The 71,702-nt window shown below is 31.6% G+C and overlaps 6 protein-coding genes across 15 annotated transcripts; 5 read left to right on the top strand and 1 right to left on the bottom strand.

The window, feature by feature from the left end:
- Positions 1-2,349: 2,349 nt before the first annotated feature.
- LOC115701521 (histone H3.3-like) lies at positions 2,350-4,072 on the bottom strand. Its single transcript, XM_030629341.2, has 5 exons — positions 3,971-4,072; positions 3,778-3,890; positions 3,599-3,675; positions 2,802-2,892; positions 2,350-2,703 (listed from the first exon to the last, which is right to left on the bottom strand). The coding sequence occupies exons 2-5, from the start codon at positions 3,853-3,855 to the stop codon at positions 2,533-2,535; spliced, it is 417 nt and encodes a 138-aa protein (XP_030485201.1). The 5' UTR covers positions 3,856-3,890; positions 3,971-4,072; the 3' UTR covers positions 2,350-2,532.
- A 1,631-nt stretch (positions 4,073-5,703) lies between these two features.
- Positions 5,704-8,674, top strand: LOC115701542 (uncharacterized). The gene is made up of 3 exons (XM_061105249.1): positions 5,704-5,933; positions 6,107-6,277; positions 8,387-8,674. Exons 1-3 carry the CDS (start codon positions 5,838-5,840, stop codon positions 8,465-8,467), a joined length of 348 nt encoding a protein of 115 aa, XP_060961232.1. The 5' UTR covers positions 5,704-5,837; the 3' UTR covers positions 8,468-8,674.
- Positions 8,675-15,884: 7,210 nt separating this feature from the next.
- LOC115701560 (protein BASIC PENTACYSTEINE6) lies at positions 15,885-19,068 on the top strand. 4 transcript variants are annotated; one of them, XM_030629411.2, is made up of 3 exons: positions 15,885-16,111; positions 17,454-17,533; positions 17,665-19,068. In XM_030629411.2, exons 2-3 carry the CDS (start codon positions 17,465-17,467, stop codon positions 18,607-18,609), a joined length of 1,014 nt encoding a protein of 337 aa, XP_030485271.1. In that variant the 5' UTR covers positions 15,885-16,111; positions 17,454-17,464; the 3' UTR covers positions 18,610-19,068. The 4 variants fall into 4 exon arrangements, with proteins under 4 accessions (XP_030485271.1, XP_030485252.1, XP_030485246.1 ...); XM_030629392.2 differs by having other exon boundaries at positions 15,919-16,111; positions 17,454-17,560; XM_030629386.2 differs by having other exon boundaries at positions 15,925-16,111; positions 17,449-17,560.
- A 6,865-nt stretch (positions 19,069-25,933) lies between these two features.
- Positions 25,934-30,193, top strand: LOC115701603 (bZIP transcription factor 29). 6 transcript variants are annotated; one of them, XR_009684781.1, is made up of 6 exons: positions 25,936-26,223; positions 26,342-27,559; positions 27,653-27,785; positions 27,871-27,955; positions 28,518-28,813; positions 29,964-30,193. XR_009684781.1 is itself a non-coding variant. In XM_030629412.2 (5 exons), the coding sequence occupies exons 2-5, from the start codon at positions 26,367-26,369 to the stop codon at positions 28,760-28,762; spliced, it is 1,656 nt and encodes a 551-aa protein (XP_030485272.1). In that variant the 5' UTR covers positions 25,934-26,223; positions 26,342-26,366; the 3' UTR covers positions 28,763-29,066. The 6 variants fall into 6 exon arrangements, 2 of the variants coding, with proteins under 2 accessions (XP_030485272.1, XP_030485273.1); XR_004008610.2 differs by lacking the exon at positions 29,964-30,193 and adding an exon at positions 28,964-29,066; XR_009684783.1 differs by having other exon boundaries at positions 25,983-26,223; positions 26,339-27,559.
- A 10,604-nt stretch (positions 30,194-40,797) lies between these two features.
- LOC115701634 (uncharacterized) lies at positions 40,798-46,615 on the top strand. 2 transcript variants are annotated; one of them, XM_030629414.2, is made up of 16 exons: positions 40,798-41,587; positions 41,738-41,799; positions 41,895-41,962; positions 42,052-42,173; positions 42,371-42,476; positions 42,599-42,650; positions 43,678-43,795; positions 43,896-43,926; positions 44,060-44,083; positions 44,285-44,409; positions 44,758-44,839; positions 45,072-45,194; positions 45,287-45,340; positions 45,453-45,522; positions 45,787-45,820; positions 45,977-46,615. In XM_030629414.2, exons 1-16 carry the CDS (start codon positions 41,398-41,400, stop codon positions 46,357-46,359), a joined length of 1,644 nt encoding a protein of 547 aa, XP_030485274.1. In that variant the 5' UTR covers positions 40,798-41,397; the 3' UTR covers positions 46,360-46,615. The 2 variants fall into 2 exon arrangements, with proteins under 2 accessions (XP_030485274.1, XP_030485275.1); XM_030629415.2 differs by having other exon boundaries at positions 45,980-46,615.
- An 18,381-nt stretch (positions 46,616-64,996) lies between these two features.
- On the top strand, positions 64,997-70,194 carry LOC115701661 (protein IQ-DOMAIN 32). Its single transcript, XM_030629416.2, has 6 exons — positions 64,997-65,355; positions 66,513-66,851; positions 66,937-67,125; positions 67,625-67,705; positions 67,784-69,629; positions 69,712-70,194. Exons 1-6 carry the CDS (start codon positions 65,272-65,274, stop codon positions 69,729-69,731), a joined length of 2,559 nt encoding a protein of 852 aa, XP_030485276.2. The 5' UTR covers positions 64,997-65,271; the 3' UTR covers positions 69,732-70,194.
- Positions 70,195-71,702: the final 1,508 nt, after the last annotated feature.

The following is a 71,702-nucleotide window of genomic DNA, read 5'->3' on the forward strand; positions in this document are numbered from 1 at the left end:
ATATTGAGCCACTAACTACAATAACTTACAAGAAAATCCTCAACTTTGTAGTCAAGAACAGTATATATCATTGAACTACCACAAAAAATTATGTTAAATAATAGAAATTTGATTCTACTGTGCAGCTGATAGGGAAAAAAACAGAAAAATACAAAAAAGGAAAAAAAATTACAAAAATACTATGGGCCGGCCCATTAAACATTTATACAGTCCACATACAAATATTTACAAAAATACCACATGCACTAAACCTTTAGCTGCACGGAGCGAACATTGAAGCTGACATACCTTGATCGTTTCAAAACCGCAAAACAACTAAAATGAAACCAAAACGAAGAAAATACAACCATTAATTCCGGCGAAATCAACTGGAAAAGAAGACCTGCAATGATCTAAATAGAAATTTACGAAAAAAAACCAGAAAAACTGGGAAGAAACTAAAATTACACAATTATTTTCGGTTTTATTCGATCAAAACAACTCCCCCTAATATCGAAATCCGGATTCATAAAATGTAGATCTGTAACAAATAGATCTAGAGCTCCCCCCGAATCCAAAACAAGGTATGATGTGAAATTTTTTTTAAAAAAAATCTCATGAATAATAGATCTACGTTATATATAGTTGCATTTTGGTTGATTATTGGTTTCCAATGTGGAATATATTTTAAAAAAAACAGAATAAGAAGAGCAAATTTGAATTAAGGGACAACACGTTACGTATAAGTCTGTTTATTTTTTGTTTTGGTTGCATTATAGTTGCATTATCGTTTTAAGATAGTTTATATAATATGCAAGTAGCAAAACTATAATAAAACTACAAAATAACTGTAAACAAACTAAAATACAGAAAAAACTCTTTGAACATCAACATCCATGATAAATTAAATTGTTACCCATTGATGATATACAAATGGATAGGAAACAACTAGACAAAAACATATTTCCAAAAAAATAGATACAGAACGTGTTTACACTATTAAAAAACTGTGAAAAAACTAATACAAACTTAGAATAGATCAAATGAAAAAACTGAAATGAAAAAGAATAAAACATCTGGAAAAACATAAAACAGAAAAAAAAAAAGACAACAAAATGAAACAGTTTTTAAGACTAAACAAACGAAAATGAAAAACCCATAAAAAGAACAAATAAATTAAACTAAAAAAATAGTAGCCCTAAAAAACCAAACGAAATGCTAAAATAAAAAACCTAGAATAGTAAAATCGAAAAACACAAGACACACAAATGGCAAATACAAACAAATTTTAAATAGGGGCGAAACCAAAAAGAAACTAAAATCAAACCTTATACTGAAGACCAACTCCATCTTGATCATTTTTTTTAGCATCATCTTGAGGAATTTTTTCATGGGCTGCCACCTTTGATTTCTTCTTTGGAAGAGCTCGCCCACGTTTCGACAATGGAGCAAAATTAGAGTCATCATCCTCAACAACATGTCGTTTACCCTTGTTTCTATTAGCTAAAGATTTCAACTCCATTTTAGAAATTTTTTTTTGAACAAGGGAAGGAGTTGATGAAGAATAAGTTACAACCATATTTATATATTAAGAGAAAAATAAAAAGAGAGAAAACGGTTGATGGGAGTTGAAAAAAAATTTGAAGAACAAAAAGAAGAGTGAAAATGGAGTTGTGATTGTGAAGAGGGAAGTGTTAGCTATGAAGGTTATTATTTTTTTAAAAAAAAAAAATAGAAAATAAAAGGAAAAAGAAGAGAAAAAAGAGAGAAATGATGTATAGAGTGATTGATGTAATGCATCAATCAATCAATCACGTGTCAAAAAAGGTTGAATTGTGTGTGCATGTGGTAAAATAGTAATAAAATATAAAAGATGTGTAAAAAAGTTGGTTTAGCCGTGTATAGGTATTAATGTAATAAATTTATCATTTTAGATTTTTAGTGTAAAAATTTCTAAAATTTAATAAATATAATAAAAATATATTTTAAAATTTAATAAATTAAATATATACTCTATTATTATATATCATTTTTTTATATACAATTTAAGATAAAATTAAACATATAAATTTTGTTTGAATTTGTTAATTCATTTCGTTGTCGTAGATAAAAAAAGTCATTGTTTGTTTTATTATATTTTTTAACTGAGAAAAAATATTATTACGAACCACCCTAATTTGTATTAGTCTTTAAGTTTGAAAGCTACATCCAAACCAAATGTGCTCTCAGCAAGATTATCTCCTCAGTTTAATCGATATGAATTTACTCGGAAAGAACATTAAAAAACCAAACGAAACGCTGACCTAATTGGATTAATTGAGCCGAAGAAGTTACTAAAGAGAAACCCAATAAGAAAAGCACATGAAAGAGCAAAACAACAAAACAATATAGTATTCAACCATCCTGTAATCAAAATCAAAATGATCCAAATGCGTATCGTAAACCAAAACGATTTAACTATTCCATAAAATCTGTACAGTAACAGATATCCCCAAACATGTAGGTACTTCCCCTAAAAACTATTATAAAATCCTACAGGAACTAGCACCAATTCTATGCACGCTCACCGCGGATACGACGAGCCAATTGAATGTCCTTAGGCATGATCGTCACTCTCTTGGCATGGATGGCACACAGATTGGTGTCCTCGAACAAACCCACCAAATAAGCTTCTGCAGCCTCCTGTACGGCAAGAACAGCGTGGCTCTGAAACCTCAAATCAGTCTACAACAAATACAATATTAGTTTAAGCCTGACATAACACCACCCAATAACAACTTCAAACTGAACTGATAAATAACTCAGCAAAGAAAGCTGCATACCTTGAAGTCCTGAGCAATTTCCCGAACAAGGCGCTGGAATGGCAATTTCCGGATCAAGAGCTCAGTGCTCTTCTGGTACTTCCTAATTTCACTATTCACCAACAACCGTTTTTAATCAGACACAATAACGAGAAACAAAATATCAACAATTGGGAAAGGGGAAAAAGAGCAAAAAGAGAAAAAGAGATCGAACTGTATCAGAGTACAAGTTGTCAGCACAATGCCAGACTGAGATAACTATAAAATCTTCCAATACAATTTATAATGTATCAACATTCCCAGAAAACAATCAATTCATTCAGCAAACATAATGACTCATCAATTGTACATGAACAATTATTGTATACCCATACTTATAAATTCGACCAAAGGTAAAACCATAGAACTGAAACTCAAGGAATTAGACTACGCGGGCTTAGAACATTAAGAACAAAAGTGCAGAGGAGCGAACCATACACATTGATCCTTTCAATCGTAAAATGAAAACGCAACATTGTTCACGACGTACGAACATACAACTATAGTAAATATTAATCCAATTGCATTGCAAAAAAAACACAATAAATTATAACACATATCGAATAAATGATGATTTAAACTCCAAGAAATTATAATGGAAGTTCATTCAATTTAAATATTCACCATTTGAACCTCCACAATTATAATATGCGAAAAATCTATTAAACCGCTAAAGCCAATTGGAGCGACATTAAAACACATATGAATTAGTGTTTAACAGAAGTATAATAACTAAAATAGACAAGCAATTCGCAGAGTAAGTTTCGAAAGAAATTTACCGGAGTGCAACTGTTCCTGGACGATAACGATGAGGCTTCTTGACTCCACCAGTAGTGGGAGCCGATTTCCTTGCAGCCTGTGAGTTGTAAAAAGATTCAGTTTATAAACTTCTCAAGAATCGTGAACCCTACGTTGAAAGGTACTTCCTAAGTTGTAAAGCTTATATACATATGCGCACCTTGGTGGCAGTGGCAAGGTGCTTCCTGGGAGCCTTTCCCCCAGTAGATTTGCGCGCGGTTTGCTTGGTACGAGCCATTTCTTCACAGATCAAAAAAACGAATCTAGCACAATCTGCAAATTAGAAGGAAGAAAATAAGACACCTAATTCAAGAATCCGAATTGAAGATGACGAGAAGAAGAGATGGACGAACCTTCAGGATGGAAAGAAAACGAAACGAAGCGAAGCGCTGAGAAAATCAGAAATTGCGGTAATGAAAGTGTACGGTTAAGTATATATTTATATATTTGACCAAAGTCGGTTTGATTCGGATAGAAAAGGAAACTTGTACTTCAAGTATCTTACGGCAGTTTTGGAAAGAATCCACCTCATGATCGTTATTCGCTTCTCATTGGTGGAAACCATTAACTGTGGATTGCCAGCGTGGCCGAGTTGTGTTTTTTTAGAGCATGGTTGGTTGATTGGGATCAAGATTGTTATGGAATCAAAGTTACAATTATAATATCTGATTTGTGTGCAATTACATTTTAATGAATATTACACCAATTTTATGAATTCTCATTACACTTTTACACCTCATGAATAAAATTAAATAATAAAAATACAATTTACCATTATATTTGATTCCATAACAACTAATAAACATGGTAGTATTCTTATTATTATTACCATTATATTCTATTACTATTCCTATTACCATTACAACTACATTTCGGTAAACCAAACACCACCTTAAAGAAGTTGTGTTTGTTCACTAGAATTTGTTGTTTTTTTTTGTGTTTTTTTTCTTTTTTTCTATTTTTCCTAAAGATTTTTATTGTAAATGGCATAATTAGGTTTGAAATCCATCCCCTTGGATAATTGTAAATGGGGACTTCTATTTGCACCCCATAGAATTATAAATACACCTTATTATTAAAAAAAATATAAACTTAAATAATTTTTAAAAATTACTTTTAATATATTTTTTTTAATTTTTTCCTCACATTATTTTATGTTAATTTCAATACTTATTTTGATTTCATTTTCATAATTCTTTCTAACTCATATATATATATTTTATTTTATTTTTAAGAAAATTTCATATATTTTTTTATTTTAATTTTTTTGTCATAATATTTAAAATATAATTTAATTTTGTTTGATAGGCATATTTTTTAAGAATATGAATTGGAAGAAAAAAGTTGAAAAAATTTAGTACAATTAAAGGTATAAATTTTATATAAAATAAAAATTATTAAAATGAGATGTCTTTAAAAATTTTTAAGGTGTAAATAAAATTTCTCATTGTAAATAGGTGTGTCGTACTTGTATTCGTACCGTATTTTATTTGGATAGGTCCCTTTTTTATAAATGAGTTAGTCTATTTTTTTTATACGGGTCGAACTCGAATCTTACTTTTTTACTATTTTTTTACAATTAATGAGTTAATTACAAAATTAAATATATTTTTTATAGTTTAAATTATTTTTATATAATTTTTTAATAATATTTACACATAATCATATAAAATATTAATTAAAATGATTAAAATTTAAATATTTATTAATAAATCCATATGTATTATTATTATAAAAACTTTTAATGTGATATATTGTTGGGTTAGTCTATTCGTGATTACGTTTTTTTGGACTTGTCATGACGTGTTTATCTTTATACTTTTCGTATCGTGTCAATTTGTAAATATCGTGTCGTGCTTAAATTTACTAGTCACGTGTCATGTCGTCTTAATTTATTTTGTCTTATCGTATTGTGTCTAAATTCATATTTAGAGCTCAAACACCTTCGACAATTACAAATTTTTTAAAGTTGGGATACTATTATTATAACAGTATTTAAAATAATTTTTATAGTTATAATTATAATTATTTAATTTTTATATGTTAATTTTTTTTAAAATTTGAGAACATGTCTTAAATAACTAAAATATTAAAGACATACGTGATGCAAGTTCATTTTCTTATATTATAAGAGAGAAAGAGAAAGAGAGAGAGGTGGGATTCTCCTGGTGAGATCCGAATCGAGTACGACGGCGTTTTGTAGATTGGTAAGGATTGAGGATGAGGTGTATCAACAAAGCAGGGTACGCCTGGGCAGTATCAGCGGGACTCAACGCAGCTCTAGCTGCCATATCCGCAAAGCTTTTTACCACTCAGGTTCGCCTTCCCAACATGTCAGAATTATACCCAAATCGATTAAACTTGTTTCCAATTTTAAGATATATAAGTTATCAATTGGGGATTTATAACATACATCTTTACTTTGTCAACATTGCATAAATTACTTGTTTTGGTAGTTTGTAATTTGTTGTTCGGTAATGTTAATACAGATAATTAGGTATGGTTTAATAATACTGTTCAATGTGACAATGTGGGGATGTTATGTAAATAGCCTTAAAGCTCTATCATCTCTTCAAGCTACGGTGACCAATTTCGCTACTAACTTCCTCACTTCTGGTCTAGCTGGATATTTTTTGTTCCAAGAACCATTATCATTTCAGGTAAAAACCAATTGATACCTTCTCCAATTCTTTATCTTTATTTTTGCAAAAAAAAAAAAAGAAAGGTTCTATGATCTATATTCTAATGTTTAGCTGAAGTAATTTTCTGTTCTTTTAATATCATTAGGAAGAATAGATAAATGAGTAGTTCCAGTAGTTCTATGGAAATAAAATGAAGAGAAAACTTTATAGGTTAATTTAAAAGTCTGACTATTGTCATGTTTAAATGGTAAATGTTATCATTAATTCATTATGCTTTGTTTCCTGCATTACTGAGTGCCGGAGTGCTATCACTATACAGGGGGGATTTTTGCTGGTTCTGAGGTGGTTACGCACAAAGAAAGATAGGAAGAATAGTCACTGTTTGATTCTGATTTGCTTTGAAAATCGAAACAAGAACACCTCTGGTTTTTGTTTTGAGAGCCTGTCTCTCCCAATTTCCCTCTACAAATTATCCAACAATCCCCAGAAGTTGCTCCTGTCCTATTTATATTACAGCTACGTTAGTAATCTTTACAATCAGAATTAGAACATAACAGAAAATAGGAACATTAGGTGACTAAACTGAATAGATTTAGCGATCCATGTCATTAGTTCTCTTCCTATGTTTTATGTACAGAGGTGGCCTATCATGTTGGTGTTGACCGATATTGGTTAAATGGGATGAGATGCGTTTTTTTTACACACCATTCAGATGGATATGAAATAATAGGCTTTGCAAGCTTCTTATAGTTTCCATAATGATGGGTTGGTAAGGACATCAGATTCCCTTGAGGGGGTGTTTGTTTTGATTATTGAGTTGCCTAGGAATTTGGGGAAAGGGTTGGGATAGAGGGCATGTGAGTGAAACTCAAGTTCACAAAGGTATTGATATTACCTATTGGACTCACTTCAGGAGAGTGCTTCCCCGGGTGCTTCTTATAGCTGTGTAACCAAATAATCAGGAAAATATTTCTAATTAAACATTCTTAAGTGAAGCCACTCTTTTGGTAGCCTATTTGAAAGTAAGCCAAGTGGGTACACGTGTGTTTGGTTTGTGACTCAAGTTGATGGAAGGGTCTCAAACTTCTTATGTTAAAGATGAGGCAAAATGAAACAGCTTTTTTCTTGAATCTTGATTCCCTTTTTGTACATGTGTATGTGTGTAGTTATGTTTTGTTTTGACCTATCTTGTAATCATCTTCCTCTTTTGCAATCGCAGTTCAATTTGTTAGTTCTTGTGAATATACATTAATTATTCAATTGTTAGCAAGAGTGCTAAATCGTATAAAATTGTGGAGCTTGAGGATTTGTTATTAATGATTTGTTAAATATAAGGTTAAGTGATTTACGCAAAGCGGTGCAAAACACTTAAACGATTTGAACTTTTGACTTTTTTGTTGTAGGCATTAAAAAAAAATGGGTCTAAAGTGGTACATGTTTCTAAGCTTACCCAAAAAGTTGGGAGAAGATTTGAAAGTGTTTAGGTTCATTTTGGAAAAGTGCAATAGGCTTAGAGGTGACGCGTCACCTAGAAGGGGTTGCGTGCGACATGTCACGCAAGTTTGTACGATTATACTGTAGGCGACACTTAAAGCTTGCATTTTGGCTTCACATTGAGTTTTAAAAATGTTTAATCCTATTTGTAGGATTTAATATCAGGGCTTAACTTATTTACAAGCTTTTTCTAATAGAATTTCTGGGGTTTTATACCACCTCGTTCTTACAAGCTTTCATCAATACAGTTTGACTTGTTGAATTTCCTCGACTTGTTGTATCACACTCCTTATTCCATTTTGTAGAGACCTCAAGCAACTCTTGTAGCAATTTGAATAAAGGTTTTGGACAAAATTCGACAACTTGTGCAAGCCTTTGTGCTGACTTTGTTTATTGATTTCCACTGTTCTTGAGTTTTTATCCCTTGATTTTGTGAATCTCCCATTGTTGTTGATTACCACAACCCCTAACATTTATTGTGCATAGAGTGACCATTCATTGATTATCTCTCATATCCTTTTGTGGATAGCAAATGGTTGTTGGTTTGATTTTATCTTTTTCGCCAAATTTGAGATTCTTTTGGGCAAATTTATGTATGGTAAATTTATTCACAAGGGCTGTATGATTTAACAGTGGTTTGCAGGGGCTATGCTTATTGTAGTTGGGGTTCTCATCCTTAGTAAATCAAGCATTGAGAAGGCTAGGAGGGAGTAAAGCTTTATGTAGTAAGTGTATAACTACAAAATATTTTCCTTTGTAGTTTTTATTGGTAAAGGGGAACTATTATCTTTGTATGGTGTAGATGAAATGAAATGTAATGATTCAGGTTGATTGTAAATCTCTAGTTTTCCCAACGCCACATGTACTCTGGAAGATTGCATTTTGCAATGTTATTTTCTTTTACTCCATGTGTTTAATCAATTATAGTTTGGTGCATTTTATGACAAATCTATTATGACGATAGAAGAAGCATAAAACATTCTGATTGCATGCTCCAACCTCCCAAGATGATCCAAAGTTTAAGCAATGTTTAGAATTTACTCTTAAAATTAGTAGTACTCTCTCTCTCCATATCTATGATCTATATATATTTATATATATACATGAATTATGTTTTATATTGATGGAGACTGGAGTGATCTTCGGTTCTGTTCACCTAAGAAAGAGGGAGAGGTAGGTGATGGGGAATAAGGATACGGGTGAAAGGAGAGGGATTGAATGACTTAATCCTTTTAGTTGGATTATCCATACTACATGAAATGATAATAACAATAATAATAAATTAGATTTTTCCTCCTTAATTATGACCCTTGTAGAGTCTCACATACAAAATGATAAAAATTGTTTAAATATCTCCTTTTGGTTACATTATGTTTATTTTTTAAAGCAATTTTCTTATTTGATTAGTAACATTTTATGTTAGTTCTTAGACACTAGGTATGGATTTAAGGGCAGAAGCGGATCCTAATCATGTACAGAAATTGGTTAATCCCTATTAATTTAAAGAAGTTTCATTTTCAATTTTGTAAGTTCAGTTTTTATTATCAAAGTGCTCAATAGCAGCTGAAGAATGTTTGAGTTTCACCGTTTTTGCTTGAACAAATATATGTACTATGGGCTCGTTTGGTATGCTGTATTGTATTGTATTGTGTTGGATTGTGTTGTATTGTATTAGTATTATATATTTGATATTGACTTGTATTAATTGATTGTGTAAAGTTATAATATTATTTTTAATACACTCCATCCCAACACCAACTACGGGTCCGGATCCACGTCTCGGGTCTCGAGTCCGGGTCCCCGGTTCGGGTCTGGGTCCGTGTTCGAGTCCGGGACCGTATTGATTATACACAAAACATCATAAAAAAAAACAATCAAGAATCCCAAACACAACACAGAACCAAATCGAATGGAAACCCTAACAAAGCTTTGAGTTTTTTCTTATGAAACTCGAAGTCTGCTCAAACCAAATATTGAACCAAAACTAAACCCCTCATATCTAAAATGATTTGAAACCCACACACACAAACAATAAACATGTACAAAAAAGTAAAGGAAGAGAAAACACCAAGACTTATAAAGGTTTCCCAAAAATCAGTTGGGGAAATCTTCTTTCGAACTCACCTCAGAAGTCTTGGCTCGATTCCACTATTAGATTTTTAAGATCAACAAATTACAAAGATAGATTCTAAGTCACAAGTAACGATTGGTAATCCTTTGAATTACAATAGTTTTTCTCTCAGAGTTTTCCTTTCTGTTTCTCTCTCTCTCCAAGACTTAGCACTGTAAGTCTCCTCATTCTTCTTGATATGCTCTCTTCCGATTTGATTCTGGGTATTTATAGATGTAGAGAGCTTGTAACACGAGTTGGAATTAGTTGTAACAGTCTCTGATCTTGTAACTAACTTTAGTTATGAATATGAGAGTTTGTTAAAGTCACAAGCCAATTTTTGTGCTGTAATAATTTTATATTTTTGTTCTAAAATATTTGTATATTGTTGATTTGGACAGTATATATGGGAATTTAATCCAAAACATATTCTTCATCTCAAAAAGTTTTTAAAAATAAACGGTTTCACCATATATGAAGCAAACTTCTATCCAAATAATATATCGTCCACATGTAAAAATATTACTCTTATTAACCTTTTAGTATATATAATTAATCTATAAAAATCTCTATAGTTATTTATGTATACATTCTCCTCTATTTCGGAATGCAACTTTCACATTAATTTAATTAAATTCAATGTTGCTTAATGATTCTTTATTTGCGAAAATTCATTATAATGACCTCCACCCCATTAAGTAATTTTATGAAAATTCTATATTGCTTTTCATAATATTCATTTCTTCATGACATCGTACAATTCTTTACAATCTATAGATGAAAAAAGGATGAAAAAAGAACATGATATTTTTCAAATATTGTAGTTGCCAGTTGGAGCACATAATAAAATCATTAGAAATCACTGATTTTGTTATTCTAATCGGTGAGAGCTTGAATTCTTATTTAAGAAAAATTAATTATACTTAGAGTTAGTGAAAGCTTAAAACCCGAATACCCATTCTAATTTTTGTCATCTTCTTTTGTAAATCCAACTTTAGTTGATCAAAGTTATCAAAATCCATAGTAAAGGTTAAAAAAAAAATATGCCTCCAGATTTATTCATTCTAACACATTCTCCTGGAAACCACTTGAGGCTAGCTCAAGTGGACATAAATGGGTGTGTGTGTTGGAGGTCTTGGGTTCGAGTCTCACGTAAAATATAGTTGTAATATATAAACGCTTAAATAAAAAAAAAAAAACACATTCTCCTGGCTATGATATACCAAGATTTTTCTCATATAAATAGTGGGAGAATTCTTTTATAACAAAATGGGTAGGAATAACTTTTACAAGGAATTTATCAACTAAAATTAACTTTCTCTATATATATTTTTTTCTTTGATCAAGTCCTAACTCCTAGGTAGGGATGCACATGGGGCGGGGAATTAGCAGGGAGTGCTCTCCCCGTCCCCGTCCCCATCCCCGTTAAGGATTTTAATCCTTATCCTCGCCCCATTCCCGTTTATTCCCCATCGGGGATGGGGCGGGGACGGGGCGGGGAATCCCCTATTGTAAAAATAAAGTTTATTTTAAAAATTTAAATGTATAAAATTATTAAATTACATAAAAGATAAAATATTACATATTATTTACTATTCAATATAGTAATTATTATACAAAAATACAACTTCAAAAATTGTAAAAATGATATTAATATACTAAAAAAAATACAAACGCATATATAAAATATAAAATATTAATAAATTAAACGGGTCCCCGTCGGGGCGGGGAGTATCATCCCCGTCCCCGCTCCGTTTAACATTCGGGAATAAAATTTGATCCCCGTCCCCGCCCCATTCCCCATTTAGACGGGAAATCCCCGCCCCATTAGGGGCGGGTCCCCGCGGGGCCCCATCCCCATGGGGAAAATGTGCATCCCTACTCCTAGGGGTATTTATGATATATACATATATAAAAAATATATAATTTAAAACTTAATGATCCAACATATATAATACACATTAGTTTAGTCCAACCTAATTCTCATGATCTTATAATAAAATTGTTAAAAAATAAAATTTATTCAATATGTATTGATAATTTTATTAGCGTTTAGGAAGATGAGAATTAATATTTTAAATCTAAAGTTTTTTTTTTCTTTAATCTCGTATTAAATGTATATTAAATCAATTAATATATATTTTTAAATAAAATATATTAAATATATAAAATTATAAATGTATTTTAAAAATATATAAATATAATTGGATGACCATTGGATGATAATTGGATCGGTTTGGTCGGAAATCCATTGGATCCGATGTTCGATCCAACAATCGATCCAATCCGATTAGATTTTCAAGATTTACATCCGATCTGATCCAATTATGATTGAATATCCGATTCTATTAGATCGGTTAGGATTGGATCAGTCGGTTGTAATTGGATGTGATGACTTTCTGCACACCCCTAACTTTAATAATATTGTCTAAGAAATTTAGACAACACAAAAATAGTGAGTACTCACTTAGAATAGCAAGTACTCAAAGAATATAGATATAATTATATCCGAGTATGTAAATAGTATAGAATAAACATAAAAAAATATAGTGGTTCAGCAGAAGCTTTAAGCTTGGCCTACCTAGTACGTTGTTGAAAGAGATCTCGTACTCTGTATTTTATTATTCAAATCAACTTTGTCCCCTTTGAATGGAAGAAAAAACCCTACTTATAGCTAGGTAGTAGGTAGCGGTTACAAAATAATGACCATAATGAGACCGATACAAATAATAATAATAATAATAATAATAATGATAATAATAATAGGCACTTAATTACACTAATTACAACGATTATAAAATAATGTAACACTTGCTTTAATTGCGTTCTAAATGCTTGATCGTTTTATTCTCGTCGATTAGTATGTTCGTGTCTTTTCCTGTTAATTCTACAATTTTATTAAATGTGCCAGGTGTCTTCCTTGATACAACAAGATCTCTTGTAGCTAATACTACAGGATCCTTTTGGTACAGTCCTATCTTACATAATATTACAAGTCATTTTCAATACTGCGAGTTCTCTATAAAGTCCCTCTTGCGAGAGAATTTATCTCAATAACAAATACTATATTTGATATTAAGATTATATGATTTGACTCTAATATTTTGCTTTATTTCTAAAAAAAGTTGCAAAAGAATATAAATGAACATATTCACACTACTACCAAAATCTCTTTTTAAGTCCATCAATGTTGGACTAGATAGATTTTTTGAGTCCATTTTATGTTAGACATAATAGCCTGGGAGATAAAAGAGGTATTTTTTTAGTCCAACAATATTAGACTAGAAAAACGTTTCTAGTCCAACATTCTTGGGCTTAAAAAACGGTCCCACAACGTAAAACTTAATTATTAGACTAGAAAAAAAAAAATCTAGTCCAATAATATTGGACTTGAAAAGCAATATTTTTCTAGTCCACTATTGTTGGAATAGAAAAATATTTCTAGTCCAGTATTGAAAGACATGATATATGAAAATAATAAAAATTTTAAATATTAAATAATTAATAAATATAAAATACTCTAAGATTTAAATTATATATATAAAAATGTTATTTAAAAATATATTTTTATTTATAATTATATATATAAAAAAATATTATAGTGGGTACTTTATTAATTTTAATTTTTTATATGATTATGTATATTGTAATTATAGTGGGTATTTTATTAATTTTTTTGAAAAATTTTAAATAATTTATAGTGTTGAAATTAGAATTTAAATATTATGTTACATGCATGTATAAAAAATTAGAATTGAGTGCAAAAAAAAAATGTTTACTTTGTTTACAATACCATAAATTATTTGGAATAATTTTTTAAAAATTGTTGAGATTTTACCAATAACTATAATATATGCATTCATATAAAAAATAAATTTAATAGCAATTATCCATTCTTTCAAAAAAGAAAAAAAAAATTGAGAATTCTCTATATTTAATTTTATTTAGCCTCTTGTGTTGTATTTTTTTACTACATTAGATGAAGTAAGAATAAAAGAGTAAGGATACAAAAATTATGATTGCAAAATGATGTGAGTGAGTAAGAAGAGAGAAAATTATGATAAATAAATAAAGAAATAATGTGAAAGAAAGCATATAAATAGGTGTAAATTATGTGTGTACACATACAATATGTACTAAAACACCACACATTACAGATTGGAGTTAATGTAATAAAATCAAGTAAAACACCACACATTAGGTGTAAATTATGTGTGCAAACGTTAGAGGTTTGGAGTTAACACAACACAAAAAAACTATCTAATCAACTTAAATTTTAAAAAAATCAATAAAAATTAATGTTTGGAAACAATCAAATGAGCAATAGATCACAATATAGGTATAAAACAAGCCCAAAATATCCACGTGGACATAAAGTTTTGGATAATTTAGAAAAGCGTATTTAAGAGTCATTACTGACTCAGTCTCTCCAAACGGGTCTAAGAAAAAATGTGCGTGTGAAATAAATTATCACTATGTGATAATACCAACAAAATTGTTCTTTTTTATCTTTGGTTTATAACCAAAGAAATTAATTCTGGATAAAAATTTCATTTTATGCTATATTAAAATGTCTTATGGTATCTTATAATAGCTTATGTTATTTTATGTACCACCTATATACTTTTATTGTTAATTTAATATTTTGCAAATAGTTTTCAAGAATAATTTCATCACATTTAAATTTTAATTTATATTTTATTAAAATTAACACATATTTTTTTATTTCAAAATTTCCACTCTATTAAAAGTTGAATGTTATTTTTAATTCATATTTTTTTCAATTAAATTATGAATTTTTTAATTTATCAAAAGTTAACTTAATCAATTTAACATATTAGTGATAAACATAGTTTTTTTTTGTAACATCTTTAATTATCTTTTCAATTTTTTAATTTCTTTAAATTAACAATTTGTTTAACATTTTAAAATTTCCAATTATTTAAAATAAACAATTCATTTTTAACATTATAAAAGTTACCAATTAATTTATTAAAATGAATTTTTTTCAAAATAAATTATGAACTTTTTAATTTATCAAATTTTAACTTAATAAAGTTACTAATCATTATAGGCTAATTATTAATTTTTCTCCCTGAACTTTGACATGTAGTAAATTGTGTTCTTGAACTTTTTTGGCCGTTAAAAATTCCCCTCGAACTATTGAGATTGTTAAATTTAAGGACTTTTGTCTAATTTCATTCAATTTTACTGTTTCAGTAATTGTTTATGTACTAAACCATGCTCTCCAGACTTTGATATCTACCGAATCATGCCTCTCAAACTTTGATATGTACTAAATCACGCCCCTTGAACTTTCATCAATGTTAGAATTTTTTATTAAAATTAGACAAAAGTCCTTAAATTTAACAATCTCAATAGTTCGAGGAAAATTTTTAACGGCTAAAAAAGTTCAGGGGGCACGATTTAGTACATGTCAAAGTTCAGGAGGAAAAAGTACTAATTAGCCATCATTATATATTAATAAGTAAATTTGTAATATTTTAAAATTACCAACTTATTTAAATGAATAAGTGTTATAATTAAAAGTATATAATATAATTTTCTCATATTATTACTAGTATAATTAAGTACAATAATTATCTCATATAATTTAAGAAACATTGATATTAGACACCAGTGGTGCCTAGCACTTTCTCGACATGTCGCATTACGATTAGCTAGTAATACTCTTTAAAAACTATTATATTAAATTATATAAAATACAATATTTAATTAAGCCAATAGTAATATTGACACGTAAAAAAAGTACTAGACGCCAATCAAACCCCTTAACATTTCTCTAACTTAAGGGAGTAAGTTTCAAAAAAATATTGGTAACAATTATAGGATGTCAGCCAATAACAATACTCAAAACAAAATATGAGCACGAATCTCGAGGGTACGCTATATAGACGGCTCATACGTTTGAGGGCCCATATCTAGACTTCGCCTCATCCCCGCTCCATTAACTTATTTACATCCAAAAATATAATAATAATAATAATAATAAATCATTTTATAAAAGAAAAAAAAAAACAGAAAAAAAAGAAACTGTAGACAGAGACAGGTAAAACCCCACCCTACAACACACCCCTCCTTCAGAACCCAAACCAAAAAAAGTTAATAAATAAAATCATCAAATTTCTTCTACTCTCCACCAAACTCTTCTTTCTTCATTGGATTTTTTTTTTTCTCGGATTCAGCACTTAGGGTTTTCGTAATCTCTGTTTGGCTTGCTTTTCCTGGTAAGTATGGGTTTACTTACAGGTTTTTTTTTTTGGTTGCTTCTATGGTGAATTTCTATTTTTTTTCAGTTCATTTTTTACTTTTTGAATTTATCTGATTATCGTCACTCTAATTTGTACTGATTTTTTTGTTTGTTTATACTTCGCACTGGTTCTCAGTTGAGCTTTAGCTTCACTGATTTTGCTTGTATTTTTGGTTGATTTCGTTTGTTGTTGCTCTTGTAACTGTGTAATCGAGTTGCTTTTATAGGGTTTGGGGTTTTTAGATTTTTAGGGCTTTAGTTTCTCTTGCTAACAAAGACTCACTTTTAGAAATTGTTACTGATTTTGTTTGGTTATATATAGTACGTAGTACTTTTTTCCGGGGAGATTTCAAAACATGATAATTTACATTCATGGTTAGTCTTTCTCCTTTTTATAAATGCTATGAGCGTCTAAGCATTCATAGTACCCGGTGAGTGTTATTTGATATGGAAATGATTTTTAAAAAATTCTTGGGAACAATATAATATATGTTGAAGAAGTAAGACAGTGTGACTGGTTTCTTGCAATCTTGTTTCGAAATGATAACAGATCATGATGACTTCAACTGCTTATGGAAATTTTTTATAAAATAGAATGAGACTCTGTTTTGGTTGGTAATGAAAATTCATTACAATTACAAGTAATGGTTACATTCTAAATCAATTGTTATGTTCTTTTGGGTGGGATAGTTTAATAAAGTTGTGTTATGAAGCTAGATTGTTTGGTATTGATTAATCTCTTTATCTTGTCACACATACTAATCTTTGTTATGCTGTCTTTTAACATTATGTAAAAGATCACAAGTTTATCTTTCTCTTCTTCTTGGAATAGCGTATTCCATAATAGACACATTTTAGTGTAAGTTCTCCTGTTTCTCATTATACTTTTGTTCAATATTTTATAGCAGCATAACTCTTTACTTGCTCATCTCCATATGCTGTCACCGTTTAACTGAAGGAATACCTGATCTAACGATAGTATCCAATTTTAGTTGCTGTTCATCATCCATCAAGCATTTTGTTGAGTGTCAACTTATTGTTCTTACCTTGTATGTTATAAGTATATTCTAATGTAATTAAAAGGCATAAATGGGTTAAATTAATAACATTTTCATTATGTTTGATAAATGAAAGTATTAAGGTGAGTGTCTCGTCCTAAATGGGTTAAGATTTGAATGTTTCTATATTTGACTGGTTGATACAATGAAAGTAGTACAGTAGGTGACTATCTCGTTCTAAACTCCAACAATAAGCACAGAGCCTTCAGCTTGCGTTGGTTTGACTAATAATTGATCAAGCATTTTACTCACATAGCATAGGTGGCTTTGCAATGGATGATGCGGGGCATCGTGAAAACGGGAGGCACAAGGGTGATCAGTTTAAACCAACTCAGGGTCAGGTATCTGGAATTAGTTTTCAGAACACAGTAAGAAACTAATCTGATTTGATATTAATTATTATATGCTCTTTATCTTATACATGTACAAAAAAAAGGATTTCAAGGAATTGATGATGTTGCTTTATATGCAGTGGATGATGCAACATCAGCCAACAATGAAACAGATAATGGCCATAATGGCTGAAAGAGATGCAGCTATTCAGGAAAGAAACCTGGCCCTTTCTGAGAAAAAGGCTGCCCTTGCTGAGAGAGACATGGCATTCCTCCAGCGTGATGCAGCCATCGCAGAACGAAACAATGCCATGCTGGAACGAGATAATGCCATTGCAACCCTCCAGTATAGGGAGAACTCCATGAGTAATGGTAATATGTCTTCATGTCCGCCAGGTTGCCAAATTTCACGTGGGGTGAAGCATTTGCACCACCCACAGCCGCATGTACAGCAGATGCAACACATAAATGAAGCTTCATACGGTAACAGGGAAATGAACACAAATGATTCCCTCCCAATGTCAGCAGATACTTCGGATGCTGTAAAGTCACGAAGGGGGAAGAGAATCAAGGAGCCCAAGGCAATATCACCCAGTAAGAGGGCTCCTAAACCTCCAAGAAAAATTAAGAAAGAGAATGAGGAGTTAAATAAGATGACTTTTCTCAAGTCACAGGAGTGGAAGAGCGAGCAGAGTATGATTGGAGAAGGTGATGATGATAACAAACAGCTGGTTGTGTCTAAGTCCGATTGGAAAGGTCAGGACTTGGGGTTGAACCAGGTTATATATGACGAGTCAACCATGCCAGCGCCTGTATGCTCCTGCACTGGAGTTCTAAGGCAATGCTACAAGTGGGGGAACGGGGGTTGGCAGTCCTCATGTTGCACGACCACCATGTCAATGTATCCACTACCATCTGTGCCCAACAAAAGGCATGCTCGAGTTGGTGGCCGGAAAATGAGTGGGAGTGCTTTCAACAAGCTGCTTAGCCGTCTTGCTGCAGAGGGTCACGATCTTTCAAACCCTGTTGATCTCAAGGATAATTGGGCCAAGCATGGAACAAACCGTTACATCACAATCAAATAAGATTTGAGTAAAATAATATGAATTGGAGGAACATATGGGTAGAAAATGGCACGTAGTAATCAAATAGGCATTTTTGACAGGAGCCACACTAAAAGCTGGATTTGGGTAAATTTGGTCCGCTCTCCTTGAAAAAAATCTACTCTCTATCTCTATCTCTCTCTTACTCCACCTCTCTCCTTTTTTCTCTACCAATTCGATCAGAAAGAAATGACAAGATTTCGTTTTCTTCCAATTAGAAAATGAGTCAAATATGTCATGGAACAAGATTGTGTAGAGCTATGGTTACTTAACATGAAACTATTATGGAACAGAATTGTGTAAAGCTGTGTATTTCCCCTGCCTCGTAAAATGTAGAGAAGCGTTCAGATCTTCATGATGATTTTAGATATTAGCTAATGCTGTGTAATTGTTACTCAGTCCTCTAATGTGATTAAATGAAACATCTCGTGAAGGCCCTCTCTTCTGTGTTGTAGAAAAGAAATTTAGAGATTTTAATTCTCCCAAATTAATTTGGGATAAAAGCACATGTCAGGGATCATGATGGAAAAATTAACTATGTTTATTTCAACTTTAGATTTTCCAATACCACTCAATTTACAAGCTAAGGGGAATTCATAGGAATTTGAGAATTTTTTGTCAATTATCATTTTGCTTTCATTAACTCTTTTTCAGGTTATTTCACGAGCTATAAAGTAACAGCCTGATATTACATCCTCATCCAATTTGCATTTCTTTTTTTGGTTTTGTTTAAGAAAACAGCTCTCAGTAATTTTAATTCCTTATGACTGATGGTTGAACAGAGAAAAGGAAAAAGGAAAAGAAAAAGAAAAAAAAAACTTATAAATTTACAAGTACCTTTAATTTTGAATCTGATTTCAATTTTCTTTTTTTAATGTCAGATTATAAATAAATTAAGAAGTAAATATTTAAATTTTAAAAATAATTTCTCAAATATATTTTTAGGAAAGAAAATACCTAGAAAAAACAAACTCTAATTTTTTTTCCATTTTTTTTTTACTTTTTATCCAAAAACACTCCTACAAAAACTTTTGGGTGATTTTACAATGCACCCCTTAAAATAGATATACTGATGCACTTTCTACGTGTTTTGGAATCCAAAAAAAATTTGTCAATTTTTTTTTAGATTCGTGTACGTTATAAAAATTTAAGATATCATACAAAATTTTGAGAAATTTGGAATAATTTATAATATAGAAAGCAATGTTCAAGTCTATTTCACACGCGTATAAAATAAAATAGTCACGCGTGTAACACACAGTTTGTTTGGATTCTGTTTTCGGCGTGTAAAATTTTTCCGAATTTCAAAATTTTATAGATTTCTTTAAATAATTATTGCTAGGTGTTTTTTTTGACAATCTAGTTGTCAAAATATTTTTTAATTAATGTGCATTTTGATTGAGTATTTAAATTATTTTTATTACAATGATTTTGTGCATCCAATTACTCTTTTCTTCTAAGGAAAGATTCTTTCTCAGCTGATCTCTTTTTGGTTTAAGAAACTTTTTGTAAAAGAATGAATTCTCTTATGAAAAGTTATCTAACTTTGGGAAACTTGACTTTCCCTTTTTCTAATGGATAATTTCGGTTTTGCCTTTATTAGAACATATCAAATAAATTTTATTTGACAGATTTGAAGTCCAAATTCATGATCTTGGTTCAATTTGGAAAGTTTCTTTTCTAGTCCTGATTTGTTGCTGCAAAACCCGATTCTAATGCTGGAAATCAGGAAATTTTTTAAGAAAGTTTTGTACATCGGGGAAATCGTTTTTGTGGCTGTTTCTAGGGTTGCTATGTTCTATAAATAGGACCTAGAGAGCAGCCAAACGTTTTTATCTTTCTAGTCTCATATTTTCATATCTTTCTTTTTGAGAAGAGTGTTTCATTTGTAAGAACCTAGAGTGTTCAACTAGGTTTTGGTTTTCTTATTATGATCTCATACTATTCATAGAATAGGTTGAAGAGAAGCTTTGAACAAGTGTGGGTCTTCGAGAGAAGACTTTTCCAAGTCTCATTTTCGGGAGGAAGTGAGCATATATCTTTAGGAGAAGATTTGTTTAAGCCTTACTTTGGGAGGAAGTAAGCACACATCAATAGTTGAAGGGAGTTCACTACTTGGTGTATTTCAGAGATCAGATTAGCAAGGTAGATTACAAAGGGTTACGACAAGTCACTAGAGGGAGTCTAAATTTGTTTAAGTCAATTGCTTTTGTAAATTTTGATACTTTACTAATTTATTTTATTCTCTGGGCGTGGCCTCGTGGACTAGTAGTGTTTGAAAGAACATTGATACCACGTACGATTCTCTTGTGTCAAGTTTTTAAATTCTGCACTATTTATTTCTGGTTTGTTTCTGCAAAATTGTGTTCTGCAGTGACAGAATAACATTCTGCTGCTACAGACTGTTACTGCAGTGTTTTTACTGAAATTTAGTATAATTATTGGCATCTGCAAAAACTCAATTTTTCAATTATAACGTACATGATCATGGGAAAAAAGTTAATTAAAAAATTATTTTGAGTACCAAAGTATACATTTTTTAAGTTCCATATTAACAAAGTATATCTCTATATAAGAATAATTACATCTTAATAAAATATATACATATATTTTGTAAATTTATTTATGTAAAATTAATAATTTTATTCGAAATTATAATACATTTATAAATATTATATTTACTCTAAAAAATTATATTATGATATAGTATTAATGATTGTTTATTGTTATTATTATTACACTGATATTTTTGGCATTTTAATTTTTTTTCTAGTGTAACTCTATTTAGTTATAACCTCTCAATTAGAATATAATTTGCTTGGTCCTAAGTGTATTATTGGATAGAGGTTCTACTGTATTTATATACCAGAAAGCCAGTGTGAATAATATTTATCTTATATATAGACAATATGTTACTTGTAACTGATGATAAAAGTTTCCTATATAAGGTAAAATAATTCATATCTCAGATTATTATTTTGAGATAGAGAATATAAATGATATATAATTGTAATTAATTAGAGAGTATCCACAACATCTTTGATTAATATATATATTATTCATATGTTACTTTTATCTTTAAGTGTGATAATTTCAACTCAAACCAGTATCTGTAAAATGATTCAAAATGAGAATAAATTAAGAATATTCGTTTGATTCTATTTTTAGAAGCCTAATGTATACCTATGAGTGTGAATAAGACTTTACATTGCATTTATTTCAAGAATGTTAAGTAGTATCAGAATAACTAAAATTAAGACTACTTCATATTTTCATACAAAGTGATGAGGTATCTTTAAGATACTAAAGATTATATTCATACATATTTTATTGAGATGAACTGATATTTTAGAAATTTAGTTTATTACTTAAGTTATGACTTTACTGGTTATATCGGTTCACATAAATTAACATTTGATTACGTCCTTAAGATTATTAGTAAGTTGTATCGTGGAGAGCTTTAATTGTTATTTTCATATAGAAGTCCGATTCATGTATTGTTTTAAGGATACATCTCGTATGGTGTATTACAAAGAAGCGTAACTGTTCATTAAGTACGCAACACTAAATTGAATGATCGTAATATTCTTGACTAAAGGCATATCACAGCATAAATTCAAAGATCATATAGTAAACATGGGATTCAGTTTCCCTTTTGCAGTTTCTGTTGTACAACTAAAATTATTCTATGAAACTCTTCTTTCGATATTTTTCTCATATTTATGTGCACCTTAATTTTATTTGAGAAAATTATCTTCAGAGAACCAGAATAAATATAAGGTTTATGATTTATTTGCTTAAGTACATTGTCACATTAAGTACATTATTATGTAATAAATATATCGTAATACATGGAAGATAATACTCGCTATATAATGAGAATTTATCGCTATGATTCATGAGTTTATTATGTAACAAGAATCGTTGGATTTAAGTAGTACATTTAAATATTGACCAAGTGGAAGGATATTAGGATATTAGACTATTTTATAATTGATAAGTACAATATTTGAATTGTTTTTTCAAATCTTTGATTTGATTCTGATTTATAAAATATATAATTTATTAATTATTTGATAATTAATTAAATATTCTATATAAGATTTTGATTTACCAAATATTTCATTATTCGATTCCATTTCTTAAATTAATTATCAAAATATGCAAACAATTAATGTGGTACAAATTTTGATGGAGTATCTAACTAATAAATATAGGGTACCGATTTCCAAACTCACTACTCATTTTGTAAAACACAATAAATACGTCTAAGAGAGTTAGAGAGAGCTTGGAAGTCGAATATCCACACTAACTAAGTTTTGTTTTCTTTTCTAGATTCAAAGATCGTGTGGAATTGAAGCCTCAAATAATCAATGGCCTCAAAAAATCAATGGCTGGAGATATTTCGATTATTTAGTTATATCATGTATATATTTGATTTATTCCGCATTTAATAAATCGTTCATATATGCTTATGTTTACATAGTAATTCATATAAAGTTTCTAACAGCAGTGGCAGTGGGTAGTGATGTTTGCGTGGTGATGGGTAGTGGTGGTTTCGGTGGTGGTGATGGTGTTGGTACGAAGAATGAAAAAAAAATCTTGAAAAAAAGAAGCTAAAAGAAGAAAGAAGAAGGAAATGGAGATGGAGATGGAGATGGAGGGAAAAATTGTTTTTTAATTTTTTATTTTTAATAATTAATTACATGGACCAATAAAATTGTGCACGTGTAAACTGTGTACACATAGAAAATCTATCATGTCACTTTTTTTTGAACCATAATCCAACATGTCACTTAACATATGAAAATGGATGAAAAAACTCAATTGCTAATAGAACACGAGTTTTGAGAATTATTCTGCCATAAAATAAATTTTAAGGTTAATTGCTAGCGAGGTAAAAATATTAAGGTTTCGCCGTGTTGGATTAATTTCCCATATAAGTCAACCTGTAACAAGTTAAATAAGTCAAACACAGCTAGTTAAAATCCTAACTAACCTAACCGTATGCAATCCAAAATCAAGACAGTTGTTAGTTATTTCTAACTAACCTATTTCTCAGCTACAACACATATAAATAGAAGAACTAAAATCAGAGAACACTTACAGCTTCAAAATTACTCCTCAGAAATCTAGAAAGAAAGAGATGAAAACTCCAGACCTAGACCAAGAGAGTTTCTCTCGTGTGTAATCAAAAAGAAAAAGAGTTTGATTATAGAGGAAGAGAGAAGAAAAGGATCGTTTGGTAACACTTTTGTTTTTAAATTTTTTACTTACATAAATAGAAGTTAATTTTTTTTAAAAAAAAAAACAAAAATGTGTTTTGTAAATTTTATTTTTATTTGTTGATTTTATTTAAGTCGGGTCTGGTCGGGGTCCGAATCTGAGTTTCAAGGTTTAGGTTGGGGTGGGAGTCCAAAATATTAATATAAAAAAACTATTTAAAAAATTTTGAAAATGACTTTTTTTTTGTTTTTAAATTTTTTATTTTTAATTAAAAAATTAAAAAGTAAAAACGGTTTTATATAACATGATTTTAGAAATTATTTTTACTTTTTTAATTTTAAAAACAAAAAACTAATTAAAAAAGTGTTACTAAATGCACCCTATATTATTCTATAATTGTACGATTGATTAAATAAATGTTACAAGTTATTTGGTACTGAAGAGGAATATTTAAGGGTGTATGTTTATTAAAAAAATATATTAGAAATATATAAAGGGTAAATACCATTTTGGACCCTGTATTTTGCAGAAATATTAATTGGACCATCTGTTTTGTTAAATGACAAAATAGATCTTATATTTTCCAAAATGTTAAAAATAGGACCCTAAGCTCAATTTTAAACAATTTTATTTTTTAATATAACCAACTTTAAGATACTTTTTAACACAAACAGATACGAAAAATGTAACAAGTTTTGTCATAACATCTTTAGATTAGATTATTATTAAGTCTTATTTTCACAAAAAATCAATTTAGGGTCTTATTTATACAATTTTGAGAGATAAAAGATCTATTTTATCATTACTAAACAGAGAGTTCAATTGATAATTTTTACAAAACACAGAGTCTAAAATATTATTTACCTCTATATATAAATGTGTGATAAATATATTACCAAGAACGTGAGTAAACCAACTTATTTGTTGGGCATGAGATGCATGTTGTATTTCACACACTTGATGTATTGTTCTTGCTTTCTTTCTGGTAATTCATGTTCTTAGCATGTAATTATTATGATACATATTTGGATGATCCATATGAAATCCAAATCATCTAATATTTGGATCACTGATTTTCCTTTTTATTATGTAAATATCTTTGATGTATTTTAGCTGACTTACCTAACCCATCACTATAACGGGTTTTTCTTTTAATAAATTCCTTATATATAAAAAAAAGAATTTAGGAAAAAAAAAAACATTGTAATTAACTCTCATTAAAGGGCTTTAAACATTAATAACCGCTAATAATAAAGTTTGGATCTCATTCTAAAGACAACACATTTTTTTTTTTTTTTTTGAAAAAAAAGGCAACACAATTAGTATTAGAAACTAGAAAGAAAGAATAAATTAGAATCAAAATTGTTCTTTAAAGAAAAAGAAAAAAAAAAAAAAGAGACCATTTTCAAAAGGCTAATTAGTAATTTTTCCCCCTAAACTTTGACATGTACTAAATCTTGTCCTCTGAACTTTTTTTGCCGTTAAAAATTCCCCCAAACTATTTGAGATTGTTAAATTTAAGGATTTTTGTCTAATTTTAGTAAAAAAATTCTAACATGAATGAAAGTTTAAAGGGTATGATTTAGTACATATCAAAGTTTGAGGGGCATTATTTGATAGATATCAAAGTCTGGGTAGCATATTTTAGTACATAAACAATTACTGAAACAGTAAAATTGAATAAAATTAGACAAAAGTCCTTAAATTTAGCAATCTCAATAGTTTGGGGGAATTTCTAACAGCCAAAAAAATTTAGAAGACACGATTTAATACATGTCAAAGTTCGGAAAAAAAATTACTAATTAACCTTTTCAAAAGGTTCATTTCTCTTTTATTGACTAAACATTAACTAATTACAAGTGGTTTATAATTTATATTTATAGTAATTATATAAAAAGAAAAAAAGTCTTAAGGTACTCTATACGTTTAATATTTTAATAATACATTTATAGAAGAAGGTGACAAAGTTTTTATTTTGTTTTTTTTTATTTTTTTTTGAATATATTATTAAATAATAAAATATGGGAAAATAGTAGCCGGAGATAAAGGAAAAAAGAATTGAAAAAAAAAACCGCGTCTTTGATATTCACGCGGTAGGTATTTAACCTAATTACACACACTATGGATAGACACATACATACATATATCATTACTTACGACACACATTGTGTTATGTCTGAACAAACCCATACCCACAACCACATCAACAGCTACAGTTCCAGATTACAACTACAATTTTCCACTGCGGCAATAACAAAGTTTTCGCCTTTTTCCTTTCTTTACTTTCATTGCTCTGTTCGGACACTCAATACTACTGAGACTCGATTTCCATCACAACTTTATTACTCCTGCTAGGGTTTATCTTGCCAGGTAAATCAGTGTGCATTTCAATTACTGTTATTATTATTGTTGTTGTTTGTTTGTTTTTATGTTAGGGTTTTGATTTTTGAATATGGATTTTTTTTTTTTGGTTTGGTTTGGTAAGAAGGTTTTAGCTTTTTTGGAGATAGAAAATGGAGGGTACTAGTGAAACTATGCAACGGCCTAATAATTCTGCATTTGGTTTTGGGACATCTCAAATGGGGATTCTTCCTTTGAATCAATTATCGCCTAACTTGAGTCCTGATAGCAGTAAGAGACCTGGTATACCCCCTTCGCACCCCAATAATCCGATGATTCATTCACTGCCTTATTCGAAGGGTACAGGGGTTCGATCGGGAAACTGGCAATCGACTCCTCCTCCTCCTCAGAATACGAGTCCAGGGCCGTCTCATAACAGGTCTTTGTCTCAGCCTTCGTTTTTTTCGCTTGACTCCTTGCCCCCACTAAGCCCTTCGCCTCATCGTGAGCCCTCGCATTCCTCACTGTCTGACCCAGCTTCGAATGATGTTACCATGGAGGAAAATGTTGTGAATTCCAATTCCCAGTCGCTCCCTTCCCCTGTTAACCGAGGGGGTGCGTTTCGGGCAGGTGAGAGCCTTCCTCCTCGGAAGGGTCATAGGCGTTCCAGTAGTGATATTCTATTGGGATTTTCTGCTATGATTCAGTCTTCGCCTCAATTGATTCCCATTTCTAGTCGGGGAGTTCTGGACGGAGCTGTTTCTGGTAGAGAGAACCAGAATCAGTTGGTGAAACAGGAGCATAGTAAGGATAATGGTAACAATACTGGCAACGGTATGGAGAGTAAAAGATCTGAGGGGGAGATTGCCGATGACTTGTTTAGTGCATATATGAACTTGGAAAACATCGACAAAGTGAACTCTCCTGGTACTGAGGATAAGGATTTTGACAGCAGAGCAAGCGGCTCGAAGACAAATGGATGTGAAAGCAGTGATAATGAAGTGGAAAGTAGTATTAACGCGAATCCAAACAGCATTTCGGGGTCAAGTTCTGGTTTCGGAAATGGGAAGAGGGAAGGAGTGAAGAGAGCTGCTCCTGGAGATATTGCGCCTACTTCCAGGCACTATAGAAGTCTTTCCATGGATAGTTATATGGGAAGTTTGCAATTTGATGATGAATCATTGAAGCTTCTTCCACTGGGTACTGGGGCTGGTCTGCAATCACCTAACAGTTTGGCTGATGGTAACTCGGCTAAGTTTGGTATGGAGTTTCCAAATGGCGAATTCAATGCGGTTGAGCTGAAAAAGATTATGGAAAGTGAAAAACTTACTGAGATAGCTTTATCAGATCCCAAACGAGCAAAGAGGTACTATGCTTTTTTAGCTATTTCTGAATTAGCATTAGCAATACATGTATCATCAGCTAAAACTCTTTCATTCTTTATCTTTTATTAAACCAGGATCTTGGCTAATCGACAATCAGCTGCTCGTTCAAAGGAGCGGAGGTCACGTTATATTTCGGAACTGGAACATAAAGTTCAAACCCTGCAGACAGAAGCGACTACTTTGTCTGCTCAGGTTACAAAGTTGCAGGTAGAGTGTCTGGGGGGTTTCAGGTTATAGTATTACCTATATGGTTAGGTTTTGCTGATTTTTTTTTTTTTTTTGATGTATACAGAGAGATTCTGTGGGTCTTACGAGTCAAAACAGTGAGTTGAAATTTCGTGTTCAAGCTATGGAGCAACAAGCACAGTTGAAAGATGGTACAATGTTTTCTTTTCTTCTCTTTGCAATTGATGAAACATACTTTTTAAATTTGTATTATTTCCATGATGCTGCCTAGGGACTTTATTGTTCAGGTTTGTAGATGAAAGTGTTGCTACAAGTGTAACTTAGTTTCTCATTTTTGGGGCAATGTATCAAGTTTCTTATATGCCCATGTTGCAGAATTTAGCAATGTTGTGTTGCGGGTGCAAATTATTATTGTGTTAGATTTTGATCTTGCATTGCATGTAAATGTATATTTTGTTTTTATGGTGGGGGGTCGGGTAGGGGTGTTGTTTTTCTAGTAAGGATCTGGTGTTGGACATTATTATGGCATATAACCCTTGTCCAAATGCATATTAAGTATAATGTCTAGTAAGGATGTGGTGTGGAACACTATACGGCTCTGTCTAATCCTTATATAATATCATACTTTTGTTTAATCTATTAATCTTCATTCTTTCAATGGCGTGGTACCATTTTGTATTGTGCCTCCGAGATTGTAGGTGAATGTTGTGGCTTTTGAGCGATCTTTATCATTAGTGCTATTTGCCTTTGCAGCTTTAAACGATGCCCTCAGAGCTGAAGTCCAGCGTCTAAAGCTTACAGCTGCAGAGCTTAGCGGTGAAGCTCATCTCTCGAATTGCATGGCTCAGCAGCTTTCAATAAATCAACAAATGTACCAGATGCAGCACCGGCAGACGGTCCAGCTGAATCTTTATCAGATGCAACAACAGCAGCAGCACAATGAGATGTCTTCTCAGCCGTGTAGTGGAGAGGTTACTGAGCATGAGTCTAGCAAATAGGGGAGGCTGGCCAGTTCCACAATTCTCCTGTGATTATTCTGAAGTTGCGAGGTGCCTGCACTTTTTTTTTTTTTTTTTTTTTTTTTTATCTTTGCAATAATGGTGGTAATTATTAAAGAATGGGTATATATATATAAGGCTCTACATTAAATTGTTTAAAATTTGCTCAAAATATTCTTTCTTCTTCATCTTCTTCTACAGTGGCTTGGTAAATCTTGTTAAGACAATTGGGATTTATGTCAAACTTCTTATTCGGATATTTCTTCCATCATGAAACAATTCAAGATTGTACTTGGAAACTGAATTTCTTTCTTTATTTTGTTTTGGCATGATGTCAAGTAACCATAGAATTGCATTGTATTGTTGCAAACAAGACTTGTCTTTTGTTCTTCATAAAAAAAAAAAAGAAAAGAAAAAGACTTGTCTTTTGTTCCGAAAGCCATGGTATCTAATTCTTCCATATGATAGAAAAATAGGTCTTGGCTTTTCTTTTGAAATTTTTTTCCAGAGAAATCTTGAGATTTCTTCTTTTTCATGTTGTTGATTTTTAGAATAAATAGGATTTCTCTCCCTTAGGGAGAGCTTTGCTTCTTGAATTTTTGTTGGTTGCAAAAATATTTCTCAAACTGTTAAAATCGTTTTAAATATCTTTAATTATATTCTGGTCCTTTTTTTAACAATTTGTTAGTGTGGTCATGGGTGACAAAGAGTTACAGTATCATAATTTATTTAACAATTTTAAACTACCTGAAATACTACTTGTAATTCATATTATTGACATTAAATATACAAACATAGCTCTTAAAATGCATATGTATAATCTTATAACTTAACTTATTATTAGACTACTATTTATATTTGTAACTTAAGGAAGATAGTGAGCATAATGTAACTTAAGGAAGATATTTGTAACAAATTTTATAGTTGATGGAGAATATTTGCAACAAAAAGAAGTTGAAACTTAAAAGGTAAAATTCTACTAGAATCATAATTGGGGATAAATCTTATTTATACTAATTTTTAATTTTATTCACAGGCGTTTAAAAAAAAAACTCAACAATTTTCTTACTTTTTTCATTGTATATTTTTAACTTTTTTCCTTTATGATATATAAAGAGAAAATTGCCTTGGCAGTCAAGTTCTTTCACTCTCAAACCCACTTCTTTCTTGTTCTTATTCTTCTCTCTCCTTTTTCCTCCAGTCTACCGATGACAAAGCACGACACACCACCTTTCCTCTCCTTGGTACCACTCATTTTCCATTAGTCCTATCCAGTTTTTTTCAGAAAGATTTCTTCATGTTTTTATAATGTTTGAACTTTTGTACAAGATTTTTTTGGTCACAATTTAGAATTATTAATTCTATACGATGTCTAGGGGATAAAATCGTTTCAAGAACAAACAAATGTGGCTTTTTCTTAGATTTTGAAAATTTGCGTATCTTAAACTAAAATCGATGTTTAATGATGATCTAATAATAGTTTCATAAAAATTAATTTTTTAGACAAAAAGCAATGTTTGACTAATTTTACTAATGCTTTGACAATAGTGTCATCAATTTCATTTTTATACAAGAGGATGCTTAACGATTCTCTTACAATGGTGTCATGAAAATTGTATTACAAGGTAAAAATGTTTCACGATACTTAATGATGGTGGCGTGAAAATGTTATTTTTAAGCGAATGGTAAATCAATGCTTGATAATAGTTTTAACGATAATTCTATAAAAACTTGATTTTTAAGGGAAGAATGATGCTAAGAACAATGCAAAACGATGATTTCACAATGAAATTTGATTTAAACAAAAACCTTAGGCAAGCATAACCTTTTACTCAAATGTTTGTTTAATGTATTTTTAATTTAATTTTTAGTGTTGTTTTTTTTTTTTTTGAGATCTACACGTTAAGAAAGTGTATAACTTAAATTTGGGGTGTAGAAATAATAAATTTCAATATCTGTCTATTTGAGGTCAAACGAAGACTCATAGTTAAATAGTCAAATTTTGGGTTCTACATACATTAAATTTAAGGGTTTTTTTCAAGGAAATTTAAGGTTATACTCATTTGAAAGTGTAATAAAAACTTACATCAACTTGGACATCCTAGTAAAAAGTTATCTCACAAATCTTGTTTATATTTTTTAATCAAATTCAATTGCAAAGCATTATTTTCCATTGGGCTGGAAATTTGTGACACAAAACGATGACACAACTCAAAAACGATACAAAATAAATTAGTTTGGGTGACACATTTAACTTCCGTGTCAAATATGGGTTGACATGTTTAACACGTTTATTAAATGTGCCATTTTTGGATCAACACGCTTAACTCAAAAATAATACAATTATAACACGTGTAAGCAATTAAGCATAGATAAGTATTTTTCATTTTTATATCATGTAAAATGAAATAAAAGCTCTATTAAAAACCCTCATAAAAACATGTTTCTTCTCATTTTCTTTATAAAATAATAATAATAAATTAAAACTATGAATTTTATTAGTAATATTTATGTTTATGTTCATAATTATATTAATCGTGTCAAATTTGAGTCATGTCATAACATGTTTAATTGCATGTTAAACAAGTTAATTTCGGGTTTGTGTCATGACACGTTTATTAAACGTATTATCGTATCGTATAATATCGTACGACCTGTTAAAAAATCGTGTCATGTTTGTATTTATTATAAAAATTTCGTGTCATAAACATGTCGACACGAATACGATACGATAACAAGAATTGCTAGCCCTAATTTTCCATATGCATTAAATTATATTGAGATTTGATGGTGTAATTGTGAAAAATATCATTTGCGTTAAGTAATACGATTTTTGAGAAGCAACGATAATTTGACTTTCCACGAAGGTAAGAGTACTAAGAGCTAGACAATACTAATGTTGCCTGCTTCACCCCACATGATAATTTTATTAATTTTTTAATCAAATTAGCCAATCAGAAAACAGAAATAAAAAAAAAAAAAAAAACAAGTTGAGCAACATTGTTAGTAGTAGGCAACGTTTTTTTTTTTTTGTCTGTTTGCTTGAAAATAATATTTTTCCAAAGTGTAGTTAGTGGGATTTGAACCTTTACCCTCTAACTTATTTACCAACTACCTTAACCATTACACCAAGGTTACTATTATGTCTATAAATATCATCTTTTAATATAAATATATGTTGTAACTAATTAAAATACATATACATTTTTTTCTTGATTTTTTTTTTCAGGGGGGCGACTGCCCCCCCTCGCTACAATGTGGGTCCGCCCCTGCTGACCCCACCAATTTGACAGGCAACATGAATAGCAATGTCATTGTTGATGCTCTAAGAAAGGAAGCTTATCACAAATTATTATCATTAAGCCTAGTTTTTTAGTTTTTTTATTGTTTTTTGAATTTTTACAAAATTAACTAAATAAGCATTTTTATTACAATTATATTGTAAGGCAAACTTAAATACCTATTTTTTATATATATTGGGAAGATTTGTTGTGCCACAAATATTAGTCATAGTGGGTACATTAAAAACATTATTCATTACTTATTTCATTATTTTGTTTATTTCCAAAAGAAATTTTTTGATATACTAAGTTATGGGAGCATTGAAGGGTTTATTTGTTGTTATTGGATTACATATCAAAATTTTTTTTAGATCTTAGAGTCTTAGTAAGGGATAGTGATCCTAAGATGATTATGAAGTAAAATGAAATAGTTTAGTTGCTAGTAGCCAAAGAGTTTTCATTTTGGCTAGTTCTAGTAATTTTATAGGGGGGTCTAGTTGTTTAATTTTGGTGTTTGATTGATTTTGATCAGCTTGATAATTTTCTAATTATAAATTTTTTCTAGTTTTTTGATTTTTTTTAGGTGGAATTTCAGTGATACAGGCCGAAACTTTAGCCCTGTTGGTTGGACTCAATTGGGCTCATATGTGTAGTCTTCCAATTCATGTAGTTTATTGAGATTTGTTAGTTTTGGTGATGACCATCAACAACGAAAATATGTATTTCAACGAGTTAGGAGCGTTGTTTGAAGATGTTATAACTTTATTGTCTAAATTTCTGGGAGCAGTTTTGTCCCATGTGGCTCGCTCTGAGAATTTAGCGGCCCATGGTTTGGCAAAGCATGCTCTGCGGTTAGACGATGAGCTATCCTGGTTCGAAAAGGTTCCAGCGCTGGTGGCAGACGTCTGCGTCATAAATTCATAAGTTATTCTAATTATTTTGTAAAAAAAAAAACGCATTTTTTATTTTTGTTGAATTTTTTTATTTTCGTTAATTATAATATTTAAATACCAAACTTTTTTTCTTGCCGAAAAAAGTTTCAAAGTATTGAAATATTACTCCTTCACCACCCAAATAATTTTAAAAAATAAAATAAAACAAATTTTAACTTATAAAATCATTAAAATTATAGAAAAATATATAAAGTAGCCTAAATTAATCTTAAAATTAAGTAATAATTGTATTTAATAAAAATAGTAAATGGATATTTTTTTAATGTATGAATATTTTTTATTTATTATTTTGTTCTCTTTGAATATTTTATTAGTTATTCATTTTTCTTTTTAATGTTTTTTAATCAAAAAATATTATTTTTATTAAATAAAATATTTATTTAATTTTTTAATTATTTTAGTGATTTTTATTAAATTTTTTTTATAATTTTAATAATTTTTTTAAGTTGAACACATTTTTATTAAATTTTTCAAAATTATTTAGATAGTGAAGGAGTAATATTTTAATACTTTGAGTATTTTTTATCACAAGTTTAGGTATTTAAATGTTATATTTAACCAACACAAATATTTATGCCACCAAAAATAAAATTGAGTATTTAAGTGTTATATTCTTTAAGTGTAATTTACTCTTTCTTTTATACAAATTTAAAGTTTTGAAAACATTCACTATTCAAGCTAATGGATTTTGTAACATCCTAATTAAAGGAATGCCTCATGTTGTGATTACATTGCTAATCTCATTAATTGGGATCTACTAAATTCAGTAGATCTAAATAAAACAACTGATAAATTAAAACAAACTTGCAATAACTTAAACTTTAAAACAAAATAATATTTACTTGATCGGGATCCCGTATTTTTTTTTAAATATTACAAGTTGTTTACACAAAAGTCGACCTAAGCAGCAAAATGAGATTTCTAAAGCAATCTCCCATAGGACCCAACCCTTGTGGTCCAGCTTGGCCGGAATATGTACACCCCATCGTTGAAGCCCTCAAACTCATGGCTGGTTTGACGATGCCTTACCATTGCCTGCACAGTAGAGCACCCGTGAGCCAATGCCCAACAAGAAAGCATGATCAAATCCACAATAAAATCACATTGCATAATTATCACATTTAATACATCATTGTGATAATAATTGTGCCACTGCACTAATATAACACGCCACAACATTTTATGATGACGCCACCGCATCTTCAGTCTATTTTATATAGACACCACGTGTTACGTTTACATGTCAATTTAATATATAAGATCTTATTAAGGTTTATCTTAGTTCTAATTATCAAGTCCAACCTAGCTATGTCTGATACATACAACTCTTAACATATGTGCATAATCCATACATTATGCTCTCATAGGGTTTTATCCTGATGTTGTTTATCAGGTCTAACCTAGTTATATCTTGTCTTATACACATAAATCTTGATATATATCTACACAACTCATTTAACATATTCTCATACATAGAAACTTTATTGTATTAACTCGTTTCTAATTAGCTAACTACACATGATTAATATATAAAGGCGCCAAAGCTCTAAACTCTAAGTACATGGTCTACTTTCTTACCTAAATTCTAATGTAAGTGGAGAATTCAATTCACAGGTGTTGACCGAGGTTTTCGGCAACCAATAAAATAATAAAAGATTAAAGAGCTGTAAGAAATTAAGAGAAGGATTTTTACGTGGTTGGGGCGTTAATGGGCCTTAGTCCACGAGTCTGTATATTTATGAGTGTATTTAATACAGAGAATGTTCTTGGTGAGTATTTACTCTTCTTGCACTTATGCAACCCAAAATTCTCGACCCCATTAATGAGCTTTGAGGGGGTATTTATAGTTTTTTTGGTGGGGTGATTCCCAGAATTATAGTACATGTATTTCTGTAACTAACAATAAAGTTGGGTGTTCTCAATGAACATACCATGGGTAATGCATGGTCAAATCCCTAGGTGCTGTAGGGATTTTATGTGGAATGTCCTTATTGCCTTTGACTGACGTGACTCTTCACAGTATAGCCGTCAATAGACCTAAGTGATCATAGCCTTGTAGGTGCAGATCGGGGGTTGTGTCGTCAGACTTTATTGCGTGTGGCAGTTCCAACATGTTTCCTCCCATGCGACATTAAATGCGAGATGACTGCTCAGGGGAGGCCTGACACCTCGCGGAGATGCTTTGATGCCGCTTAGGCCTCCGGGAGCATAGGGGACTTCGTATGCCTTCTCCGGGAAGCAGATCCCGGATGATGCCAGCCTTTATAAAGACTTAGCAATTAATTCAAATGTTAAGATCTTTTGGTCCACGTGTCCCTGTGTGGTTGGTCCACGTACATTGAGCAAAATCAGGGGCAACATTTACCCCCCAAGCCTTGTTTAATTGAAAAATGAACAAGGCTTGTTCAGATACCTCCGGTTGGCTCCTCGGTTTCCCGGCACATGCTTCAGGCGCGTGAAGGCGTATTTAATGATCATCATTACTGCAGCGATTCACTTTTTGCAGGCGTTGATTCGTTTCATGCCTATTAATTGATACGGCGCATTAATGGGTGTCAGACGGATACTCAAACGTTTCCACCGCCTTAATTACAAATCAATCTAGCCGTTGGATCTTGGGAATTCGAATCGTGCGCCTCCCCAGCCATTCGATTGGTAGGTGATTGCGCCTGTTCCACATGCATCTTGGCCTATAAAAGCCACCATCCTTCCTTCATTTGGTTACTTTCATGCTTTCACCAAATTTCTTCGAATTTTCCAGAGAGAAAGAAAACCAGAAAACCAGAAAACCTTCAAACACTATAGGTTTCTTATTAACCTTCATTCGTTACTGTCAGTCAACATTTCTTCGTCGATCAACAACAACTCCCAATTCTAACACTTTATGTAAGTTTTTCGCATCCCTCACTTTATTGCTTGTGTTAATGGCATGCTTTACTGTTCATCTGCTTTTCTGGGTTTAATGTTCGAAGTTTCTGGGAATCTTTCGCCTTGAGTTTTTGCGTAACACGTTTAGATTTCTCTTTTCTGGTGTCTGGGTCACTATTATTTTGCACATTATATTTTTCCAAAGGTCCATCTATTCCTTACGTGATGACCTTCAAGGGTATAGAGAAGACTTTGTCTTTCTCGATTTTTACCCTTTCTCTTTCTTTTCCTTTCTTTGCTTATGTGTGATGTCACTATCTGTAAGATTCTTGCACTCGACTTTTGTTATGAAATGGTTTCTAAGCCCGAAACATAGTGTAATACTCACATAAAATATAGTATTTATCTTCATGCTCTAATTAACACAAAAATCAAAGTTTTAAACTACCCAATCATCATACTTATTCTACAAATGCTATTTTCCATATTTCAAGAGCTTGAAACACAAGGACCACATGCTAACAAACTTAAAATAATGCTCAAAAGAAAGAGCTAAATACTTCAATTCATATTTCATGCTTTAAAACATCAGTCTAAATTCAATTTACCAAAAATATCATCATAAAAGCTCAAATTCAAGAACACCATATATGAGCTCAAATTCTTAAAATTCAATTTAGAAATTCAGATGTTAGATAACAAATGCAATCATTAATTTGCTTTTATAATCTCCAATTAACAAAACCCAACTAAAGATTTGGTAGAAAATGGAAAAATTGCAAAAGAGAGAAAGAGAAGAGAAAAGGGACGGTGGAAGCTTTTATTTTTGGGATGAAAGCTGTAACATCCTACTTACTTAGGAACATTACAGTGATCTTTTAATTACTGTGCATGCCTTTGCTAATCAAAGAATTTCTCAAAAAATGTGATAAATTAAAACTTTTGAACTTAAACTTTAACAAATACGTAACTTTACATAATAGCAGAGATCCCGTCAAAAAGTTTAAAGCAGCGTACAATATATGTTTTACAAAAGTGTGGCCCCGCGACTAAAAAATGTAAGCCCATGTTGTCTCAAAACTGAACACTCCAAATCTAACCATTCTGATATGTACAATCACCCTCAAGCTTTGGACTCACTAGTGCTCAGCCTTTGCTTTTCCTTTACCTATACATGTAAACATATATGCGAGTCAGTGGACTCGGTAAGAAAAACATATAACATATTATCGATTGTATCTAGGCACCCATACACCTATTTATAAGGCTTAATAGATGATCAAAAATATTCTTAACAGAAGTACGATCTCTGTACCACATGTACTAAGTACTCGTCCCATACTAGTGTTGGTAGGGCTGAATCGCACCTCGAGTATAACTAAGTGTTGTACTACATGCACTCCGTACTCGTTTCGTACTAGTGTTGGTAACACTGTGTCATGCCCCTAAACATCATATAATATACCAATATACTCCGTACTGCAACTGTACTAGTATTGGTAGTATACAAATCACATAATACAACATGCATATAACATACATACACATACACATATACATATACATACATATCTTATACAAATTTTACCTTGTTTCCTAATTCAAGTGAGCTAGTCAACCTGAATAGAAATTTCACTTGCTGAACGGAGGTCCTATGTCACAATCACGTAAAATGGGTAAACAACTTGTTAAAACATTTTTGGAGATTTAAACTCAAAACTAGAAGTTTTTCTATCGATAAAAAGTGTGACAATACCCTAAATATTGAGAAAATACAAAAAATAAGACTTCATGAAAAACTGCCTAAAAAACGGCAAACTGTTTTTCTGGGTCTCTACCAGCAAAAATGGTAGACCATTTCTAAGAAAATAGTCTGCCATTTTCTGCTGCAATTTTTCAAAACATCTCATTTCAAGTTCAAAACTATCCCAGATCTCAAACTAAGCTCAAAAATACCTAATAGAGGTCTAATAAACATAATTCAAGCAGCAGATTCAATTATAACTCAAAAATATATATAAAAAAAATTATAATTTTGATATGCTTGATATCAAAATTTGTGAGAAATTGAGAAAGTGTGAACATTAATCTACCATGATATAATTTTCAAAGCTTAAGTGTACTTGAGGAGAAAAGTGACCATGTAATAATGGACACTAATTTTGGCTAGCAATATTCCATTGGAATTGAAAATCGTGTGGTTATAATAAATTGTTTAATCTTCGTACAAGATTAAAGTATGAATTTCGAGAGATGGGATCTAAACTCCCTTAGAGTTTTATTCATTGACGGTAACCTATCTTAACACTAGTAAAAATCTAGTCTTAAGTTCAATAGGTAATAACAAGTCAATAGAATGAAAAGAGTAGTATTCAAGTTGTCCCATCTATGAACGAGTCCTAGTGATGAAATTTGGAGGGTTGAAACCGAAAGATTTTTTAATGGAAAGAGAGTTGTGAGATACTAAATTCTACCTATATATATGGACTAGAAGTGGTGTCACCTCTTATGAGAATTAGGAGTTATTCTCTAGAGAGTTCATGAAGTAGATGTTGCACATGGCCATTAACGGTGCACAAGCGAGCTCGTACCTACGTTCGGTACTCATCATATATCACTGACGTTCGTACTTATGCCCAGTACGTCGCTAGGAAAATCGATCACCTAATCATGTGAACCCATATATCACATGCATAATATCATCACATTATCGATACTCAACCAATCAATCTTTTCATTATATAACAATATTAATTGTATTACCATACAACGTACTACGTAGTACAATATACTTTTCTTACCTTTAATCTAGGTTCATACATGTCGGCCAACCCAAGTGAAGAACTATCCCCGATGATCTCGGCCTTATGTCACAACAACGGTAAACCAATAAGTGTTTATCTTGAAATACTGCTTAATATTCACATAAGACAATCTAGGATTTTTTTACCAAATACTGCGATATAAATACACTAAAATAAAACTTATATTTAGCTCTAAAACATGTACCATATTTTAGAGCTCGTCGCAAGCTTCGAATCCGTATATAGAACGTCCAAAACGGACACCATAAGTGAAAACTTATGACAAAAATAACATTTTTGATCTCTTAGGAATTTCTAAAAATGGTAAAACTCGAAAATTCTAATTTTCGCACTCACCGAAACACTACCAAAACTTATCCAAATCACTCCAAACTTTACTGGGCGCATATATACCATAAATATTACCATCCTTACATAACATAAATTAAAATCGAGCCCTTAAATGAAAAACACCATTAACGTTCGGACTAAGTTTTAAAAAGTTCTAAACTCGATTTCTAACTCAAAATCACCTCAAATTCAACAAGTAAACATCGATATTAGTCTCATAGCTACCAAAGATCTCCATAACTATTCTAATTCACGAAACCCCTATATAAAACTAATCATTTTTAGCTTAAAACGTAATTCAACCATACCTTAAGCTTTCTCTCTTTAAGGGTTTGCTATCCCGCTATTACCAGAGCTTAGATCGCTAAGTTTCAGGTTGAAAATCAAAGAAAATAGATAAAAATGAGAGAACATTTTGTTGAGAGAGAAGGAAGGATGTTTCGTTCGTTCGTTCGTTCACTATTCTTTATTTATATGTTTACTGATATAACTAATAATACATATATATATTCAAAATATTAAACTTACATTTATATATATAATAATATAATATTAATAATATTTTATTATTAATAGTTATCTTATCATTTTTTAGCCACTAAGAAATCTATATTTTTAGGGTATTTGGCAAACTTCAAGTACTCCAAAATACCTCGATATTTCTAAAATCAACTTATCCCAATAATCCTATCAATGTTTTATGTCATATTATTCTCTTGAACATAATGAGTCTTTTTTTTATTATTATTTGAGCGTTTATATAATACAACCATGCATAATTTGACCTGGGACTCGAACCCAAGACTTCCAACACACACGGACCCTCTATGGCCACTTGAGCTAGCCTCAAGTGATTTTGAACATAAAGAGTCTTGACTATTTGTCGTTTCTGAAAAGGAACTTCTTTCTATAACATAAGGAGTGTTGACTATAGAAAGAAGTCATTTTTTCAGAAATGACAAATAGAGTTTATTTTAAATTAATTATTAGGTGAAAAAAATAGAATAATTTGGAGTATGACAGAAGTTAGTAAGTAAGAGCATCTTCAATGGAGGTGTAAATAGGTGGTGAAAAGTTAAAATATAACTCATTTAACAAAAAGTGTGCTTTTATGGTGTGCCAAAAAGTGATGTAAATTTGGCACATAACAAATTTTGTGTCAAATTTGGCACAATATCTGTTATGATGTAAAATTTACACCACAATAAATACACTACTTTCTCATTTATATTTATATCATTTTTATTATTTTATTAGTATATTTAACTATCACATTAAATTATGAAACATTTATATTATTTTTTTATTATCTTACATATTAAAATAATAATAAAATTGATTATAAAGTTAGTAAATTTTATTTTCTTTTAATAAAATATTAATTTGATATTAAGTTTTACATTAAAATTTATAATTGTACATTGAAGCATGAAGCTAAAATTAAGTGTAAATTTACCAAAAAAATTACTTTTTATGCTAAATATAACATAATTTTTAAATCTCCCATTAAAAATTGTCTAACAAGTTTAGAAAAATAAAATTTTGAGTAGTAGTACCGTGATTTTTAAAAATTAGATAAAATACACGTGGAATTTTTTCGATAAAAAGCCGAGGATATCCCTTTAATTGTTTATACATAGAATATAGGATAAAGGATATTTTGGGAAGAGAGAAAATAGTAAAATACAGATGAAAATTTGAAGTGATTTGATTGGTGGTTAAGTCCGTTACATGTAGATTTAGAAAAGAGAGGAACAAAAAGAGTTGCGACACGGTTGGAAGTTGGAAGTGGAAGAGAAGAAGCAGTGAAGACCACTTCAACTTCAACCAATCAATCTCTTTTCTTATAAAATATTAATAATTAATTACTGACAAAACATTGCTTCCTCTGCAGACAACGGTAGTAGACAGTAGTAGTAGTGGTCATTCCAAAAGTAATTAATAATTAATTAATTTATATAAAAACACCCGCCTTTTCTTTATTCCTATTTTCCTTTTATTTAAAATATTTTATTTTCTGTATCTATGCAATTTATTTATGGTGTGCTTTTTAGTTTTTAATTTTATTTTCCTTACAAATAATTAATAATCCCTATTCTCGGAAAACCCAAAAATTATATCCTTTCCTTCCCTTTATTTATCTACCTTTCTTCTCATTTTCAATTAGGGTTTGGGTTTTGAGCTTTTCCATTCCTTATCTTCCTTCATTCCCTACCCCCACAAATCTTAATATTTCCCGATCTACTCGCACAAGCCGTTGTCTTCAGTAGATTTTCAAAAATACAAAAGTAGCCGTTGGATCTTCCCCTTCGAGAACCGTTGGATTTGTTTTTTTTTTATTGTTACTAATTTGGCTTTCCCTCTAAGTTTGACTTGAAATGTCAACGGTCGAAGTGGAGAAGAAGGTTGAGAAAGAGGCAGAGAAGGGTGGAGAGCTTTTATTCTGCGGCGGTACGTCATGGGACACGGTTGGTCGGAAAAAGGGACCTGTTGAAGGCAATTTGGTCTCTCCTACTCGACTTCGACCTCTCCTCAATGTCAACATCCGTTTTGTTGCCTCTGGTTGTGGTATGTTTTGGGTTGGTGTTGTTTAAGTTTGATGATATAATTTTTTGAAATAAAGTTCATTTTTTTTTTATTTGGGTACTTATGAGACAATACGAAGTGATTTTGCTTGGTTTTGATGATATTGTTTTGTCCTGTATAATGTTAATGTAGCATCTTGTCATTGTGTGGCGTTGGATGTTGAAGGGCGTTGCTATACTTGGGGACGCAATGAGGCATGACTAGAGTCTTTGGGTGTTCATGTTTGTCGATTTTTCTTATGATTTCTTTTCGATGTTATTATTGAACTCCGGGAACTGGTTTTTTGCAGAAAGGGCAACTGGGCCATGGTGATAAGATCCAGCGTGATAGACCAACTGTGGTGTCTGAACTATCAAAGTGAGTATACACATTTAACTCTCTGGTGTATCAAAGATGTTTTCTTTTTTGTTTTGTATCATTGGCTTATTCTGTTTAATGCATTATAGGTACAAAATCGTTCAAGCTTCAGCAGGGAGGAGTCACACAGTTGTAGTTACTGACGATGGACAGTCCCTAGCCTTTGGCTGGAACAAGCATGGGCAGCTGGGAACAGGTTCTGTTAGAAATGGTAAGTTGAAGTTTAACTTTGTGAACATTTTACAGAGGAGCAATAAGTTCTGATGGCAGATACTTTTACTTTAGTTTGCTTATCTTTAGTTTCCATAGTTTCTAATGTTGTAAGTGTACTTTCTGCATAGTTTTGTTACAGACACTGTCATGTATATATATATGTAACATTTCTCTGTTCTTCTTTGTATACTGTAGAATTTGAATCATCTCCAGTTCGTTGTCAAGTGTCTGATGTGAAAAGTACTGCATGTGGGGCTGATTTCACCGTTTGGTTATCTTCGGTTGAAGGAGCTTCTATACTGTACGGTTTTTGTAGGAGATTATTTTTGCCATTTTTTTTCCAGGGCAAATGAACTCCAATGTTTTTCGTTTTGAACATTTGGTTACAGAATTATATCTGATTTGTTTGTTTTCTCTTATTAGGACTGCGGGCCTTCCACAGTATGGGCAACTTGGGCATGGGACTGACAATGAGGTATTCTTAAAGACACCATACAAATGTGTTAACTTTTGTTTTGTAATGGGAAATTTGAATTTATATGCATACATTTGGTGCATATTAAATTTTTTGAAGTTTGAACACGAACTTACCAAAATTAAAAAAAATGAACACACTTTATATTAATACCCATAATATCTTTCTCCATTCTCTTCTCTTCTAACTTCACCATCTATACTCTATATTTTCATTCATACCGATGGTAGTCTGATGGTATCTATTTTTTTTTTGTTATTTTTTTTATGCTTTTGTACATAAAAAAATAGTAGTATCAGGCCACCATTGAACCACCATCAAACTATATTCTATATTTATAGATGTTAAGCTTTATTCATTAAGCTCGTTAGGAAGGCATTGAGCCACCATCGGACTGCCATCGAACCTTTGTCTTTAATCTTTACTCATTGGACCACCATCTGGCCACACAAAAAAACCAATTTTCTGCCCATAACTCAGATCCGATCGTTTTTCGATCCCAAATTAATATCAACTCACAGATAACAGACATTAATCATACAATTTATTTTTAAATCAATAAACCTATAAATAAAATCATACATTTCAACCCTAAATCACACAGAATACAATAAAATGAAATGGAAAACTTATATTCATGGCGTGGTGGTCGTGGTTCGGAGATCATGGGTCTTGGGTTTGTAGTCGTCAGTGGGCTGGGGGTCTTCGTATGCGTGAGAAGAAGAGAGCGAGAGAGACAGAGAGAATAGAGGAAGAGAGAGAGGAGATGTGAGTTATGAGAATGATATTGTTGGGTTTAATGAAAAAGTGTCCTATCTAATTAATTTGATATATTTAGGTTTAGTGTATCAACTTTGCCCAAATGTTTGAATATTAATTCAAATTTCCCTTTTCTAATTTCGTTTCTAGAGTTTTGTAGACATTCTTGCACTTTATTGTTTGAATATTAATTCAAATGTTTAATGCACACCTTTATACTGGAGTCACTAGTTATAGTCCCTCACATGTTATTGTTTATTTTTTGCAGTACAATACTAAAGATAGCTCAGTGAAGCTTGCTTATGAAGCCCAACCTCGCCCTAAACCAATAGCTTCGCTTTCTGGTGAAACCATCATTAAGGTTGCATGTGGAACAAACCATACAGGTATTTACATTTTCTTTTTCTCTCTCCCCACATGTTAATTTTGTTTTCAATCTTAACTATACTGAGTTTTATACTTGTTTACATTCTTTTGGGGAGCTAGTCGCTGTGGATGCAAATGGTCACGTTTACACGTAAGTTCTTATTTATTTTATGTATTTGTATTTTGTGATGGGGATTGGATATAATTTGCTCTACCCTCTCTCTCAGATTATTTACATTTCTCAACTTATCACTCAATGACATTTTTTCTGGTTGAATGTTTAGGTGGGGATATGGTGGTTACGGAAGGTTAGTTCTTTTTTTTTGCTCTTATTATGTCTTTGCTAAATTTTACCATTCTTGATGCAAAGTTGAGACTATTTTTTTTAACAATTTTATTTATTACAGATTTTTAGATTTGACGTGAATGTTTAAACAGATTACATCCTGTGTTGGAGCATCTTCTTTCTCTTCTCACTGTGTATATAATTTATTGAATGCCACTTTTAGACTTGGACATCGAGAACAGAAGGATGAGTGGGCGCCTCGCCGTGTAGACACGTTCCAGAGGCAAAATGTTTTACCTCCTGATGCAATTATATCTGCCGGTTCCGTTAATTGTGCATGCACTGCTGGTAATTAGTTTTTGTTACTACATTTGAATTATGAAGGGATGGATACATCATGATGTGACATCTTTTGATGTAGACTTTAGAAGAAAAAGATAGAATATTTGAATAACGGAATTAAGTGATGAGAGACTAGGAGAAGACAGAGAAGAGAATATTCGAACATTTTTTGTTTTCTTTGATATCATCAATAAAAATCTGAAATGCTTTGACATAATAAAGCTTATTTGTAAGAACCCTGACATTAACTAAAAATCTAAAATCTCCAGAATATCATGATCATACTACTTTTGAGGCTTGTATAAATTGATTAGGGTGAATAGATCTGATTGGTTACTTTTTGTTTTTCTTCAGCTGGAGGCCAATTATATATGTGGGGAAAATTAAAGACTACAGGCGATGATTGGATGTATCCTAAACCACTCATGGATCTAAGGTTCTGTTTATGTACCTCCTTTATATTTATTTAAGAACTTCCTTTGTGTTGTCATCTTTTCATTTTATTTTAGAGCTTAGTCCCTTTTTCATTATTGTTGGATGGTGTGGAACATATGGTAGTGCTATTCTACTTTTGTGCTTTTCTTTTTTGAAACCTTATATAATTGTGTAGTTTGAAGGATGTCAACTCCAGTTGATGGCTTAAATAATATTCCTTCTTTTTTCCGCAGTGGCTGGAATTTACGTTGCATGGATTCTGGTAATATGCACCACTTTGTTGGAGCTGATCATTCCTGCATAAGTTGGGGTCATGCTCAGAACGGAGAGCTGGGATATGGTCCCATGGGTCAGAAGTATGTAATTTATCATTGGTGACCGTTTCTTTCTGACAGGTTTCTCATCCGTCTATTTATTAATGCCTGCTTATATGTTTCCGTTGCATTAGATCTTCTGCAGTGCCAAAAAAGGTGGACATTCTTGAGGGTATGCATGTTATCAGGTATATATTATTTGCCTTGCATTCATGTTGCTTTCATGTATACCTATACCGATAACGAGTGCTATATCTGGAGCTTATTAATAAATTGTTGTATGCGTCTGTTTCTGTGTAGTGTTGCATGTGGTTTGAGTCACTCAATGGTTGTAGTTGATAGAACAAATGTTGCCGACCAACTATCGCAGGTAACTTCTCGGAATAACTACAAATATAGCACGGTTCTACTAATTAAGTTCTCGTTCTTGTCTTGGGTACTTCTCGTTTTAGTTTTTAAAGCCATGTTGCATGTTCTTTCTAGTCACAAATTAGCTTAATTTCAGTTTTCAATTCTTGATCATCTCTTATTTTGGTCTTTCTGGGGAGTAATTTTCCCCCCTCCTGGTCATGTTCCACCATAATTTTTGTATGTAACGATGTCTCACATTTCCAAGTTTCGTGTTCTTTCGCAGCTTGATATATATGATGGCAAGGCTTTTGGTGAAGGTACGTTGCATTTAGTGGTTGCTGACAAGCAGAACCCGAGGGCACTTTGATTATTAGATAATATTTTCATAATCATTTCTAATTTTTCAATAAATTTTCAATTAAAATTTGATAGGAACTCAATTAAAATTTAACCTGGCTAATTATCTCTCATAGCAGGGATTGAAGAACCTCCAACCCAAACTATAGCTGCAAAGCCAGCTGCAAAAAAGAAGAGTGCAGGCAAGGCATCTGAGAGCGCCAAGAAGAGGAAGAATGCAAAAGAATCATCTGACGAAGATGAGGAAGACGACGACGATGGTAGTGATGATGATGAAGACAGTGATAACAGTGATGGCTTAGTCAATGGCTATAGTCATAAAGGAAAACGGGGTGGGAAGGTTTCTGGGGGAGGTCGAGGTGCTCAAAAAGCACCAGCGACTGCAGGAGAAAAGCGAGGCCGAGGCCGTCCTCCTTCAGCAGACAAAAGCTCTAAAGCAGCACCTGCAGCTCAGGGGAAAACTGGAACTGGCAAAAGAGGAAGGCCACGCAGATCATAATAAGTTATAAGTTTTTCTAACAGGCCATTTTTAAAATTTTGCACTCTCAGTGTAGAGATTATTGATCAACCGCTATTGTATTAGAACTTAAAACCGTACGTTTAATTTTTTTTAAATTTTCTGATATTTTTCAATTTATTTCCTCGAGATTGTTTCCTTAGATACTTTTTGATTTGATCTTATTTAACTTAGAGCACTGAAAAACCAAAATACGTTTAAACAAAAACCGAAATAAGATGAGTTGAATTAAGTACCAGATATTATTTTAATTTATTCATTGATAAACATTTATTAGTTGGCCTCTTTAAAATTAAAATTTAAGAAAATATTTATTAGTTGTCTAATAAATGTTGTTAACTAACTAACTGTTTTGACAGTTGGTTAGTTACAGTTCTGTTATTTTCCTTTGCTTTGTTTTGTTATTATTCTGTTGTAATTGTTTTGGTTCTGTTGTAATGCTTGGTGTATATAAACACCTTTACTTCATTAATAAAAGTTGAGCTTCTTTTCATTTTCTCTCTGCAAGAACAAACTCTGTTCTTCTCTTTTCTTCCTCTGCTTAAATCCTTCATGGTATCAGAGCCCTTGACTTGCGTCAATGGCTTCCCCCGATGACAACTCGTCTCAGGCGGTCGGCTCCGATCCTGGTGTGGTGCCAGCTCAGAACTCCTCGACGGCATCACCATGGAATCCATTTTCGAATTCTTTAACAGCTTCTCTTACTTTGAAACTAGATCGCACAAACTTTCTCTCCTGGAAATCCCAGGTGGTTCCTACAGTGATTGGTCATGATCTTGATCAATTACTTTTCAGCAATGAAGCTCCTCCGGAAAAACTCATCAATGGTCGTGAGAATCCTCTGTATGTGCAATGGAGGCGTAAAGATCAATTACTGCTGTCCTGGCTTAGATCGTCGATGACTGAAGGGATCTTGGCTACTGTGGCTTCTTACACTACTTCGAATTCAGTCTGGAAAGCTTTGGAACAAAAATTTGCCAGTCAATCTAAGGCAAGGCTTCTTCAACTCAAGAGTCAATTAACCAATTTACAGAAAGGTAATATGTCCATTTCAGATTATGTAGATAAGATCAAAGCTATATGTGATTCTTTGGCTATTGCTGGTTATCCCGTTTATGACTTTGATCTTGTGTTACATCTTCTCAATGGACTTGGTCCCGAGTATGACTCCGTTGTGTCCAGCATCACCTCTCGAAGTGATACTCTCTCCCTCGAAGAAGTGCAAGCTCTCTTGATGTCACATGAGTCTCGACTTGAAAGGCATTCTTCTGCACTGGATCTTTCTGCAAAAATGGCAGCCAATCTCACAGTGGGTTCAAGAAATGGTTCATACAGGCCCTTTAATGGTTCATCAAGAGATGGTTCTGTGCGGGGTCCAATGTCTGAAAATCCTTCAAGATTCTTCAATCGGGCTAATGGAAACAGACCTGTCCATAATAACAGACCCTTGTGCCAAGTCTGTATGAAATTTGGGCATACTGCTGTTACATGCCACTATCGTTTTGATCGCAACTGGGTTACACCTAAGGCCTCTGCTGCTCAGCCACAGGTCAATCTTACTGAACAAAGCTTCGAATATGACCCTCAGGCCTTTGTTGCTCAATCTGTTCCTGACTTTGGGGATGATGTTGGATGGTATGTGGATTCGGGTGCAACCAATCATATTGCTCAGTCTCTTGACAATCTTGAGTCGGCTACTCCCTTCACTGGCCATGAGACAGTCACTGTTGCTAATGGTAAGAAATTGCTTATTTCTCACATTGGTACAGCCTCTCTCTCCTCTAATTCTCAATCTTTAAACCTTAATTCTGTTTTGCAAATTCCCTCAATAACTAAGAATTTAGTTAGTGTTTCTAAACTAACTAATGACAATGATGTTTTCTTGGAATTTCATAAAACTTGTGTTTTTATTAAGGACAAGGAAACGGGGGCAGTCTTGCTTAAAGGGAAACTCAAAGATGGGCTTTATCACTTTGGAGATGATAGCTCTACTCTTTCTAATACTGCTCTGCAGGTGCATCTTGCCACTTCAGACATTTCCTCTCTCCTCAAACAATCTAAGTGTTGTAATCACTCTTGTACTACTGTTGATAGTTCTTGTATTCAACAAAGTAATAAAGAATCTAGTTTTCCTTACTCTTGTATTCCTACTCCTACTGCTTTACTGTCTCACACTACCAATGATATTAACAATTGGCACAAGAAACTTGGTCATCCATCTTTCCAAACTCTTAGCAAAATTTTGCACAAAGCCAATATCCCATGTTCTCTTAAAAATTTAGACTTTTGTAAGGCTTGCCAACTTGGCAAAAATCATAGACTGCCGTACCCTTTATCCAAATCTAGAGCTAATCAACCTCTTGCTTTAGTTCACACGGATCTATGGGGGCCTTCTCATGTTGCATCCAAAGAAAACTACAAATATTATATAGTTTTTGTTGATGATTATAGTAGGTTTTCTTGGATCTTTCCTCTCACTATGAAGTCTCAAGCTTTTGAAACTTTCATTAAGTTTAAAAGCCTTGTTGAAAAACAGTTTAATTTACCAATTAAAGCTGTTCAAGCTGATGGGGGAGGGGAGTATAGGCCTTTTGAAAAATTTCTAAGTGACCAAGGCATTGTGTTTAAACAACCTTGTCCTCATAGTCATGCTCAAAATGGTAGGGTTGAAAGAAAACATAGACACATCACTGAAACAGGTTTAACCCTTCTAGCTCAAGCTAATCTTGATCTTTCTTATTGGTGGTATGCTTTTCAATGTGCTACACACTCTATTAATCGCATGCCTACACCTGTTCTTGATAATCTTAGTCCTTATGAATGTCTATTCAATGAGTCACCTGACTATAATATTTTTAAACCATTTGGTTGTGCTTGTTATCCACATTTGCGACCCTACAATCATCACAAACTTGAGTACAGGTCTGAAGAGTGTATTTTTCTGGGATACTCTCCAAAACACAAAGGTTATTTGTGTGAAAATGCAGATGGAAGAATCTTTATTGCTCGAAATGTTATCTTTGATGAATCTACTTTTCCTGCCTTCAAGACTGTTGTTACTTCATCAAATGACCCTCCTGAAGCTCCTTTCTACTCAATCATGCAATTTGCAACTGGCTCTCAACATGTTCCCACTGCTACTGATTCTGAGCCAACTGAAATGCCCAATCTTGACACTGCTGCTGCTGGTTTAAATGCTACTGCTGTTGCACATTCTAGGACTGGTGCAACTCTTGCACCTGCTATTTCTGATGATAATCCCTCTGCATCTTCTCCTACATCTCATGAAAGTATACCTGCTCACTCTACTGCTCGTGACAATGTGTCTGCACCAGCAATTTCTGCTGCTGCTACTGGTGCACCAGCAACTGCAGAAAACCATTCTGGTGCAGCATCTCCCAGTGGCCCTGTCCCTCGTACTCATTCTATGGTTACCCGATCTATGAGAGGCATTTACAAGCCCAAAGCATACCTTGCCACTAAGCACAGGTTACCTGAATATTTGCTTCCCCGTGAGCCCAAATCTGTGAAATCTGCTCTTCGAGATCCTGTGTGTAATGGTTCTATGTCTACAGAAATTAGAGCTCTCAAAGCTCAAGGTACATGGACTCTTGTCCCTTATGAGCCTCATATGATTCTCATTGATAACAAGTGGGTGTATCGTGTGAAGTTAAATGCAGATGGGACTTTGGATAAATGCAAATCAAGGCTTGTTGCCCGTGGTTACTTACAGCAGCCAGGAATCGACTTTGAGGACACATTTAGTCCGGTAGTGAAACCAGTTACTGTTCGATTGATTCTCACTTTAGCAGTCACATATCAATGGGAGGTACGACAACTTGATGTTTCTAATGCTTTTTTATATGGAGAACTTAGTGAGACAGTCTATATGACTCAGCCAAAAGGTTTTGAAGATCCCATTTATCCTAATCATGTGTGTAAATTGCATAAAGCAATTTATGGATTGAAGCAGGCACCACGGGCATGGAATGATAAACTCAAAACCACTTTGTTTAATTGGGGTTTTAAGGCATCAAGGGCTGACACATCTTTGTTTCTTTATGGCTCGGGCACAACTCAGATTATACTACTTGTCTATGTTGATGATATTCTCATCACAGGGCCTAATGCTACTCTTATTCAGCAACTTATTACTCATCTAAATGCAATCTTTTCTCTTAAGGACATGGGGGCTGTCCATTACTTCCTAGGGGTGGAAATTCTTCGTGATTCAACTGGAATGTATCTATCTCAAAGCAAATACATCACTGATTTGCTTGTTAAGGTTCATTTAGATGGTGCAAAGGTTTGCTCGAGTCCTACTAGTAGTGCACACAAGTTGGCTTTAACCGAGGGCCTTCCTTTTGAGGACAAAACTCTATACCGTAGTACTCTTGGTGCATTACAGTATTTGACACTTACACGGCCCGATGTTGCTTTTATAATAAACAAACTATCTCAATTCATTCATGCTCCTACGGTTGTTCACTGGGAAGCTTGTAAAAGGCTGCTGAGATACTTAAAAGGCACTATTTCTCATGGTTTGCATCTTACACCAGCAACAAGACTTTCTATTGAAGCTTATTCTGATGCTGATTGGGCGAGTTGCCTTGATGACCGACGGTCTACAGGCGGCTATGCTGTCTTTCTTGGGCCAAATCTCATCTCTTGGTCTGCAAAGAAGCAGCCTGTGGTGGCTCGTTCTTCTACAGAATCTGAGTTTCGTGCTTTGGCTAACACAGCAGCTGAACTTAAATGGTTTCAGTCTTTGTTTAGTGAGTTGCAGGTGACTCTTGCTGATATTCCAATCATTTGGGTGGACAACCAAGGGGCTGCTGCTCTTGCTGCAAACCCGGTCTTCCATGCTCGTTGCAAGCACATTGAGATTGATCAACACTTTGTGCGTGATCAAATTCTCAATCATGAAGTCTCGGTTCGCTATGTTCCTTCAGTCGATCAAGTTGCTGATATTTTAACCAAAACTTTACCCAAAGACAGATTTCATTACTTGAAAGCCAAACTTAAAGTTGTTTCCTCCCCTTTTCGTTTGAGGGGGGATGTTAACTAACTAACTGTTTTGACAGTTGGTTAGTTACAGTTCTGTTATTTTCCTTTGCTTTGTTTTGTTATTATTCTGTTGTAATTGTTTTGGTTCTGTTGTAATGCTTGGTGTATATAAACACCTTTACTTCATTAATAAAAGTTGAGCTTCTTTTCATTTTCTCTCTGCAAGAACAAACTCTGTTCTTCTCTTTTCTTCCTCTGCTTAAATCCTTCAAATGTAAGCCATGGATTAGTATAAATAACTTTGATTTGATACATGTAGGTTCTTAATCTTCATAATAAAAAAAGAACTTTGGTCTGAATAGTTTGATACAATCGGTTATTAATCGAGTATCACTTTGGCCATGGGATGTAATTGGGGCTTCTAGATAATCTATATGCGTAATTGACATTGTTGTTTGGACCATTTATTTTGTGAAAAATAAAAATGCACCATTTATATTTTTTATAATAGTAAAATGATCCTTGTACTTTAACAAAAATATTTTTGGCCATCAGGGTAACTCTCTCATGAGCATCCACTTTGGCTTTTTTGAGCTTCTTGTTGGCCTCTTCAAGATTCTTTTGGGCCAGTTGGTTAGCCTCGCGAAGCTGCTCATTTTTTTACTTTTAAAGCTTCTTTTTTAATTTTCAAAGCCTTCTCAGATTTCTCTAAATTATCGACATTTGTCTTTTGTCAAGAAATTTCTTATTGGACATTGTTCCATTGCTTAGCCAAGAGCTCGTGTTGGTTAATGGACTTGCGAAGCTCAATGTTAAGTTGGCTGATGCTCTGAAAACCCTTTTGTTGAGCCATAAAAGATAGAAAAGAAGCTTGCATAGCACGAGATCAAAGAAAGAATTTAAAATGAAAAAAGTAAAGAGATTAATTGGGGAGAAATCACTTTGGTGGGAAAATCTGGGTCTCGAAGAATTTCGTGATGAGAACTCTTGGTTCGAGAGGTCTGAAGCTTGGCGATTCTGAATTTGAGAAGTGCAGTCGAATGAAATTTGAAGAAAAAAAGTGAAAAACATTGAGGCCATGGAACTTCAGGAAAAAAAAAAAAGTGGCTGAGAATTTTTTGAATTTTAAGGATTTTGTAAGTGAAAATGGCAAAAGTAAAGGAATTTTGAAATTTATACCCAAAAGGTGAAAACTATTTGATAGCGATGATGATAGATCGAACTGATGTGAGCTATTAGAAAGAGAAAGGTCAAAACAATAAATGCTGAAATGATTTGCCTCGAAGTTTTGAATCACCAAAATAAAAGCATACAATTTTTAAATGGAAAAAGTATGATCGTACCCTTAAGGCAATTAAGAAGTCCTTTACATTTTAAAAAGTATTTTTAGGGGGCAATTGTTATACTCATATTTTAAGCAGCAATATGGAGTTGACACGTATAACATAGTTGAAATATGAACCGACTCAAATTATGCATCAATCAATGCATTCAGATGACTTGTCTCGAGAAATACAGTTGATAGAAATACTTGAACTCACCATCATGTAGATAATGGCGAGACGCGAGTAATACTACCGACTGATGAGACCAATGAGAGGAATGAAGAAAAGCTATCTCGGGATAAATAGAGTACATTATAGAATTGTTTAGAACAGGTAGATAATTAGTTTACAGCTCATTGACCCACATACACGTGAATTTATTGAAAGAATAAAGACAACAACTTCAACATGATTCATCTCGTTTTTGTCATGCTGCAATAAACATCTCACATATATCTCACTCAACATTAACGCGAGGAATACTACGACATATACTTAGACGCTGTCCCACGATGGTGTTTAAGAAAAGTATTGATTGAATTGCAAGAACTACTGAAGCGTAGTTAGCATAACCGTCTATAAATAAGGACAAAGAGCAGTTACAGCGATTATTTATAATTATTCCATGTGATGTAAATATGAAACATATTGAATGTTTACATTTCATGAACAATTACAAGTAAGAAGATTCTAAGAGAATAACTGTCATTTTATACTCCTATAAATAGGGATAGAACCCAATGAACAAACATAGCGACATTTTTCAACTTTGGTTACAAGTTTACGCTATAAACTTCCTCCCATGTCATTCTGTAACATCCAAAAATTTATTGGCTGTCCAAATAATATTTGCAATAGCTATAAAACAAATGTAGCTCATGAATTTAAGATTAAGATGTGCAACTCTCATTCACACACTTTTTTTGCTCAAGCTCATTCACACACTTAATATGGTGATTTTACATTAATTTTTTTATAACCATGCTATAATAGGTTGCCAATAGATCATTCACACACTTAATATGGTGTTTTTTCACTATGCTCTCAACAAAAAACCCTACAACGACGAAATCATTCATCACTTTCATGTAAAAATATCCATGTTGTAAACTTTTTTTAAGAATATCACCGTTATAAATTTGATGAAATTTTTTTGATTAAATCTATAATCATAATGTTGTCGCTATAGGTCCCAGAAAAAAAATATTTGTTTAATAAATTTCAAGAGAAATATTTGTTTGATATTTCATCTTTAGCGATATATGACATGTCGTTACTGCATGGTGTTAACATCCAAATTTCGTACCTTCTTTCAGTTTTGTTAAATTTCAGGTGTGGGATTTATTGTTCAATTTTTTCCTTTGTAGTGATGATAATGTCGTCACGAAAGATCTTTATTTAGAAAAATAAAACAAATAATTTTGGCACTATATATCTTCCAAAAATTTTAGACTTGTGACACTATTGATACTGTTGCGCAATGGCATTTATATTGTCGCAATAAATATTGTCACAATATAATTATTTCTGTGTAATTTTTTAGTACTATAATGTATATAATAATTTATCATAGAAAAAAAAAAAAACCAACAGTAATTTATCATATAAAACCTTAAGTTGTTTTTTTTTTTTTGAAAAGGGGGCCTTAAGTTGCTCAAACTTATTAGAAAAAGTATATATTTATACATTAAAAAAAAATATTGAGTAGAAATTATATATATATTTATAAATAGGAGGGAGGGACTATAATAGGATACAAAGAAATAACCTTGTTGTGGAACACAGTCTAATTGAAGCAGTACTTCTAATAATTATTTTCTCCAATTATTTTTGTAATAGAATTGTATATTAAATATATACAAAAATAATTATATTATATGTGTATAGTGTATAATATACATTTAATCGGTCGGTTTGTCATTAACACTAAAACTGACCGTGCAAAGACGGTTTTTTCGGTATTTAGACAGTCGTTGTACTCGATTTGGTCGTTTTCTTAGATTTTTTGCAGTAGGATCAGATGCACCTCTAAATTTAAGTACCTCAATTAGATTGTACTTATTGTAGGTGCAATTTTGCATATCCTATTGTAATACTTGTCTATATATTGTGTTTTAGTGATAAGTTTTCGACTAGAAAAGAAAAGTATATTGACATTTTATGCATTCATACGTATAGGTAGAATATTAATACATAAATATTGTTGTTGGTGTTGGTGTGTTGTTTTTCCAATATTAATGGAGGTTAAGAAATCTTTATCACGTAATATTAATTCTAAATCAATGTAAGGAAAAGCATCGATTTACTATTATTTAAGATTTCATTAGATCTAGCGTAACTCAACGTTGAGACAAAGAAGGAACAGTACTATACAAAGTTTCACAAATATTTCAGGATTATTATTATTATTATCATGATGGTGAAATTTTTGTTAAAACAAAAAAAATAAATAAATAAATAAAGGAAAAGAGTACAAAGACAGCTAAAACGCACAATGAGTTTGCCTTACAAAAGTCCCCTCACCCAATTGTCATTTTCAATTATGACATGGCACTTGTATTTTAAATGTTGTAAGCTAGATTCTGGGCATCTCATCTCATCTATAATAATAATAATAATAATTATAATAATAATAAGGGTAAATACTATTTTGGACCCTGTGTTTTACAAAAGTTATCAATTAGACCCTCTGTTTTATTAAATGATAAAATGGACCCTGTATTTTCTAAAATGGTACAAATAGGACCCTGAACTTAATTTTTGACAACCTTTTTTTTTAATATAACCAACTTGAAAATACGAACAGATAAAAAAATGTAAATAGTTTTGTCATAACACTTTTAGATCGGATTATTATTAAATTTTATTTTGACAAAAAATCAGTTCAGGGTCCTATTTTTACCATTTTAGAAAATACAGGATCCTTTTGTCATTTAACAAAACAGAGGGTCCAATCGGTAACTTTTGCAAAATACAAGGTCCAAAATAGTATTTACCCTAATAATAATAATAATAATAATAATAATAATAATAATAATAATAGTATTGCCACTCTTTATATTGACTATTCAGATCTCTAACATGTGAGCTACGTATATATTTTCTTACATTCTAGCTAGCTACCCAACTGTCACACTCTAATAATAATTCTTATAAACTACTTAAAATCGTAGCACTTTAGTGTAAATTTTGACATTAAAATTAAACTAAGAGAGAAATGACAGCTAACATGCTAAAGTCGACAGCTCAAAATAGTGTTATATAATGGTATTTTGTTACTTTTTTTTAAGTAGTATTTATTTTAATTTTCATAAGGGTTTTCCCATAAATGGTGAATCAATCATAGGGGTGTTTGAAAACAACATGTATATCATTCACTTTACATCACAGAAGGGTCTTTCTCTCCCTTCACACCCATGTGATTAGTGGCTCCACACCAAATGGTTCTTAAGGAGAGAGAGATCTAGAGAGGTCCATATGGTGGTGGTGAGTCAATATTGATCATTTTGGGGTTGTACCTAGCTACCTATTATAATTATTATTATTATTATTAACACTAATTTGACATATAGTCTGTGACCTGATGACCTCTCTCTTTTCTTTTCTTATTTACCTATTAATGACCTTTCAAAGCAAACCATTAATTAAAAACCAACAACAGTCCCAAAATTAAGATTAGTATATAGTTAGGTGCTATTATTGTTACTACTAGTTAGTGTATTCCCTTCAAGGCTAATTAATTAAGAGACCATACAAGATATACAACTAAAATTGTAATGCTCATGCCTCATGTCATAATATAAATATAGGGACATGATTTTGTCTCGTGGTTGTACTTTTATGGAATGTATTCCGTGATGTACGACAGCCGTTAGATGAGAGAGTTATTTGATCTGAGGGCTGAGATTAATCTAGGGGTAATTAAGGTTAAAAAATAGTAACGTATCCTGAGACCCATCTAATGTATTACGAAATACATTCTGTGAAAGTATATCACGGGACAAAATCGTGTCCCTATATATATATATATATAGTATTTGACAAATTTAACAACTAAAGCCTAGTCGAATGTATAGAGTGTTCAGCTGTCAAGTAACATGATTTATCTATTTTAGTTAATTTCATGTTTTGATTGCGTTTAATTAAAGAAAATTTTAATTCCTGCATCTCTAAAACTTGACCATCTTTAATTATGTCTAGCTTATACAATAAAGTGTCGCATTTAATTTAGAACACTATAGAGCTTTATATTATTGAAATTGAACTAATAATTCATTCTAACAAAAACAGGATTAATAATAAAAAAAAAATGGTTGCCAAAACAAATTTTAAATGTTCAATATTATATTATATGAGTCATCATTTTAACTTTTGTTAAGAGCATCTATAAATTTGCTTTTAATTTAATTTTTTTTTTTGTGAGAATTTTGATTTTAAACTAATTAGAATTTTTACCCTTAAACTTTAATATGTACCAAATTATATTTTTTGAACTTTTTTGGTTGTTAAAAATTCTCCTTAACTATTGAGGTTGTGGGATTTAAAGATTTTGTCCAATTTCATTCAATTTTACTAATTCGGTGATTATTTATGTATTAAATCATGTTGTTAGACTTTATTTACTAAGATTGGACAAAATTTTTTATATTTAACAATCTCAATATATAGTTCAGGGAAAATTTTCAATAACCTTAAAAGTTCAGAGACATTATTTGGTATATGTCCTAGTTTGAGAGACAAAAATCTTAATTAGTCTTGCTTTTAAGTTTTGAAAGTGCTAAGGAGACTCTCTATCCTACTCTCTTTTGCACTCTTTTTTTGATGTGATAAAAAATGTCAAATTTTGAGTAAGGTTTGTTTTTACTTGATATTTAGTTATAATATTCTAATGTTATTACAATTATGTCATTCTAACTAAAGTATTTTATAATAATTAGTTATTTATTATAATCTAATGACTTCATTAATTTTTTATTTTTACTTAATTACAAGCAAAAAATATATATATTTGGAAGAAAAAAATAACCACATTAAAAAATTAGAAAAGTACAATACATTTATTTAAATTATACATAGATTAAATGTAAATTTTTATTTTTTTTAAAGTAAAAACTATAATAAGTTTAATGTATACAAAAGTTAATACATTTACAAATTATTTTTGTTTAATGACTTAAAAGTATTATTATTAATTTTTTTGTGCTATTTTATATTTTATTAGTTCTTTTATTATATAATACTAATTTTTTTTTTTCGGATTGATCACTACATACTATTTTTAAGTTGTTTTTTATTCTTCTTATACAAGTGAAAATTCACTCCACTTCTAATACAGTATTTTTCAAATATTGTTTTAATTATTTTCTTTATTTAATATAGCATAAAATGAGCTTCAATAAATCAATATAATATTGTTCAAAAAAAATTAATATACTAAGTCAACGATGTATTTTTTTTTTAAAAAAAAAGGAAAAAAAAATATTACAATAGCTCAATTTTTTTAATTTGTTATATTTTTTAGTAAAAAATATTTATATAAATGCTTAAACTATTATATATCTTACATGTATACTTATTTTTACTATACATTAATATTTTTACTATATGATATATGTCTATTCTACTAATATATATACATACATATGCAATATTCTATATGAAAAAGAAAAAAAAAGTACATGTAAATACCACAAAAGAAATATTAATTGTCACTTTGTTTTATCTTAAAATTATGTATATGTTTTTTTTCCGGTTAATTCTTTTATAAATAAAAAATTAGTGGAATGATTATATTAGAAGTAGTAATGGTACAATTGTAATAATATTAGAATATCACAACTAATTATTAAGTAAAAATAAATCTTGCTGGAAATATAACATTTATCATCACATTTAAGAGAAAGTGCAAAAGAGAGTGGGACAGAAAGTGTTCTCTCAGCACTCATATAAAATTGTTTGATATCTCACATTTTCAGATGTTTAAAAATCTCAAGATATCTTGAGATGTTTAAAATATATTAAAGTAATTAATATCATATAAAAAGACCCTAGTAGTTAAAATTTAATGGGGAAAAAAATAATTACATATAATTTAATTAAGTTTAGAATTAAAAGCCTTCAATCTAACACTTACAATATTCTTTATTTTATTTTGGGTAAATTGCGGTATAAATACTTAATGTTTCCGATTTTATACACTTAAATACCTAATGTTTATTTTTGGTGGCAAAAATACCTAATGTTACAATTCTCTTACACTGTTACTACCAGTACTTCCGTTAACTCATAAATATGGACATGTGAAGGGTTCAGATGCATTACATTTATTTTTATTTTATTTTAAAACTTAATATTCTTAACATCAGAAACTAAATGCTAATTGTTTAAAAAAAACGTGTTTTCATTAACAATTTTCACATGACATTGACACTTCAATTCGATAATCATGTTCCACGTACTACACCGGTTCACTCACCTATGGTAATTTAGTATTGCTTTTCTCTTATTTTTTTTTTAAAAAACAAGTAATATTTAATTTTTTATATTAAGAATATTAAATTTTAAAATAAAATAAATAAATGTAATGCTTTTTGGCCCTCCACGTGTCTATATTTATGAGTTAATAACGGAAGTGGTAGTAACAGTGTAAGAGAATTGTAACATTGGGTATTTTTGCCACCAAAAATAAACATTAGGTATTTAAGTGTATAAAATCGAAAACATTAAGTATTTATGCCGCAATTTACCCTTTTATTTTTTATCAAACTTTTACATTAATCATTAATTTTTTTTAATATTTTTCAATATTTTTTAAGGTATATATATTTTTAATAAATTATAAAATTCTATTGATAACAATCAGCTAAAATAATAGTTTACCATTCAATCGAGACATCTCCCCAGTTGGAGACTCGACCAAGATTAGAATTAAAAAAACGAGTCAAATAATTAGCCGCCTAATTCCCAGATCGTTTAACAAAAAAATTCAAAATAAAATCATATGAAAAAAGGTTGTATAATCACTGTTAACCTTAAGAACACACATATTCAGTTTCATCCACTATTCAGAAGACACAACAATAGAAATTGTTGCAGTAGGTTCATTCAACCTCGTAGTTTGAGCACTCAATTATTGTACAAGGTACGTAACTGCACTACTAACAAGTCCTTTAGTCATAGAGAACTTGTTATTCTCAACCACTAACATAGATTTGATGGCAAGTCATCAAAGAACAAAAAAAAACTAACAACGAGACAAAACATGCAAATCAAAATCATATCACACAGACAAGACTAGTTTTTCCACCTGAGTTGAGCGTTTAGAGCCTCTCGATCTTGCTATCGAAGCTCAGAAGAATGTCTTAGAGCTCTTGCCATGTGGTTTTGGCTCTAGCTTCGATTTGAACCACTATCGACAAATACTCAGCATCAAGCCCTGACAGCATATTGACAACAAGATGTGCCTCAGGGTAAGGATCTCCAGCAATGGCTAACATGTCTGCCCAATTTTTCTTCTGTCTGAGATACTCAGTCATGGGTGTAGACCCTTTTCTAACTGTTTGGATCAAGGTGCGGGTGTCATCCATCTTGGACTTCGAATAAGCACCATATAAACTTTCCAAGGCAGGCCACAACTCCCCGGATGAGGCTGAGCCCATAACCTCAGTGGCAATGCTCTCTGTCATGGAGCTGTAAAGCCATCCTAAGAGCAACTGGTCATTTATTATTCAGTGCTCAAACTCAGGGTTAACAACGACTTCAACGCGACCAGTTTCATCTGGTTCACCAAGAGGTAGAAACTCTGGTGGGCACTCTTTTGCGCCTGTGAGATACCCATGTAGTCTATGTCCACGGACGATGGCAGACACCATGGTCTTCCATAGGGTGTAGTTGTTTCGATCAAGCTTAAGGGAGAATGGTTGGTTGAGGGTTGTGAGTTGATTTGGGTATGGATTAGTGTTTTGGGAAGAGGAGGCTCCATTTCTAGTAGGCTGAGTTCCCTGGATTGCAGAAGCACCTTCTGTGCTAACAGAAGGAGTATTTTCATCACCAGGAGTTGCCATGGCAGAGGCGTAGAGTTGGCTCTGATACCAAGTTAAAATAACAGAGGAAAAGTTTTGATGAAAATGAGCTCAATTCAATCGCGAGCTGCTATGTTCTATTTATAGTGAATATGGATATTACAGATACAAGGAAGGGAAGAGCCAACGGCTCTTTTACAGTTGTCAAATAAAATGAATCCCTAGAGAATATTCTAGTCCTACCAACTTTTCCAATGATTGCACACGGTACAAAATCCTAACAGAATTATTCAGGGAATCAAATCTTCCTTTGTTTCAGTGTGCTGCAGTACACTGCAGAATAGTAGACCCTCACAGTTAACACATCATCACCATTCTATGTTTGCCTATTTCTCAATAAAGGCTTGCCGCTGTTTGTTAACTGCATTCCATGTCGTTAAAGTGTGAGGAAGTAACCATAGGGAATTGCCACTAGGTGTAAAAGACTTCGAACGGATAAGAACGCCAATGAATGACGATGACGACGCAAGTGAGCCACGAAAAGAAACATCGATAACTCTAGCATTGTGTTTCTAGAGAGAGAACTATCCAAAGGTTTCTTCGTAATATTCTTCTCTTACAAAACAAAACTTAGAGGACACAATTTGTTATGCGTTTAAAGTTAAGCTACTAAAATTGTATACGTTGTGTCCCTAAAAATAAGAGAAAAAAAATTATTGTAGACTCTTTAAAATAGATGTTTTGGTTATTTAGGACCATTAGTAATGATTAGAAGCCCTCGGCTTACTCAAGATAAACGACATGTCGTTGCATGAACGATAATAGTAATGATTGGGTGGCACATGAGAGGGTGAGGGTCATGGCAACCCACTTGCGGATTGCAGGTCTCAAACATGGCACGCCTTGTGGAGCAGGTATCCCATGTGCTGCTTACGTGTCATTCTAGACGGTCATCCACGTGTCTCAGAAGGACGAAAGAGCTGTCAACAGATGGGGTAGGTTAGCGGTAACTATTATTACAAAAGAAAGACCCAATTATTTGTTAGAGAGATACTCGACAACCTCCTTTTTTTTCTTTGTTTCCCTTATTAACACTCTCTCTCCTTTGGAGTATGAGAAGAGTTCGTCTATGTGTATCCACAAAAAAGAAAATATTATATCCGTACATGTATCATTATTATTTTGATAATTTTGACATGTATTAAATTATATTTTTATTAAAAAAAATTAGCCGTTAAAAATTCTTTATAAATTATTAAAATTATTAAATTTAAGGGCTTTTATCTAATTTTAATAAAAAAAATCTAATATAAATCAAAGTTCAGAGAACATAATATTTAGTAAATATTAAAGTCTGAAAAGCATAATTTAATACATGGACAATCAACGAACTAGAAAAAATGATTGAAATTGGATAAAAAAATTTAAATCTAACAATCTCAATAATTTAATAAAAATTTTAATACATGTCAAAGTTCAAAATCAAAAATCCTAATTAACTTTACTTTTAATACTAAATATACTAACACAAATGCTAAAACTTATTGGGGCGTGGTACTCAAGGCCAATCCTAAAATATGTGTGAAATAAGATAAAATTTTAATGTTGTTTAATTACTGTTAAATCAATAGCGTTGGTATTTTGGTGTAGCAGTAAATTTTTTAAAACAGTTTCAAAGTTCTATCCTCTATGAATGCACATTAAATATATTTTTTTTTTTTGAAAAAATAGAGATTGAAACCTCTTAGCTTAAAATAATATTTTCTCTTACTGCACTAAATTATATTTTATTATGTATTCTTATTATTTCATACTCATAATTTTGTTGTTCACAATTTCGATAACTAAAATCATACACCTAACTTATCTTACATTAGAGCTGATCCTATTATTACTATTCAAAGTATTATATAATTAATATTAGCATAAAAATAATTTAATTTAACAACTAATATACATTATTGCGAACTAACTAGTTAGACTGCACACCATGACATTAAACACTAGTGCCCAATAATAAAATTTTGCTGTATATATGATTTTATATGAGATTTATGTTAAATAATACAAACATTACCTAGAAGCACAGTGCAAAAAATAAAAAAAAAATATGAAATTAGATATATATTTTATACAAATTAATATTTATAATTTAATAAAAAATTAAAAAAATAATAATATTATTATTTAAAGAAATTTCAAAATATTTTATCATCACTAATATCTCTCATTTATATATTGATAATACAAACACACAGAGGCACTACAAAACAATAATGCTTTTATTTTATTCATCAAATCATAATCTTCTCACTCACATGAAAACTGAAGTTGAAAAATATTTTTCTTTTCTTATACATTATTAAATTTATCTTCAGATGAAATTTCATTTAAATATACAATTTTTTTTATGAGTATTGTACATTAAATTATTCTCACACACTTAGATTTATATTTTTTGTAAAAAGATGTGTAGGTTTGTGGAAAGATTTGGCCATAATTTTGATTAGAGAATAATAAAAATTATCATAAAGTGGTATGGATAAAATTGGTATAATGATTAAAAAAAAAATAAACATAATAGATTTTAAAAGAGAAAGTACAAATTAAAAGAAGTATATGTATAATTTTTTTAGGGTTAATTTCACAAATGCACAAAAAAAAACAACAAAAATACGGTTTCACGGAATTTTAAATATTTTTACGATTTTTTTGGTTTTATTTACATAAAATACGGTCTTTTTATGTTGAAATTTTGTTCATTTGTTGTTAATTTTTTGTTATATGTATGTTATTTTTTGTTGTTATTTTGATGTTATTTTGATGTTACTTTTATATTATTTTTTTGTTGATTTTATGTTGTTTTCGTGTTATTTTTTGAAAACCGTAAAAATATAAAAAAATATTCTTTAAACGAAAAAATGTAAAATATTTTACAAAAAATGGTGCCTTATATAATTATTCCATTTTTTTAACCTACCCCACATCTCCATATTGGCCCAATTTACATCATTTTGCTGAATTGGACCCAATTTTGTTGATGATACCTTTATGTTCCTTTCTTCAAATGTGTAGTATTAAGAAAAAGAAAAGGGAAGAAGAAACAAAATCAATTTCTCAATAAGAATAGTTCGTGAGAAAAGAATGTAGTAAACTTTACTGATGATGTGATTTAATTAAATTTAATGAAATTATATACCACTTTTTGTTTTCCTTAGGTGTTTATAGTTTCTCATTATTAATTTTTTTTTTTGTTTTGATAAAATAATCTCTCATTATTTAGTTAGCAGAGAAGACAATAATTTGGTTGGGTTTGTTTTCGTTTATTAATACTTTTGTTTGGTAAACAAACGCTACCATATTGTCAAATGCACTGAATCTAAATCATTTTTTTTTTTTGGTTTAGAAACGATTGACATGTTACTTTTTTAGTTGAGAAGAAAGTATTAAATTGAGTATATAAGTTTTCTTTCGTTATCAAAACACAGTGATTATTCAATAATTAGGGGGCCAATGAGTCATAGTTTGATCTCAAGTTCTCAATTACACCAACTATAATTCATTAATCATTCTTATCATGACCCCAATAAAACAAATATTATCTACTATCCTTTTTCTTTTTCTTGTCTCTTATTCGAATAAAATAGGCCATTTTGAGTTTTAAAACATAATTATAAGTAATACATTTTAAAGATTATTTGTTGATTGATCTCCATGAACATGTTACATAATCCAAATATTTTATATATTTTATTATTTTGTACTAAAAATTGGCATCGTCAAATATGACACTATGGTTTATTCTTTGAAGATATGGCAACAAATGTGATACCTAATATAAAAAAAGTATATAATAATAATTGAAACACATTTAAATTATACAGTTTTTATACTAATAATATGTAATTAATCTAAAAAACTTGCTAAAAAAATTAGTGATATTTAATATTTTTGTTATATCTCTATTGGTAAGTATTGAATTCCATGTATTATTTTTTTATGAAATATTGTTGTAATTAAAGTGATATAATATTCTTAACAGTTAGAATTATTCTTAAAAGAAAAAAAAAACTTGGTCGAATTATAAAGTAAACATCATTGTAGGTGGCTGAGACAAAAAAATTGAGACAATGGATAAACTCAAAGTAGTGGTTAGCACAAAATTAATTAAAGTAAAATATCATCTCGATATTTTGATTATTTCTCGTATTGTGGATGAATCAACGGTTGGATAAGAAGAATAATAATTAAAAAAGAAGGAAGAGATCTGACAGCTTTTTTTTTTTTTGGTAAAAATATTTGTCTGTGGCCGTGGAGTTGAATAAACGGAACGGGGTTCATAAATGGCGGATTCCAAAGCAAAATAAAGTAAAGCGGATTTAAGGAGTTTGTTGAGGTCCGGCTTCTTATTTCTTAACTAATGTTTCCAATTTCCAACACCTACATAGACGCTTTTGTCTGTGTCCGCGACTGAGTGAGAGAGAGAGAGTGAAACACACACACACAGTGAGGAGGAAGACTGTGAGTCTGTGAGTAAGAGAATGGGGAAATCTACCACTTCTTGTTTCAAAATTATTACATGTGGTAGCGATTCAGCGGACAAGGATGATCTTGAACTTACTGAGGTATCTCATTACTCACTCTTCTCTATTTTTTTTTTTTTGTTGATTTTAATATTGTATTGAATCGCTGAATAAGCACTTACAATCATAGCCAATGCATTGAGTGCAATCCCAAGTTTCTTAGGCTATCTGATTTGGTTTTATTTTTTCATTTATTTTTGAGGTGAAGATCTGAGAAATCTACTTGTGCTTTTTCTTCATATGTTTTTATTGAATCAAACCGATAGTAATTAATAGAACTTTTATTTCTTTTTTCTTATTTTCTTTCCTTTTTTTTGGGAATTTTTTTCCCTTTTATATTCCCCTGAAAATGTTATTGTCAATCAATTTGTTTTTGGTCCTGATTTTTATCCCCCCAAAAATGTCTTGGGAATGTAAGGTTAAAATTGTTGAATTTTCTTCCCTTACTTTTATTTATTGGAAAATTATTTAGCGTTAATGATATATTATTATTATTATTATATATTTTTACTAAAATTAAATGTTCATAAAAAAAACTAAAATTAAATGAATAATTAGTTTTAAGATATATAATATATATTTTTTACATTTGGGCAGAGTTTTAAGATTTTCATTTTTAAAAGTGATTTTGTTTTTTAAGGACAAGAAAAGTGAGTCTCAGGGTCAGGATTCTATCTTTTCGATTTGTTTCTTAAATTGTATAAATGAACATAAAATTAAGTGAGAAAAGAGGAGGAGTTTTGACAGTGGAATCAAATTATCTGAACAAAATTTTATAATGTCACGCTATTGTGTAGACATGTATGATCTATTACATAGTTCTAGTATGCATACCATTGGAAATATTTGTTATATGATAATCTTATTTTTCTTTGTTAAACTGATTATTTGAATTTTTTTTTACCATAAATGATTATTAGTTTAGAAGGATTGTGCATTTTGCATTGTGCCCACTTTAACGGGATGCCCAAAGTTTTTGCAAAGATCTCAAAGTTTGGTTTGAACGCCTATAATACTTTACTATGTACTTGCCAACTTAATTATAGGCGCTTACTAAAATAGTAAGTGCAGTGAGAAAGTGAATTTTATGGCTTGTTAGCAAAGATTTAATTACAAGAGTGGTGTGTAACAGTTTTCTTCTATCCTTTTTCTATCTGTTTTTTTTTTCTGTTAATTAACTGTAATCAATTTCCTTCTAGAGCAAGGGTCCAAGTGATAAACGTGGGTGGAGCTTCCGCAAGAGATCTGCCCGTCATCGTGTGCTAAGTAACACTGTGGTAACTGAAACCCCCGCTTTTGGGAATAAGGAAGGTCCAGAATCTGCTCCTCTCAACTTTGAAGCTCCAGCTGACACCACTGTTCCTGAGAAAATCACTGTGGTACATTGCAATGATGAGAAACCCCAATTGCCAACTCCAGTTAATCCAAAAGAATCTGCCACTCTCACTGAAGTTACCACTGAAAGTGAGGCTGAGACGGATGCCAAAGTGGATGAGGCTGTTGTCATTGCAATCCAGACTGCCGCCAGAGGCTTCTTGGTAGTTTATGCTTCTGATTTTGTCAAGTCTGAAAATGATTGGGTTATAGCAATTTGAACTAATTTTCTGTCAAATTATTGATCAGGCTCGGCGACAACTGTCAAAACACAAACATGCAGTCAAGTTGCAAGCTGCTGTTCGAGGTCATTTGGTTCGTAAGCATGCTGTTGGAACTCTACGTTGTGTTCAAGCTATTGTGAAAATGCAAGCTCTTGTTCGTGCTCGCCATGCTCGGCAATCTTTGGGGGAACCATGTCAAAATTCAGATGGGAAGGTAGTGTACCCCACTCAAAGTACCTAGTCTTGTTCACACTTTGTACCTTATCTAATTTCTTTTAAGTTAGAAAAGTTCATGGACCCCATGTTTCTCTTGGGTCTCATGTACTACTACATAAAGAATTTAGTAATACCAAAACAACTTACTCTTGAATGGAATTCTCATTCAAATAGTGTTTTAAGGATGTTTTACTGTTTGAGACTGGTGGGGGTAGTTTGTTCACTATTGGTATATTATGCTTATGTCTGGTAGTTGAAAATTTTGCATTAGATAGTTTTCAAGTTGATAGTTGCCATAAATAATGATATCATTATTCATGTGTGGATATGAAAATTTGATTCCTTACTTTTACTTTCAGACTCCAATTTGTCTAATTTCCACCTGCTTATGGTGTTTGATGGTGCTATGGTCTTTTTATCATTGTTTATGTACTACATGAAGTTTGACGATGCAATTGTTACATAGGATGGCAACATTAATATTGTTCTTTTTTCAGAAGCAAGAAACTTTAGCAAACAAATCAAGTGGGGCAAGCGCTGGCATGGAGAAGCTACTTAGCAATAAATTTGCTCGCCAGGTATGCTTATAAAACTCTTTTATTGTGCAAGTTTGGAGGCTGTTTCTAACAAATATCATCTATTTTATTGAATTGTAGCTTCTGGAATCAACTCCCAAGACCAAACAAATTGATGTCAAGTGTGACCCTTCAAAATCTGATTCTGCTTGGAAATGGTTGGAGAGGTGGATGTCTGTCTCAGCAGTGAGTGCTGCTGTGACAGAGAAGGAAGTTTCAGTTACAGAGCAGCAGGGAGAGAAGAGCGAAAATTTTGAGTCTCTATTGGGGAACATCACTGTAGAACCCGAAGTCATTTCTGAGTCAATGGACTCAAAGTTCAGTGTTCATGAGTCAGGTGTAGAACCCGAAGTCATTTGTGAGGCAATGGACTCAAATTTCAGTGTCCATGAATCAGGTGTGCAATCTGAAAGTGAAGACAATCTAATTACTTATGAGGCAGATGAATTTGACTTTCAGGCTGGCCATTCTTCCACTTTTTCTGCCAGAGATAATTTGGAGCAGCCTCAGCAAGAGAACACAAGCACATCTGATGTCAAAGAGACCTCGGTAGAGATAAAGCCTATTCAAAAGGAATGTGTGCAGTCAGAAGTAGATTCTCAACCGGAGAACAATTCGCGTTCTGGTGTACCTGAAACAGAAGCTGAACAACCAAAGCGTTCAATGAAAAGATTTGCCACAGATGAATTAGAGACTGAGAGCAAGAAATTTGTCTATGGATCAAAGAAGACAAGTAATCCTTCATTTATTGCCGCCCATTCCAAATTTGAAGAGCTGAGTTTAGCTGGTAATCTAGGTCAGTCTATGAGTTCATCCTATCAAGAATCTGGGGACGAGTCACACAAGGACACATTCTCTTTTGAGCCACATTCTGAAATCAGGAGCAAGGATGTTGTTGTTATGGAAAGTCCAGTTCATGGATCAAGGCTTCAAGTTGGTGGCTCAGAGTGTGGCACTGAACTCTCTGTAACTTCAACTCTTGATTCACCAGATAGGTCTGATATTGTAGCCATAGAACGCGAGCCTGAGGCCAAAGTTTCGGATGAAGAGATTTGCAATCCTAATCATAATAACAACATGGAAAATTTAGATCTTAAGGAAATTGGCGTTCCTACAATCCCAGAATCTAGCTTGTCTCGTTCAATCCCAGAACAGCCTGAAAATCTTGATCTTGTGTATGGTGATGCTGTTAGTTCTGTGATTACTGTGAACTCCACGCCACCAATGGAGCTGAATTCGAAGAGGAATACAACTGATTTTCAGAGTGAACCAGAGCAACACTCTAACACAGATGCTCAAGCTCAAGTGTTGTCGCCACATGCTTCTCCTAGAAGCCATATGACTGCTCCTAAATCCCAAGGAACACCTGCTAGTCATATGACTGTTGCTGAATCTCATGGAACACCTGCTAGCCATATGACTGTTGCTGAATCTCATGGAACACCTGCTAGCCATATGACTGTTTCTGAATCCCAAGGAACACCTGGTAGTCAGGTTTCAGTGAAAGCCAAAAGAAATAGATCTGGCAAGAGCAGGTCTGATCAGAAACGCGAGGCCCTGTCGGCCATTAAGAAGTCACCTTCTAATGCAGGTCACGAATCTGGCTCAAGAAGTAGCACGGAAAAGTTGCCTAAGGACCAGAAAAATGGGAAGCGACGCAATTCTTTTGGTGCAATGAAACTTGAGCATAGTGAACAAGAACCTAGAGACAGTAGCAGCAATAGTTCAATCCCCCACTTTATGCAAGCAACAGAATCAGCTAGAGCAAAGCTCAATGCAAATAGTTCTCCAAGATCCAGTCCTGATGTCCAAGACAGAGACATTTACATCAAGAAGAGACATTCTTTGCCCGGTACAAATGGAAGGCAGGGATCTCCTCGTGTGGAAAGGTCTAACTCTCAAGCACAGCAGGGGACTAAGTCAAATGGTATTCATTGAACTCCATCTATCCATGTGTTTTTGTCTCATTTAAAAAAATTATTAATTAACTAGTCCTTGCTTTTATTCAGAGAGAAAATGGCAGAGATGAAGATTGGTCAGACCTACAATTTGCAAAAAGAGAAAAGCAAATGGTAGCAGAACACCAGTCCTTAAAAGGCAATTCGGAGGCGGCGTTAGTTGATCTTACATTGACTGGTAGCTAGCTACTTATTTTTATACTCCAGCTTCTTCTGTTGTGAACTATGTGCCTTGATCTATTAATCCACACTAAGTTCCTAGGAGCGAGTCTTTCTATATATATGGGACACTGAGTGAAGTTTTTGTGTACATTTCCACTGTTACCACTACCATTATTATTATTATTATTTCTTTTATGTAACTTTCTCCAAATCATATATTTGGAATTGGGTGTTATATTTTTAGTACGTTTGGTATAGACACATTTGGTTGAGGCAACTACAAAGTGATGAGCTTCTACAAGGCTTCCTTTGTGGGTGTCATTGTAATAAATTGGATATTCTCTCTCTCTTTAATTGATTTAATTTTCACCACTTTTATATTTTCTTCCTCTATGCTTAAAAGTGTTTTTGGAAACAATTATGTAATTATTAGGTAGTATAATTATACATAGTAATTATATTCTATTTTAAAAGAGAAATACTAAAAAATACTAATAGTACTTAATATTTTTCTCGGTGTTATATTATTATTAGTGCAATTAAATATTGAATCTTATATAGCTTAAGATAATAACTTTTAAGAAATATTGCTAACCAATTATCGTGCCATACACTATTGATGTCTAATAACAATATTTATTTTAAAATACAATGTGTTATGATATCCAAGTAGTAATTACATATGAATTTTTATTTTCATATTTAGAAAATGAGCTAGTAATTACATAATTTAATAGTATTAATTATCTAAAATTGGTAATAATTTGTAATTACACTTAATTCTCATAAGAGCCACGAGAATTGGAGAGTATAATTGAGAATTTTCAATTACTTCTAATTACATAGTTATCATTTGGTGGGATATTTTCTTTATCTTTGGGAAGCCTTCATGCTTTATGCATCTTATTATATTAAACACCACAAAACCTCTTTGTACTGTCTCTTCTATTAACAAATACTCCATTTACCATGATGGCTTCCCCACAGCACAGGCCACACCAGAGCACTACCTCATGTCATTGCTATTGATGCAACCAGCTCTCATCATTATTGAAACACCATTTTTTTAATGAATTACAATCAAACGCAAAATTTAAATCCCCAATAATGTTATTTAAAACATTAATTTAAAAAGTTTCAAACACATCTATATGATTTAGTATTGGTTTTACTCGTTATCTGTTTTAGATCTAAACCTTTGCATATTTTTAAACTTTGCAATGCTTAACGTTAATTTTGTGATAGAGTCATAAAAACTTGATTTTAATAATAATAATAATAATAATAATAATAATAATAATAATAATAATAATAATAATGTTATTAAGGAATTTTCCATACTTAAAATCGTAATTAGTGATATGAAATACTTTGTTACAATAGAAGAAGAAATGGTGTGGATTATTCAAAAATCGATCTTAACAATGATGATGATATATTGTGATGAAATTTGATTAAAAACTTTGGCGTTGCGATGAAATTTAATTAAAATTACAATAAATCATAACTATTCACTTGGATGTTAGTTTTAGTTTTAGTTTTTTTTTTCTTTTTCTAATTTTGGTATTTTTAAGATATACGCAATTACCAGTGGGTAGAAACTTAAATTTAAATTATGTAAAACACAAAAAATATACACCATAATACACCATTTTTTGTAAAATATTTACATTTTTACGTTCAAAGAATGTTTTTTTTTACATTTTTACGGTTTTCCAAAAAATAACACGAAAACAACATAAAATCAACAAGAAAACAACATAAAAGTAACATGAAAATAACAACAAAAAAACAACAAAAAATAACATACATATAACAAAAACTTAACAACAAATGAACAAAATTTCAACATAAAAAGACCGTATTTTATGTAAATAAAA

The sequence above is a fragment of the Cannabis sativa genome, chromosome X (genome assembly GCF_029168945.1).
Source record: "Cannabis sativa cultivar Pink pepper isolate KNU-18-1 chromosome X, ASM2916894v1, whole genome shotgun sequence".
Lineage (NCBI taxonomy): Eukaryota > Viridiplantae > Streptophyta > Magnoliopsida > Rosales > Cannabaceae > Cannabis > Cannabis sativa.

Excerpts from the sequence above, each read along its gene's own strand:
- LOC115701521 (XM_030629341.2), bottom strand. The coding sequence starts at position 3,855 with ATGGCTCGTACCAAGCAAACCGCGCGCAAATCTACTGGGGGAAAGGCT. Across the intron at positions 2,893-3,598 it reads CCAGGAACAGTTGCACTCCG|TGAAATTAGGAAGTACCAGA; the intron begins GTAAATTTCTTT and ends GTTGGTGAATAG. Across the intron at positions 2,704-2,801 it reads AAATTGCTCAGGACTTCAAG|ACTGATTTGAGGTTTCAGAG; the intron begins GTATGCAGCTTT and ends TATTTGTTGTAG.
- LOC115701542 (XM_061105249.1), top strand. The coding sequence starts at position 5,838 with ATGAGGTGTATCAACAAAGCAGGGTACGCCTGGGCAGTATCAGCGGGA. Across the intron at positions 5,934-6,106 it reads CAAAGCTTTTTACCACTCAG|ATAATTAGGTATGGTTTAAT; the intron begins GTTCGCCTTCCC and ends ATGTTAATACAG. Across the intron at positions 6,278-8,386 it reads AAGAACCATTATCATTTCAG|TGGTTTGCAGGGGCTATGCT; the intron begins GTAAAAACCAAT and ends ATGATTTAACAG.
- LOC115701560 (XM_030629392.2), top strand. The coding sequence starts at position 17,465 with ATGGATGATGCGGGGCATCGTGAAAACGGGAGGCACAAGGGTGATCAG. Across the intron at positions 17,561-17,664 it reads GAATTAGTTTTCAGAACACA|TGGATGATGCAACATCAGCC; the intron begins GTAAGAAACTAA and ends CTTTATATGCAG.
- LOC115701603 (XM_030629412.2), top strand. The coding sequence starts at position 26,367 with ATGGAGGGTACTAGTGAAACTATGCAACGGCCTAATAATTCTGCATTT. Across the intron at positions 27,560-27,652 it reads GATCCCAAACGAGCAAAGAG|GATCTTGGCTAATCGACAAT; the intron begins GTACTATGCTTT and ends TTATTAAACCAG. Across the intron at positions 27,956-28,517 it reads ACAAGCACAGTTGAAAGATG|CTTTAAACGATGCCCTCAGA; the intron begins GTACAATGTTTT and ends TTGCCTTTGCAG.
- LOC115701634 (XM_030629414.2), top strand. The coding sequence starts at position 41,398 with ATGTCAACGGTCGAAGTGGAGAAGAAGGTTGAGAAAGAGGCAGAGAAG. Across the intron at positions 44,840-45,071 it reads AAACCACTCATGGATCTAAG|TGGCTGGAATTTACGTTGCA; the intron begins GTTCTGTTTATG and ends TTTTTTCCGCAG. Across the intron at positions 45,341-45,452 it reads GAGGGTATGCATGTTATCAG|TGTTGCATGTGGTTTGAGTC; the intron begins GTATATATTATT and ends GTTTCTGTGTAG.
- LOC115701661 (XM_030629416.2), top strand. The coding sequence starts at position 65,272 with ATGGGGAAATCTACCACTTCTTGTTTCAAAATTATTACATGTGGTAGC. Across the intron at positions 67,126-67,624 it reads GTCAAAATTCAGATGGGAAG|AAGCAAGAAACTTTAGCAAA; the intron begins GTAGTGTACCCC and ends TTCTTTTTTCAG. Across the intron at positions 69,630-69,711 it reads GCAGGGGACTAAGTCAAATG|AGAGAAAATGGCAGAGATGA; the intron begins GTATTCATTGAA and ends GCTTTTATTCAG.